The 63,195-nt window shown below is 41.1% G+C and overlaps 1 protein-coding gene across 2 annotated transcripts; it reads right to left on the bottom strand.

The window, feature by feature from the left end:
• Nucleotides 1–22,574: 22,574 nt before the first annotated feature.
• Nucleotides 22,575–62,683, bottom strand: mtnr1aa (melatonin receptor 1A a). 2 transcript variants are annotated; one of them, XM_084931744.1, is made up of 2 exons: nucleotides 62,075–62,683; nucleotides 22,575–24,123 (listed from the first exon to the last, which is right to left on the bottom strand). In XM_084931744.1, the coding sequence occupies exons 1-2, from the start codon at nucleotides 62,256–62,258 to the stop codon at nucleotides 23,255–23,257; spliced, it is 1,053 nt and encodes a 350-aa protein (XP_084787870.1). In that variant the 5' UTR covers nucleotides 62,259–62,683; the 3' UTR covers nucleotides 22,575–23,254. The 2 variants fall into 2 exon arrangements, with proteins under 2 accessions (XP_084787870.1, XP_084787871.1); XM_084931745.1 differs by lacking the exon at nucleotides 62,075–62,683 and adding an exon at nucleotides 46,225–46,355.
• Nucleotides 62,684–63,195: the final 512 nt, after the last annotated feature.

The following is a 63,195-nucleotide window of genomic DNA, read 5'->3' as shown; positions in this document are numbered from 1 at the left end:
AAAAGTTGTTAGCGCCAGTTCATGCTGATTTTAGGTTCTCTCTAGCACTGTACCCTATAGGTACCCAGTAGCTACCAAACTCAGAGGGTTATTTTTTCCTTTTTCCCCCTTGTTCCCTTAAATCTGATTTACTTGGACTGAGGATAACAGCAGGTGGAGCTTATTTTCCAGTTGGGTGCCAGTGCAGAAGAGACATTACAGCAATGACCACAAAAGAGGCAGTCGAGCAAATACGATATTCATCTTTGTCCGGTGTGTTAATTTCCCAGTTGTACAATGTCCTTATGCGTCCTCCTACTAAAGCAAGCTAACACTGTGTTTATGCACAAAGTCATAACTGTGCTTAGTTAAATTTAATATTTTAAATTCTGAAAAACCAAAAAGAGCAAAACCATCTTGACCATCTTTAGTTGCTGAAGAAGAAGAAAAACGTAGCATTGTGCCAGATGACAATCTTGGGAGTGATGGCACTAGAAGTACTCTCTCTCTCTCTTTTTATCCTAAAATACACATTACAGTTGTTGGAAACAGCTGGCTTTTCTGTTGTGGAATACAATTTGTTTCATAGAATAAAATGTTAGAAATGTTTCACAGGCTGTCTTGGCTGATTTCCATTTCCTGCATTGGATACTGGCAGATACTTTTTATACTTCTTTATATTAGACAGTATAAAGTTGGTAGGTAGGTGAATCTAAGCATCGTCATGTAACCTAATCCTGAACACCACAGCCACTATGTCACTGTATGATTTACTGTACCTAATGTGAAAACAAGACCCTGAAAGGAGACACAAAGAACAGTGTTGTGTTTTAGTTGATGATCTCACTTTTGGTAAAAGGAACAGAAGATAAAACTTCAGAAGCAAAACTAGGACGAAAAGATTCATTACAGACATAATTATTTGCTTTGTTCTGTGAAAAAAAATGTTAAAGCTGTTTTGCTTCATTTTAAATTATATCTTCCAACTTGTTCTTCATCTTTACTTCACCATATTAGGCTTGAGTCACTCAGGCATGGGGTTAGGAGAAGTCTTTACAGTCCACTACACACTGTTCCTTTCATAAGTAGCAGTTTATGTCTGTGGAAAGGTGTACACACTGTTTATACTTCAGGCCGCTGATGTTTTTATCTGCCTTGTTTTTCCTTGTCTCAAATGGAACAGAGGCTTCAGTGGGTGTTTCAATGGATGCTATGATTGATTTTCCCCTCCCTTCATTTCACAAGAGATTGTGGAAAAATATTTGGTGTCATGCTGTTCCAAAACAGGATGTTCTTGTCAATCTGCCATACTCTTTTAATGTAAAACAGTTTGAAAATAATCAGGTTCTTTAAAATACAATAAATGTGCATATGTGTGCCATCTGTGCTGGAATGGGCTTCAGCCCTCCAACTACCCTAAAGTGTGTAACGGACACCCTGGTCCACCGTGTCCATTTCACGCTTTGCCTCTCCAAAACGTGAAATGGACACGCATGCAGAAACTTCCTTAAGCAGCAGGAGGAGAAAATGTATGTAAAGCCACAAGGTCTGTAGTGAGCAAAAAACACTGAGTACATTACAGCATCTTTAATCATCAGAAACGTTTAAGCTAGGCGGCTAATATGTATATACATGTAAATGTGTTAATAATGTCTACTTAAAGGCTTTCCTGTGATTATTTTCACGTTGGCTTGGAATAAAATATTTTCCTCTGCTGTTGCTGCAAATTCTGCATGTGTGTACATTTCACGTTTTGGAGAGGCAAAGCGTGAAATGGACACGGTGGACCGGTGTGTCTATTACACGCTTTGTCATGATATCGGGCTGGATTAGGTGATAAGTGATTAGGAAATAGATGAATGAGATATATATTTATGCTTTACCAGGTGTTAAAGGGTCTGGAAACAAAACAGTTCCTGCTTTTATGCTCTTGTAAATGTCATCAGTGATGCCACGAGTGAAGATACCAAATACACATTTAAACAGCTGTCATGTTACAGACACTGTTTAAAAAAAAAAAAAAAAAAAAATATATATATATATATATTTTCATAGACTAATATTATTTATGTAGGTATGTTGCAAGAAAAAAAGAAGCAAAAATGGTAGCTAGACATTAAAATTCTGACAGAATCATGTGTATTTATATTGTTCCAAATTGAATATTGGCTATGCATCAGATGTCTTTGAAGATTTATTTTTATCCTTCCCTTACTCTTTGTCAGAGAAGACATTACAGTTTACAACACTTTTTCAAAGTCCCTCATGCTAGCGTCAAAAAACCCTAAAACATGCTTGCACAACAGAAACAAGTCCAAATCAAACAAAGTAACTGATAACATCTCTCATTGTCCATGGAAAGGCCAAAAACCATCACCAGCTCTTGGATCATGTGCACATAAGATTAGTTTGCGGCTGCATGCATCCCTGCTGGTTCTGACCTACAATGCCACAGTCATGGTCATGTTAGCCCTTACACATTTTACCATTATAACCGTAGTTTACATAGATTTTTTAATTTAACAAATAAATGAATAAATAAATAAAAATGTGGCAGGGTGTGGCTTGGGCGCAGCTGGAGGGGAGGCTGAGACACATTGGAGCTCCATCAGCTCATCACGTCTCCCCTGTTTAAAGGAGTGTACCAGGAGCCTGAGCTGAGAGGTTGTTGTTGTTAAAAGCTGCAGCTGGGATTAGAATAAAAAGCAACTGAAATAAAGTGTCTAAAGTCCGTCAATCCTGTTACAAATTTAAAAGTAATTTTTAACTTAATTTTTCAACCTTTTATTTAATGCAAACGAATTATTTTTAAAGACTATGTGAACTCACACATGAAGTTGTGATGGAAATCTGTCATTTAACTTTTTGATTATCTCTCAGGCACATCATTTTCTTGGAGATGATAAGGACAATTATCTACCATGTAATTCACCCTAATTGGATACACTCAGGCACATAGTGTATAAAATAATTTTTAAAAAGCATCACTGTTCAAATACCTACCTGTCACGGCCGCCGGGGCGAGCCGTGTGGTGTTGGAGGAAAAGGACCCAAAATGCAGGCAATGACTGATAATATGAGTGAGAGTTTATTTACAAGTGGCAGAGTGACAAAAACAGGAAATGAGAAGAGAGAAGCTACTGAACAAACCTAAACTGGGAAAACTAAATAACAAACCTGAGATCACAGCGAAACCGGGTGAAGGGCAGAGAGATGCAGACTAAGGAACAGAACACCATGAAACGCAGACGAGCCGACAAAGAGCACAGACCGACACCCACTATATACACACACACACACACACACACACACACACGCACGCACGCACGCACGCACGCACACACACACACACACACACACACACAAGGAACCCAGGTAATCACACACAGGAGGGAAGCACAGCTGATCCTAATACACAAGACAACTGGAGGATACAAGCTGAACACAGTGACAACAGACACAGACCTTCAAAATAAAACAGGAAATCCACAACACGAACAAGGCACAAGGGGAGGACACAGGATACCAACATCAGAATAAACTAGAACAGAAGACAATAATCACACTAAACACAAAACGCTGGGTCAACAACCCAGCAGCATGACAATACCACAGTGGATAATAAATCAGCTACATCTGAGCCTATGAAAATGAGGCACTACACATAAAAATGACTGTAATTCCTAAACGTTGGATCATAGCTGAAAGCCTGCCCCTTAATAATATATTGATTTTTTTGATTTAAAATCCACGGCAGTGGTGAACAGAGGCAATAATATGTTCAAACAAATATAGACCTAGTACCAATAATGCTGATAAATGCATGGTTGCATCCACAGTCATCAAAAATCAAAAGTTAGGAGTTCATATTGGTTTGAGATAAACAGCTTCTCTTTGTTTTTCCAGCATGCCACTGCAAACCACTGCAGAACAAGGTCATGTAATAAAGAATGGAAACATGTAATTCACCCTTTGTTTCATGTATTCATTTGTGTAACTTCACAGTCACCTTATCTTCCTGCACAGATGCATGCTTTTGTCTGCTGCTGTTTTTCCTCTCACTTATAGAGCAGAAGCTTCAGCAGACATTTGGGTCACATGCGTCTTATATATCATTGATTTGCCAAGTCTCTTTTTATTGCCCTTCATTGGATTTTAAGGAGGCGCTGAGAGCTCTACACAGACAAAATGCATGCAAATAGACAAAACACCTTCACACATGACAACACAGTCTCCACATTTTAAAAGAAAATTGTTGGGGTTTTTTTGCTTTCTTGAAGTGCTTGAACATTCACTTTGAAGTGAATGTTCTTATTTTCCAACACCATTGACTGAACTGACTTTTGTGAGTCATGAACTCTTGCAGGAGCAAGCGCGTTCGAGTTGTGTCCCTGTGTCACTTGTGCAGCGAGAGCAGAAAGTGGGCCAGTGTCTCACAGGCAGGTTGGCAAGTAATCAGGTAACAGAAGATCGAAACAATTAAGAACTGGACCAGCAATCTGGAAACAATATCGCTCGTGAATGTTTGAGTGACACTCTGCCAAGAAACAACAGATAGACGGCAGGTATTGATACACTGGGCCTGATCGAAACGGGGATTGGGGAACAGGAAAGGTGGGTGTGGCTGTCAGATGACTTGGAACACAGAGAAAGTTTTCCAGTGGGTGGGTGGATCTCTTTCACTCACGTGACAAGAGACGCAAGTGAAAGAGAGACAAAGGCGAGCTACAATACATGACAGCATGTATTATGTATATTTCACTTAACTTCAGCATTTGTTTGTGCTGTATATTTGCAGCTTTTTCAAGCTCACTAAAGGTAAAATCTTCTGAATAAAATGAGGACTTTCATCAAGTGTAAGAGTCCTGCAGCTCTTAAATTGACCAGGTTCATAATCCAGCTTAGTGAAGCAGACCTCAGGTATAGCTTTTTCTCAGGTTTTTAAGCCTTCTCTTCCTCTCAGCAGTTGATGTCCTGGAGTCATAACCATTGAATCTCAACACATCAATCATTGCCCAAAGTTGCCACAAATTAAAAGTTTTATAAAATGCATAAATAACCTATAAAAAGGCATCCACTGTTGGAGGGCATCTACAAATGAACAGCATCAAAATCATCCATCCCTCAGTCCATCTATTTTTTTCTGCTTATCCAATTCAGCCTATCCCAGCAGTCATATGGCAAGAGACAAGGCACACCCTGGACAGGTCACCAGCCCATCCCAGGGCCATGACAGAGCGGCAGACCACCATTCTCACTCACACTCAGCACCAGTTAAGCTATCGTTCAATTTGTTGGACTGTGGGAGGAAGCCGGAGTGCAGCCAGAGTGAGAGAACCCACGCAGCCACGATGGTGGGGTGGTTAGCACCATCACCTAAGAGCAAGAAGGGCCTGGGCGTGAATCCGCTGGCCATCTGGAGGCTTTCTGTGTGGAGTTTACATGTTCTCCCTGTGTTCTTCCCAGCCTCCACCCACAGCCCAAAAACATTCACATCAGGTTAGTTGGTGTAAAAATGTTGTGCATAAAAAACAGCTATATCTATGATGCAAATTTATGCAAAAGAAGTACTTCACTATGCCAAGAATGTCTGATTAATCCTTGCATTGTTTGTTGAAAAGCTCTTTGGCTTCATCTGTACAGTCACAAAACAATCCATCTGTCCATTTTCTTAACCACTTCTCCAACCAGGATAAGTGGCCCAAATAATCAGTTAGCACTGAGAATAACACAAACAGCAACCAGCTGAGGATGCTGCTGAAGGGCTGTTCAGAAATGACAAGATATCCAGAATGTTTTGCTTTTGTGGTAACCCTGAGAAAACAAATGAAGTCAAACAAATCAGAAATGAATCAGGAAAGCATCTTTATTAATTTAGCAACACAGCCACAACATTTACTAAAGAAATAGAAAAAATACTGCAAAACACAGGCCACTACCAAAACTAGCTGCATACACATAATCACATATGTAAGTGGCAAAAAATACAGAATAAAGTATGTTTTCTTAATTTTGCCGGCACTGTTTCATCTGTTTGCATGTGTTTTCTAAAGCTGGTCTCAGTGCCTTCATAATCATAAAGAGTACAGTAGGTAGGGAAGGACTGCATCTAATGTTTAATGCACGTTGCAACAATATGCAACAACTTCACAATTTAATTTTATGGAAGAAAAAACTTCATGTGAAAGAGGCTGGCTCAAACTGCTGAAAGCCTGTGCTGGAAAGTGTGTGATGAAGAACAGAAGGAACATATGCGTCACCATTATGGCCAAGATGCATAATGCTTGTTTGTTTCCTCTAGGATTTCAGGGGGAAAAAAGAGAAGCTAATGTCCACATTATGTTACAGGTTCTGACATCTTCTCCAGCATGCATCCCAACTCTACTTTTCTATTATTATTCTCGGTTCATCCTCCCCCCCTCTCTCTTCGCTCTGATGAGGTCCATATCATTCTTGTGCTCGAGCAGAAACCAGAGCTGACATGCCCTTCTGGGAAATGGGGTAAAAGGTATGTGAAAATGACTTCCATTAGTGGATGAAAGCCAGAAGATCTGAGAAAAAAATGAAGAGAAAATGAGTGAATGAAGCAAGAAACAGTAGAATATGAAGTGAAAGGGCTTCCTTATAGTTTTTCAAAGAAGACAAACGCCTTTTAAGTGGGTCATTGTAATGCTGTTCAACATACTTAACTCTTTGCCAATGTTGGAGGATTGATGCGTGGTCAAAGTGTGATATGAAAATTTACCCAGAGCTATGTTTTGTAGAACTTTTGCATGAAGTTTTTGCATCATCCAAGCCCCTCTAACAGTCTTTTCTTACAACATGGCATTTTCATGGCAGTTTATGCAGGTCAGAATCAGGAGTCAGGTGTCAGGTGTCATCATCGTTGTCGTCATACTATAATGATCACAGCGAATATATGTCTGCAGGTTTGTTCCCAGACTCCTCCTGGAAAATTGGTTCACATCTTGGTGAACCGTAGCCTAGAAACTACCTTAGATACCAAGATTTGTAACATTTATATTGTGACTGATTAAAATATTGATTTCAAATAAAAAGTATAAAAAGTTTGTTTATTTGTATATACAAATCATGGGACTGAGGCCAGTTTGTGAGCGGGTGTGGACGCCCATTCCTTTGAGGTAAAGTATTGCCTTAAATTGCTGATGATGACCTGCTCATCTTTACTCGTCCTCCTTTTGTGATTCTTTAATGTTATTTTTCATTGAGAAAATTCACAAAATACACCAAGAACTGGTTTCCGAGGTCCCATTTAGCTCTTCCTGTGTAATTCATCTCCCATCACACTGTTTTTCTGCTTTCCAGCTCCCCTCGGTTACTGATATTTCAGATTTCATCTGTAAGTCAAAACCTTCTACTTGTCAGCTAGACCCCATTCCTACAGTTTTGGTTAAGGCATGTCTACCTTCTTTGCTTCCCCTCATATCTGCTATCATCTGCTCTTCACTTACCACTGGAACTGTTCCTGCTTCCCTCAAAATTGCCGCCATCACCCCAATATTGAAAAAAACTGGTCTAGATCCCAATAATTTTGAGAATTTTCGGCCTATTTCCAATCTACCATTCCTTTCAAAAATTCTTGAGAAAATAGTTGCCACACAACTCCACTCACATTTAACTAGTAATAATCTGTATGAACAGTTCCAGTATGGTTTTCGCCCCTCCCATAGCACTGAAACAGCACTTATAAAAATAACCAATGATCTTCTTATGGCAGCTGACTCCAGTTTACTTTCCATTCTTATTCTCCTCGATCTGAGTGCTGCTTTCGACACTATTTCTCACTCCATTCTTCTCAGTAGGCTAGCCTGCATCGGTCTCTCCCATACTCCACTAGCCTGGTTTAAATCATACCTGTCTGATCGCACTCAGTTTATTCAACTCAAATCCTTTACTTTTCAGCCCTTCCCTCTGACCAGTGGCGTGCCCCAGGGATCTGTCCTGGGGCCCCTTCTTTTCATTATCTACCTTCTACCGCTTGGACATATTTTCCGGAAATACAACATCCATTTTCACTGTTATGCCGATGACACCCAGCTTTATCTGTCCACTAAACCTGATTCTGCTCTTCCCCCATCCTCCCTTACCCTCTGTTTAGCTGAACTAAATTCATGGTTCTCTTCTAATTTTCTCAAACTCAATAGTAATAAATTGGAGCTCCTCTTGGTAGGCACTAAATCAACATTATCCGGAACCAACTGTTTCTCTATTACTATCGATAACTCACCGGTCTTCATTTCTTCCTCTGTGAAAAGTGAAAAGTCGACAGTACTTTATCTTTCAATTCACACATTAATAATGTTACTCGATCTGCATATTTTCAATTGCACAACATTAATCATCTGTGACAAAGTGGAGGAGCAGTTGTAATTCTCTCCATTTGTCCCATATGTGTTTACCTTTTTTTTTTGCACATTGTACACATTATTCTGTTTCTATGTATTTGCTATGATTTGCTATTTGTCAAGTAACATTGCTTCACTCACTATCCCGGGTTTGTTTGTGTAAGCGTTTTGTTGCCGGCAAATCAAACATTCTGCAAATTAAGACAAATACTAAGTTATGTTTCTTTATACTTTATTATGTTACAGATTAAGTCATTTGTTCATACTTACTTTGTTTGTCTTTTCAGTCATCATGAGGGTCAGGCGTGGGGAAACGCCCGCCTGGCATTTCCTCATTTTAAAGTCCTGACGATGTCACGTATGACATCAGCAGGTCAAACCAAGTGGAGGGGTTTCTTTGTCCATAGAGATGCTTCCTTTTGTTTGTGTTAAGGTTTAAATGGATTTGTTGAATGTTTTTCCTTTCGTTAATACTGCCATTTAGTTGTGTAAATGTGCATGTTAGAAGTGTGTAGAGGTTTTGTGTTTTTGGATAATCTGTGTAGAGTTTTAGATCCCTCAGTTGAGTGAGTGGTACTGGCTGGGCAATTGGAGGGAAATTGATGGCCCTATTTAAAGCCAGTCTCTACCAGATGCAGGAGAGAGGAGAGGTGAGCTGTGTCACCAGAGCCATGTTATGTTGAGTTTTGTTAATAGAGTTTATTTGGGGAGGGGGGAAGTTTTGTTAAGTTACATTAAATTAAGTTCACTGTAAATAAATTGCTCACCTTGGAAACCTAAAATGTCTGCATAGTCTGCTTCCCTACCACCTTCCTTGACGTTCGAGTCTGACTACCTCACATCGTCTCCGTCCTTTTCTCACCCCACATGCCACTGCCATTCTTGTTTATAGCCTTGTTACTTCCCGGATTGACTATTGTAATTCACTTCTTTTTGGTCTTACTCAAAAATCCATCCACAAGCTTCAACGCATCCAGAACTCTGCTGCCCGTATCATCTCCAGGACCCCTTCTGTCCACCACATCACTCCTGCCTTGCAGCAGCTTCATTGGCTCCCGGTCAAATATCGCATCAATTTCAAAATACTCTTGTACACATTTAAGGCTATTCATCATCTCTCTCCTCCATATCTCTCTGACCTGGTTAAGCTCACCGCCCCATCTCGTTGTCTCAGATCTTCTTCTTACCTTTCACTCTCCGTCCCTTCCCCCCGTCTTGCAACCATGGGGAGCAGGGCTTTCAGCTGCTCTGCTCCACGACTCTGGAATTCCCTACCTCCTGATTTAAGAAATATCTCTTCCTTCTCACTCTTTAAGTCCAAACTCAAAACCCACTTGTACAAAATAGCGTATCCCACATAACCTTTCCACTCTGCTATTTTATTTGTTTATGTCTTATGCTTTTATGATTCTGTAAACTGCTTGCTTTTATGTTGCTTTTATGTTGCTTTTATTCTACTATGTACAGTGACCTTGAGTGTTTTGAAAGGTGCTTTCAAATAAAATGTATTATTATTATTAATATTATTATTATTATTATTACATGAGCCATACCACATACAGGATGGGGCTGTTGCCAAGTTACCCATTCCTATTGCATTTCTATATTCCATATTGTTAGTAATTTAATGTTTTCTTTAAAATTCTCAACTGTGCCGTATCAAGTTTAACGGAGGTTTTTGCTAGTAATGATAATAATAATGATCCTTGGTTCAAATCCAAATAACCTAACCCTACTAACTGCATGTCTTTTTGCCTTCTTGCTGTAAGGCAACAGTGCTAACCACCGTGCCAACAGATTGTTTGTGAAAATTAATTTAAGCTGTAATTTTTTTAAAGTAATGCATTATAATTGAGTATAAGGCCAAAAAGGTGTATGTGACATAGAAGCAACGATGTACCGTACAGTGTTATTATCTCATAAGTTGTGGAATTACCAGAATGGAGTGGATTGTTTTATATGCCAGGCTTCAGCAGCAGCACCACAGGATATTCAGGCCACAGAGAAAAGAAGCAAAAGCAGAAGAACTAAATGCACAAGTGCAATCCAAACATTCTGCTACTCCTTCTGATGAACAGAAATAACAATACCTGATTAAAAATAAGTTCTGATGCTCCGTTGAAGGTCATCTCCTCGTGGACCTCTGGAGCTCTACCAATGCTGCTGCTATTTTTAGCTGTGTTGAAGTCCTGTTCTGACCACTTGCATGTGTGCATCTACAGTTTCACTGAGCAAACATCCACTTTTGTGTTATTGGGTTCTCTTCATTGGCTCCCTGCTTAATCCTGGATTGGATTTAAAGTCAGATACAATGTCCTTAATTATCAGGCCCCAACATATCTTAACCACCTTATAGCACCATTTTATCCTAGTAGAGAACAATGCTCACAGAGTGCAGGGTTAAAGTTTGACTCCTATTCTATTTTTGGAGAGTCTGCAGCTATCAGCTCCCACTCTTGCTGAACCAGCAACCAGTCTGGGTTCAGGAAACAGTCACCCTCTGGTTCTGCTGGAGGGCTCCTGTGAAAAGAGTCCTCAATCTTCAATCTGACTGCCAATAGGTTGATCATAGGGCAGGGATGTCAAACTCATTTTACATCAAAGACCAGACACAACCCACCTTGAATTTAGGCCAAACTTTCTAAAAAAAAAAAAAAAAAAGTTGAACTACAAAAATTTATATTGTAGATAGTGGGGGAAAAAACAACTTCCTGTCATCTAATTGTTGATTTACTTAGACATGGAGGAGATCTTTATCAAAAGGAAAGCTTATAAACCTTATAAAGTTATAAATGGAAATACAGTAAAGTCAAAAGTTGCCTTCCTTCACATTTTCCAATGCGATCCAGTGGGCTGTATTGAAATCTCACCTGACCCCTGGGCCTTGTGTTTGACACCCCTGTCATCGATCAGGGAGTTGTCTACTATTTGAGGCTTTTTTTCAGTGAAATTCTCAGTATTTTTTGTATTATTGGGTCTTTAACTCAAAATAAGAAGCACCTCAAAGCACCTTTGATTTGATGATATAAAACTGTAATTCAATTTAAGTTAAACTGACCAAACTTTCATATCAAAGACCATGATTGTTGATGAGTTCTGGGTCTGGGTGTCCATCTGCAACCCAGTGACCAAATAGACCCTGCAGGCTCCACTACAGACAGCACCTAAGCCTGAGGATGCTGCATCGGGTCATGAGCCTCTGTCAGTGCGCCCCAGGGCAGCTGTGGCTTATTTATGAGTGTGACCAGGTCCACGCTTCCTTTTTATATACTTGTACAAAAGGCCAGCCAGTTCGCAGAACTCACGAATGGAGACACATCTGCTGAGTAAGATATCAGCATACTGCTGCCGTTTAGCCAATGAGCGGTGAGGCAACCCATTCTCTTCACCAATCAGAAGACACAATTCTACCTCATCATTACGCACACGTCGACGCAGAGAGTTCGGTCGGAGCTGCAGGTGGGAAGAGTCAGCAGAGTTTTACTCACCGTGTGGATTTTCGTTCCTTCTAATGCTGTTAGCGGTGTGCGTCCATGAGACTGTAAGTTTCTGTGTTTTATCTTGTTTGTTCTTTGCTGCGGCCATTATCCTCCCTTGTTTAAAATCCTTGGCGCACACTTTGTTTACCGAATGTTACTGCCGTTTACTGCGAAGCAGCCTCTGCCGTGCGGTCATTAAGGGACCGTCACTAATTTCTCATGTTAGTAAAGTAAAGTGCCTAGTTAGGATTTATGTAAATAGTAAAATTAGCATTTGTTGACACTCCCAACCCTTTTGGTTGAATGTTCCACTATCCAGTATTGTTTGTATTGTTGTATTACACATTTAATACACTCTGTTCACATAATTATGGAAGACTTTTATGTTCTTTCCAACAGAAACCACACCATCACTCACCACACGGCATATAGCATTTTACAGCCTGTTAAATCCCCTCACTCACATTATGGATGTGTGCTTCGGATTCTTGTTAAATAAATGAGTGAACGGCAGATACCTGAGTGGCAGTGGATTTTGTGGATACGCCATCTGTTCTTATCGGACAACCCTGTTGAGATTGTGGATTCATAGAATCAGCACCTTATCATCTACATCATTCATAGTCAGGAGGTCAAGTCCATCCCTCTTAAAGTGACCTCCTCCATTACATGGTCCTTCGAGCCGGATTTACAGTTTCACAGGCAAGATGGCTTTCTCATCCACTCCTCGTCCTCGTCGCGATGGTCATCGGCCTCGTTACCTCGTTGACTTCTTGGTGCAGTTGCCGAGGAGATCACTACCACAGGTGCATGTGTCGCACAACCAGTCCCCTGATGACCATGGGGCACATCCCAACACCTCAGCCACTCCAGCTGACCAGACTTCTCAGCATGGCACCTCAGACGTGATATTATCAGCACTGAGAGAAATGCAGGAAGATAATAATCAGCTCAGACGAGAGGTTCAGACTCTGCTTGGTGCTCTCTCTCTCCGGTCCTCAGCCCTCCAGACGTCACCAGCTCCCCAACCTTCTGCATTAGGCCCCAGTACCCAGGACCAGAGGCAGTCCTTGTGGACTGATTCCATGCCTCAGTCTCCTCATCCTGACCATGCCTCCAGGCACTACCCACACACTGTACGTTCCTTTCACATACTAGAGGATGACATACAGGATTTACCTTGGCCAGAGGCATCACTTCCACTTGATCCTCAGAGTGCTGAGCCATTCCCTGTTCCACCACCTCCGGTGTCAGAAATTCCTGTGGCAGCCTCAGGTCCTTTCAGATGTACGTCACCTCATCAGTACAGTCAACTTCCTGTGACTGAACAGGTCGGGAAAATTAACGTGAAGGACGAGTATGGCCCTGGAGCATGTGTGAAGAGGCAGGTCACCCCTGAATATGCAGAGCCATACACCTTTCAGCGTCAACAACCAGAAAGCTTCCGGGAGATGACTGGGGACCTGCCTTGCTGGCCGCCAACTGATTCCAAAGCCTGGAGGAAATATGGTCAGCACGAACCTCTACCAAGTACAGAGACCGTGTACCGGGGACCAACACCACACATTCCATACTTCACGTCTGATGACCCCAGCCAGTTCGCTCGTTTGCGAATGGCCCTTGACAATATCCTGCCTCACGATGCAACTGAACGTTTCAAGTACCAGATCCTAGTCGATCACCTCAAGTTGGAAGACGCCCTCCTTATTGCCGATTCCTACAGCAATAGTCGCTACCCATACAGCCAGACCATGTCATCCCTGATAGAGCTGTATGGTCAACCTCACAAACTTGCCCTGCAGCGGATCACTGACGTGTTGTCAGAGTCTCCGGTACGGAGTGGTGACAGCCGAGCGTTCCGTCTTTTTGCCCTGAAAGTGAGGGCTCTCGTGGGAATGTTGGAACAGCTTGGGAAAGAGGGGAGAGCAGAACTAGAGTGTGGGTCACACGTCACCAGACTGCTGTCCAAACTGCCACACAGTCTCCGAGCGCAGTTTAAGCGGTTCATCAATCCTCTTCAGACACCCATCCCAACCTTAGCAGATTTGGCAGAGTGGCTTGAATATGAAGTCCGCATCCAAGATGATGATGTGTATTTCCATCATCCTCAGCAACCTCGAGAGCCACGTGTGGATCGTGGGAAGGGTGCCAGACCCAAGCAGAGATCTGCAGCGGCAACCACAACCGTCTTATTGGGCTACGACCCTCCTGCTAAAGGCCCAGTGCCTCCAAACCAGGCATCACGTCCAGTTTCCAAATTGGGGAAGCCAAAGAAATTCTGCCCCTTCTGTAATAATCTTCAGCACTATTTCAATCAGTGCACAGATTTCAAGAAGTTCAATATAGAGCAGAAGTTGTCTTGGATTCGGACAGGCAAGCGGTGCTGGAGATGCGGACGCAACCATCCAGAGGCGCAATGCTACCTGAAAGCTAGATGCCAGCAATGCAGTCAGGTGCATTTGGAGACACTCCATGAGGTTAATGCATCGCGATCCACTAGCTCTGACAGACCGGCGGAGGAAGCTGTCCAACCCGTCACGTACTACGTTGATCCAACCTGGGGGACCAGTTGTGTGCTACTGAAAATGGTCAGGGTGTGCCTCTATAATGGCAAAATGAAGCTAGAGACATATGCCATCCTAGATGATGGGTCAGAGCGTACAATCCTTCTTCACAGTGCTGCCCAAGAGCTGGGCCTTCAGGGAAAGAGGGAGGAGTTGGCGCTTCGAACCATCCGACAAGATATTAGAACGGTGGAAGGACATTCCGTTTCCTTCTCTATAGCCTCTGCCTCTGACCCTCGGAGACGGTTCCGGATCCAAAGAGCATTCACTGCCACTGAGCTTGGGCTTGCCAAACACTCACATCCAGCTGATGCACTGCAAAGGTCCTACCGCCACCTGCGAAGTCTTCCACTTCATTCGTTCCACCGAGCTCAACCATTATTGCTGATTGGCTCTGACTACCCACATCTCCTGACTCCAATAGAGCCTGTACATCTGGGTCCACGGGGAGGACCAGCTGCACTCAAGACCCGGCTGGGTTGGACTCTGCAGGGTCCAGCCAAGGTTCTTCTACATCAAGCCTCCACTCCTCAGTGTCTACTCACAAGCACCCTGACTCCCAGTGCTGAACTTCTCAGTAATGTAGCCAAGCTCTGGCAGATGGATGTTCTCCCATACCAGAATGAGAAGGTGGCCACACGTTCAAAACAGGATACCATGGCTGTCAAGATGCTAGAGGAGAAGACCATTAGAGTGGAGGTGGATGGTATCAACCGGTATGCCACCCCGTTGCTGTGGAAAGAGGAACCAGTCTCGCTTCATTCCACTAAGGACTCTGTCTTGGGTCACCTGCGGGCTACGGAGAAGCGCCTCCTGAAGACGCCTGTACAAGCAGCCACCTATAACCAGGAAATTCAGAAGCTGGTGGATGCAAGCTATGTGAGTAAACTGACCATCGCAGACATGGAGATGGATGGTAGCACCTGGTACATACCACACCACATGGTTCAGCATAATGGCAAGGATCGCGTTGTCTTCAACTGTTCTTTCGTGCACAATGGTAACAGCCTGAATCAGCATCTCCTACCTGGTCCTACCCTGGGCTCGACGCTCCTGGGTGTGTTACTTCGCTTCCGGGAGTATCCCATTGCAGTGAGCAGTGACATCAAGGGGATGTTTCATCAGGTCCGCCTCTTGACTCAGGACAAGCCCTTCCTCCGGTTCCTCTGGAGAGATATGGATCGCACGAGGCAACCAGAGGTCTACGAATGGCAAGTGTTGCCTTTCGGGACGACATGCAGTCCCTGCTGTGCCACCTATGCTCTGCAGCGGCACGTTCTGGATCACAGCAGCCCCAGCGAGGATACCCGTCACACAGTGGAGAAATGTTTCTATGTTGACAATCTCCTCCAGAGCTTCGCATCATTTCCCGAAGCCCAGCAACTGGTTAACAAAATCCAGCAGTTGCTGCTCACCGGTGGCTTCGAATTACGACAGTGGGCTTCCAACTACCCAGAGCTCATCAGTCATATGCCACCTGGATCAGTCTCACAGAGCAGTGAACTGTGGTTTTCCCCCGATGGGACTGATGTACCAGAGCGGACTCTGGGCCTGCAATGGCACTGTCAGTCTGACGAGCTCAGATATCAGATTCGGCACACTGAGCAGTTGGTGGAGCCCACAATGCGCAACATCTATCGGGTTCTGGCCAAGCAGTATGATCCGCTTGGCCTTCTCATTCCTTACACCACTCGGGCCAAAATTCTGGTGCAGCATCTCTGGAGGAAAAGGAGAGACTGGGATGATCCGAATCTGCCAATCGACCTGTTGCAGCTGTGGCATGCATGGGAAAGTGAATTGATTCAGCTCCCTGATGTCTCCCTGCCACGTTGTTACGTGCAGCCAGAGACAGACCCATCCCTTTGCAAGAAGAGCATCCACATCTTCGCCGATGCATCTGAGAAGGCATATGGAGCTGTAGCATACCTTCGGACAGAAGATCATATGGGGGGAATCCAGGTAGCCTTCCTAGCCGCCCGATCTCGAGTTGCTCCCGTCCGTCAACAGTCCATTCCGAGGTTGGAGCTCTGTGCTGCTCATGTGGGAGCCCAGCTTGCTGCCGTTCTCAAGAGGGAACTCACCCTTCATATCTCAAGCATTGTCTATTGGACCGACTCCACTACAGTCCTGAACTGGCTCCAGTCCCAATCCTGCCGCTACAAGATCTTTGTGGGCTCTAGAGTCGCAGATATTCAAGAGCTAACTGAAGGGAGCCTGTGGAGATATGTCAGATCAGGCGACAATCCTGCCGACGGCATCACTCGAGGATTACGGCTCTCGCAGCTCACTTCTCATCATCGGTGGTGCCAGGGCCCACCTTTTCTCTGGCAGGCGGCATCGTACTGCCCGGAGCTCCCGAACCACGTTTCCCTTGATGATTCATCAGAGCTGCAGAAGGAGAGCTTCTGTGGGAACATCACCAGAATACCTGATCCACATCTACCTGATGTTGGTTCTTTCAGTGGCTTCCAGGCCTTGCTGGAAGCTTACGTTCGAGCTGTCCATGGGACAGCTGCTGACTCGACACCCACGGCAGAGGATTACAGGCAAGCGGAGCTAGCACTCCTCCGGAAGGTACAGGAAGACAGTTTCCCTGAAGATTTTGTTCGGCTGTCATCTCACAAACCGGTAGCTGCCAGCAGTCGCCTACTTGCCTTAGCTCCTGAGTATGACCCAGAGGCTCAACTGATTCGGGTAGGGGGGCGGCTTCGCAGATGTGAAACCCTCAGTCAAGACATCTTGCATCCTGTCGTTCTTGACCCTCAGCATCCTATCACAAAGCTCATCGTCCAGGATTGTGATCGCCAGCTTGCTCACCCGGGCTCCGAGAGGGTCTTTGCTGAGCTCCGGCGCAGATTCTGGATACTTCGAGGACGAGAGGCCGTCCGGAAGCACCAGTACAACTGTCCTGAATGCAGGAGGTGGCGCAGCCAGCCGGTCATTCCCAAGATGGCTGACCTTCCATTATCCAGTTTAAGACTTCATCGCCCAGCCTTCTATTCGACTGGGGTGGACTGCTTTGGCCCATACCTTGTCAAGATGGGGCGGCGTACAGAGAAACGGTGGGGGATCATCTTCAAATGCCTAACGACCCACGCAGTCTACCTTGATCTGCTTGCCAGCATAGACACTGACTCATTCCTGATGGGACTGCGTCGTTTCATCTCGAGATGTGGGAAGCCCTTCGAACTACTGTCGGATCAAGGTACCAACTTCAGAGGTGGTAGCTCTAAACTCCAGGAGGCTTTCAACGCACTCGGCCCAGCTCTGAAGTCACAGTTGGCCAGCCAGCAGATTCATTTTCGTTTCAACCCTCCACAGGCTCCACATTTCGGTGGTTCCTGGGAACGGGAGATTCGTTCCATCAAGTCTGCGCTGCATACCATTCTCGGCTCGCAGCATGTCACCGAGGAAGTCTTTAGGACGATACTCAGCGAAGTAGAGAGCATCATCAACTCTAAGCCGCTAGGTTATGTCTCCTCAGACGTAGCAGACGCTGATCCGATCACTCCCAACATGTTGTTGATGGGGCGGCCTGATTCCGGTATGCCACAGGTCATCTACCCAGAAGCAGAACTCCTGAGCCGTCGTAGGTGGAGACAATGTCAAGCCTTGGCGGATCAATTCTGGATCCACTACATCCGGAATTATCTACCTTCACTCCAGATGCGGCACAAATGGCAGCAGGAAAGAGATGAGTTGACTGTTGGCACTATCGTTCTCATTGTGGACCAGCAGCTCCCTCGTGCCCTATGGCCAGTTGGTAAGGTCATCCAAGTCATCCCTGGAGCAGATGGCAGGGTTCGGACCGTTCAGATACAGGTTGGAGACAAGACATATACACGACCAGTGGCACGACTTATCAGACTTCCAGCTCTTCCACCGGAGTCTACTGCCTGACCTTCCTAAGTGAAGTGCACCTTTGCTCCGCAAAGTTGGGGGCGGCTGTACAAAAGGCCAGCCAGTTCGCAGAACTCACGAATGGAGACACATCTGCTGAGTAAGATATCAGCATACTGCTGCCGTTTAGCCAATGAGCGGTGAGGCAACCCATTCTCTTCACCAATCAGAAGACACAATTCTACCTCATCATTACGCACACGTCGACGCAGAGAGTTCGGTCGGAGCTGCAGGTGGGAAGAGTCAGCAGAGTTTTACTCACCATGTGGATTTTCGTTCCTTCTAATGCTGTTAGCGGTGTGCGTCCATGAGACTGTAAGTTTCTGTGTTTTATCTTGTTTGTTCTTTGCTGCGGCCATTATCCTCCCTTGTTTAAAATCCTTGGCGCACACTTTGTTTACCGAATGTTACTGCCGTTTACTGCGAAGCAGCCTCTGCCGTGCGGTCATTAAGGGACCGTCACTAATTTCTCATGTTAGTAAAGTAAAGTGCCTAGTTAGGATTTATGTAAATAGTAAAATTAGCATTTGTTGACACTCCCTTATTTTGGTTGAATGTTCCACTATCCAGTATTGTTTGTATTGTTGTATTACACATTTAATACACTCTGTTCACATAATTATGGAAGACTTTTATGTTCTTTCCAACAGAAACCACACCATCACTCACCACACGGCATACAGCATTTTACAGCCTGTTAAATCCCCTCACTCACATTATGGATGTGTGCTTCGGATTCTTGTTAAATAAATGAGTGAACGGCAGATACCTGAGTGGCAGTGGATTTTGTGGATACGCCATCTGTTCTTATCGGACAACCCTGTTGAGATTGTGGATTCATAGAATCAGCACCTTATCATCTACATCATTCATAGTCAGGAGGTCAAGTCCATCCCTCTTAAAGTGACCTCCTCCATTACAATACTTGTATTCTTTTTTTATTAGCTGTTTTTAACCTTTACAGAGTTGTGCACCTTAAATACGGGGGCAGACTGTCAGTGCAGAGTTCTAATATAACATCATGAAGTAAAGGTAAAAAGTGAGTGCAAAGAAATCCTCAGCTGTGACACACGACATTGTGCCATCATGAACATGCTCACAGTAGATTAAAACTGCCCAAGTTTTTGGCCACACTAACAACATTTACTTACCCATATTACCCATATTAGCTTATTGCAACTTTACCCTATAGACAAAAATGAAATCCAATCTTTGCAGTTTTGACTGAGTGAAGGAGATTGAGTGTGCACATTTCTCCAAATGTTTCCTAAAACATAAATCCTTTGTACACTTTTAGAAGTGCTGAGCAGTAGATGATAAAGAGTCAAATATTCTGCTGTTGGAAAAAAAGACATTTTAAACAATAAATCCACTGAAATAACAAAACAATGAAAAGAAAGAAAAAACATTCATTTCCCTTACCTGCTTTCCTGGAGCCTCCAACTAATGTAGCATCCACTCTTCATCAAATATCTCATGTGCTGGTCTCCCTGCATAGCTTACAAACCTTTGAAATGTTTAGACAAGCCTTTTTTATACAGGGCCTACTGGTGCCACACTTGGACGTGACTCGTCCGTAAACTTTGTTAGTGTGTTAGTGTGCCAAGGATCATTGTTTTATGAATGTCTTACTTCATCTGAGGCTGCCCCTGAGACCGTGAAGCAACAGCATACCATAACATTTCCACCACCGTGCCTCACAGTGGGAAGTTCTTTTCTAGTCTTTGGTCTGAATCAAACTGTTTCTGTGGCCGAGCAGGTCTGTCCAGAGCGCGTTCTTCTAAAAGTTTTTGCTTATATGTTTGTAAACTGTCATTTTGCTTTTTGGACTGTAACAGCTTTTTACAGGAGTGCCACTTTGGCACACACAGCTGCAAGAGCTTCCTGCTGGTGATGTAACAAATCTGTGATTGTTGTTGATTTCTGCTCTTGGTGTGAATAATACGAGAATACACAGCTGTTTGAAATTTAAGCCACTTGTATATGATTAAATTTACAGGGAGTGATTTATTTCTGCAGAATTTGGAGAGCTCTTCAACATAATAACGCACCTTTCAATAACAAGGAAAATACAGGACTCCGGGTTTTAGAGGCTTTAGGTTGTACCCTTCAGTCTGTATGGGTCTAATTATTGGGATTGAGACTTACTGACCAATAGCACTGGGTTGGGCCCCTCTTTTTCCTTCAAAACTGCCTAAATTCTTTGTCGCACAGTTGCTGCAAATTTGTCAGTTGTAAATCTACAATGCAAACCTCTTTTTCCACCGCATCCTAAAGGTGCTCTGTTGGATTGAGATCTGGTGACTGTGGACGCCATTTGAGCACAGTGAACTCATTGCCATGTTCAAGAAACCAGTTAAAGAAGATTTGAGCTTTTTTGACATGGTTTCTTATTCTGCTTGAAGCAGTCACTATCAGAAGATAGGTGCACTTTGGTCCTAAAAAGATGAAAATGGTCAGCAACAATACTCATGCAAGATGTGGTGTTTAAATGATTCAGTTGGTTGTCCATTTTTCCCTCAGTTTCCTGCTCTTAGCTGACAGGAATGGCACATATTGTGCTCTTCAGCTGCTGTAGCTCATTTACTTTAAGGTTCAGCATGAACTTATGGGTTCAGAAGTACTCTTCTGAATACCTAAATCAACTTTCTTCTCCATTTTTATGCTAGCTTTGAACTTCAGCAGGTTGTCTTGACATGTCTAAATGCACTGAGTTGCTACCATGTGAATAGCTGATTAGGTAAATATGTTAATGAGCAGTTAAACAACTGTACCTAAGAACTGGTGCCAGCAAGTGTCACACCACATTGCTTATATTATTTTGAAGCCTAATAAATGTAGGTTTATTTGCTTTTTTCCATTAAATATTCCTTTGCATTTTGTTTTGTTGAATTTTACTTGTTTGAGTGTCTTACATATTTTTAAACGTTTGCTCAACCAAATATATCAAACAAGTCGACAGTTTACATGGGATGTTGGGATATTTCTTTACATGATTGACTTCAAGTCTATAAGGCTTAACTACTATTTTGTTTTAATCACACTTACAATAGTAAACATTTTTGCAAAACTGGTTTGACTTTCAAAGGTTTTTCAAGGTAGGCTTGAATCCAAATGTGCAGAGACAGACATTAAGAACATATGCTGTGTTTTTGTTGGTGTACTTTTGGATGAACTGTTTTCTGTCTAATTTGACTTATTCTCTTTTGTTCCTGTCTTTTTTTTTTTGAAGACATGTTCAATATATTCATATTTTTTTTCCCCAAGCAACATCAATTTGCAGTGATTTACTTTTTTTTCCATCTAAAGTTTGGACAGACTGCAGAACTTTGAGTGCTCTGTTTGAGCTTTTCATGGCCTCGCCATAGTAAACACCACATTTTATGGTCTTTTTTTGGACACTGAATCAGTAAATAAAGACATCAGTGACATGAAACACCTGATTTTCCTTTTCCATTTTGTTGCATCCCTTGCTATAAAAATCACTGGCCTCAGATTACTGTATGACTCTGTTTGGGGGCAGTGTAAATCCCTGGGATTTTTACATTTGCTCATCCCCAACCCATTCATTCCTTCCTACCGCACACAGCTCTTGGGATTAAACGGATTGAGAAGGGGGAAGGGAGTCCTGTGGGTGCTGGCTCTTTTAGCTCTTGCTTTGAGGATGATGGTCAGCTGCTGTTATGTAAGCCAAGTGGATTTCAAATGCATGGTTGGGCCACTCTCCTCTGCGGTGCATTATTTCTTTGTGCTCCACTAACCGGGTAGCCCACGCACACTATGCAACACGCATGCAAGTGCTGATGCATAGTAGCCTAAACTGTCCCGGCCTCTTACGCATTGCAGAATTCTTCACACTGTGAAGGGCACTGTGAAGGGCACAATTTTCATACGTTCACCTTAAAATTTGTTTGCAGACAGAACCTTATGAGTTTATGCGTTTAACCGCCACTCATATCATTCAGACTTGGTCACTTGCTATATAACCTTGCCATATCATATCCATTGGATGCTTTTACAGGTAATGATCACGGTGTTCCACTGTGTGTGAAATCCCAGTTACCCAGGCAGATTTGTAGCAGAGCTGTCACACTGGCAAAAAAAAAAAATGAATGTTCATTTGAGAGGGTTAGAGGCTAAGACTGCAGCAAACAAAGTTACTGTTTATAGCCATTTATAACTGTAACACATGATGGCCAAAGGAAAGAAGAAAACACCTCCAATAAACCAGAATTGTAGTAAAACGAGCATCTGTAAGTACACTGAACACAGGGCTAATGCAAAAACACCGTCAATATCAGATTTTATTTTGCATATGAATAATTTCCGATATCCATGCATACAGTATAATGAGCACACAATGTGGTAGAGACAGAGAGAGAGCGAGAGATATTGTCTTTACTATAGAATATATTCCACCTAATGTAATGGACGGTACTGTAGGTTACACTAACACAGCAGCAAGCCACGCTGCTTGCACTCCGTTAGTGTTACAGTGTCACGAATGAGGTTATTAAAACTGGTTAACTCCATTTACAAACTTGCGAGTATCTTTTCAACCGAGATTTGTAGAAATCTTATTTTAGTGGCCTCATAGAATGTTCTTTTTATTCTTTTGAAACCGGAACCTGATATATTGTGTATTTACATGGCATTTCATACAAAATAAATACTTATATATTTAATGATACATTTATATCATCATTGTAAACATGAAAACAAAACAGACATCATATATTGTTTTGTACTACAGGGACTGCAGAATCAAACAAAAGTGCTTGATCAGAGACAAAGATGTTACGCACCCCTGTTCTTGCTGTGATTGTTCAGAGATCAGATAGCACCGTATGAGTCCCGACAGAAGCTGTTTGTGGTTTATATTTGGTATTTTTCTTACTCAGCTTTTTTTTTTTCCTTTTCTTCCTCATACTCTCAGTATATTGTTTTTATGTCTCTGAGTTCTGTTTCAGACAGAGTCCACTTTGACCTGGTTGTTGTTGGTCATGAGCGGTGACGGTTTACTCTTGAGCCGCTCCCCTGCGTCATTCGAGCTGTCCTGGAAGAAGATGCGAGCCGTGCACACTGACACTACAATACGCTTGTACTCGCGCCGGAAGTTCTGGTTCAGCACGCCATACACAATGGCATTAAGGCAGCTGTTAAAGTAGGCCATGAAGTAGCTGGCCACGAACAACCACTCAGGGATGAGGGGAATCACAACCTCCGGTTTGATCGCTACAGCCAGTCCGATGAAGTTTAGCGGTGCCCAGCACACAGCAAAGAGCACAAACACCACAAACATGGTAACAAAGTTCCTAACGTCATGTGGCGTCAACTTGGGTCGATTGTCTGGCTTGACCCGTCTCCTTACCTGTATGACCAATATCCAAATGCGCAGGTAGCAGTAGGTGACAATCATGATGGGTAAAATGAAGTGGAAGAAGACCACGGCGATGGTGTACGCGGAGCTGGCCGACTGAACAAATGTGCAGGAATAAACCCGCGGGTCGTACTGAAGCGAGCCCACAAACAGGTTGGGCACGATGGCAACAACAGTCAGCGCCCAGATTAACAACACATAGCAGACAGAGTTTTTGTCGCTGTACAGTTTATCGTATTTGAGGCTGTGGCAGATATAACAGTATCGGTTGATGGCGATGCCGGTGATGTTGAAGATGGAGCCGATGACGCTGACACCCATGAGGAAGCCGCTGATTTGGCAGTGGACGTAACCCAGGTTCCAGCCATTGTGGAAGATGGAGGTGAGGACCAGAGGGTATGGGTAGATGGCCACCACAAGGTCTGCCACTGCCAGGCTCACCACAAAGATGTTCCCTATCGAAAACACAAACAGCAGAGACATGGATGACCAACTGAGAACAGACTGAGCATTCAATTAAAGGAGACATGGAGTCATTATATTCACAGACTGCCAAATGTTCCTTGCTTTAACATATTTACTTTTCCCCACCTTTCTGGGAGTCTTGTGACTTATTATGAAGAAAGATAACGAGTACAGAACAAATATGGCGGCATGAAAACCGCATCATTAATAAAGTATTGTTGATGTCACCCCTGTGGACTTTGGATTGGATAATTTAAGACATGGATAAAGCTCTGCTGCTAATTCCCATCTTTCCCCTGAGTCAGAATCTTTTAAACTGAGCAAGAACACAGAATTACAATTTGTATAAATATCACTGAGAAGATTTTCTATGTGATCATCTGACTCAAGATGCAAGGCTCCTCATTTCTTACAGCATTAAAGGCAAAATCTGCCCAGTGGAAATGACAATCCTTTTGAAAATCTAAGCCCATTGCGTGCTTGCTAAGATAGCTGGCCTTAATTAAGATAGATGTAATCAAATGTGCTAAAACAAAGAAGACCCCCACTAACACAATACTTTAGAGACATCTATTTGTTTCTCTTGCAATTTTGTAACTTAAGCTGGAGGAAAAGTGCCTCAAGGCTGGATGTTGAGAGGGAATCCATCTGCAGTTTGGTATTGTATTTGTGCGTATGCACATGTGCACTTGTGTGAATGCATAAACACAGTGGTAGTTTCCCTCAACGATTTGGCATGTGTGAACATCAGCGTACATTCAGCTGTTACCTTTTGATGTTGGTGAATAATGAAAGACGAGGAGGTCCCTCTCGCTAAATAATGCATATTTCTAATTGTCAGGAAGGACTCTACAGTGCGCATGGAAGGTAAGCATGATCTAAAGTGGGGATTATAAAGATACAGTCTGCAGGAAACACCCAGCCACCAAAGGACCAAGTCTGTCCCACTGGATGACTTTGAGAGTGTCAAAATTGCAAAGAATAGGGCATAATTTTGCATCAGGAAGAATTGTGGAAGTTGGTATGAATCGATGTTGCCATGAGAGTGGTTGTTTAAAATTGTATCATTCTATGTAGGCCCTGAACAGTTGATTGCACTGTAACTTAAGAAAACACCAGTAAAACACCTATGGTATGAATTTAAAAATCCTAGGTGACCTCCTTCTTGAGTACCGCATTCACGAGCTTAGATGCCCACGCCGCCCGCCTGGTGAGGTGACAACAATATCAGTCTTTTACAGCTAAGGGGTGAAAAAACAGCGTGAAGTGAATAAAACACAGCGGAAGGAGAAAAAATAACATCTCCCAAAACACAACGGAAGTGTATTTTGGGAGAGATTAACGTGACAGAACAGCTGTGAGAGGATTGCACAGGAAGACACACTTAAAACAAGGAGCATTCATCGCTTTTGTGAGGAAGAGAAAGATACTAGGTAATTATATGAATCACATGATTCATATAACACTGTAGATACATGTTTGCTATTACCTATGCAGCTGTTATGTTGTGACTTCTGCAGCTGTTCCATCACGTTATTGTCTCCGTAAAAACACTTCCATCCTCTTTTGTGAAATCTTTCTCCTCATTCTGTTGAGCTGTATATCATTTCTATTGTGTTTTGTGTGCTTTTGAAGCATTTTTCTATTTGCTAGTGGTTCTTTTGTAAGGTGAAGTGTATTTGACCTCTCAGGGCCACCTCATATATATCTTAGTTTCGGAGCATCTGTGGTTCCAGTGGTAGAGAGGGTCATCTATGAATCGAAATGTGGGTGGATCGATCCCCACTTCATACACAGAATTGTATTACCAGAGTTCTGAAGGATGCTGGGCATGATACTGAACCCCAAGTTGCCCCTGATTCATTCATCAGAGAGTGTGTGTGAGAGATATATATAAAAAAAAAAGGATACAGATAAAATCACTGTATGTGTGACTGGGGGAAAGAGAATTAATACAAAGTGCTTTGAGTGCTCAAAATTAACTATAAAGTGCTACCAGCTCATTTCCTATTACCATAGGAAAGTTGTATGGCAAGTCAGTACCGATGGCCTGTCATACCACACCAAAGTAAAGTCTTTAAACCCAGCAGTAATAAAAGGAAGGGAAACATTTGGAGGTGTATATTGCCCATGAACTAAAATAAGTTTGACACCCCTGATCAACAGACTGGGTTGTCACGATCCTGGGTCTTATGACCCAGTGTTTTGAGTTTTAGTTCATTTTGATGTTTATAGAATGTTTAAGCTCATTAGGTCTCCTATGTTCATTTGCTTATTAGTTCCCCCTTGTGTTTCCAACCCATGTTAAGTCTCCCCTGCTCTTCATGTGTTTCATGTCTGTGTCTTACGTTGTCAAGTTCTGGTTGTCATGTCTGCGTCTCATTATGTTTCCTATTTTATTTTGAAGAGATCTTGTGTTTTTATATTATGGGTTATGTTTTGAGTCCTTTGTTGTACTGTTTCTTGTTTCCTTAGGTCTCAGTTATGGTTATCATAGGTTTAGTTCTTTGGCTTTGTAATATGGCTTCCCTGTGTTCCATGTTGTGTCTACTGTGACGTTTTTGTACCATGTTTCAGGTTCCTATGTTCCGTCTCCCCAGTTGCTGTTAAGTTTACATGTCTAGAGTTCAGTCAGTATGTTTCCTGTTTTATTTTGAAGAGGTCTGGTGTTCCTGTGTTCATCGTGTTTAGTTTTACTCTTCCACTGTGACGTCGTTATGTTCATGTGTCAGCTGTTTCTCCATGTGTTCCCACTTCCCTCATTATCCTCCTGTGTGTATTTAGTCCGTGTGCTCTCAGTCATTCTTTGTCAGGTCGTCTGCTCATCCATGTCACAACTTCAGGTATCTATGTCAGTTCACCATGTTTAAGGTTTTTTCATGTTTAGTTTTAGTTCACCCAGTTTAGGTTATTGTTTAGTTTCACCAATGCCCTTTTGTTTGTACCCTCTTTGCTAGCCTCAATAAACGGCTTGTTTTTTGTTAAATCCACGCTACGTTCAGTTTTTGGTCTGCGTTTGAGTCCTCTTTTGCAAACACATACAGTCTGCCCCAGCCAGACTGTGACATGGGTAGTAATCAATGGGATGCAAATGCTTTCTTTGCCCCAGAACTGATGGGAAAATTATATACCCTGTTAAAGAGGGACACACTTTTGCACAATGACAGCTGACAGAAAATTACTGTAATTCTCAGCCTCTTTCCAATGATGAGCAAAAGAGACAAAAGCATAAATATTTGATGACACCTTGCAGGAACACACTCACTTGTGTGTGCAGGCACACACCTCTGGACTTTGGCTTGAACCCTCTGTGATGACGATGTTGGAGGACCCTACGATAAAGCCACATGGCATTCTCCCTAGCTTTCATTCGTCTCAGTGGAATGCGTTCTGCTTATGAACATAGGACGAGCCCGGATTTGCAGATGTATTGACAGCTTGTCACAAATGATAAGACGGATTCTGTGTCGCATAGAAACTAAGGTGCATCACATGTATCTCTGCAATCACTGCAGTGCGCAAAGCAATTAAATGTTTGCACGGACATTTGTGCAGCCAGTTACAGACATGTTCCCTAAACCTGTAGACAGACCTGTCAGTCTCACCTAAGGATTAGAAAGAAGCACATTGGTGCTCAGTGGCACTGTTATCTCCGATAAACCATGCTATTCTACTGCCAGGAATCGCATGTGGCTATTAATTAAGTTTGTCCTTTTGTATTTCTCATTGGGCTGCCCTCTATACGGAATTAAATGCACCTGCTGTTGTCACAAGATCCCACGGCTGCAAGAGAGCTTTACTATATATGTACGTGTGTGGTGTGCTTTTTGTTCATCTATCTTTGTGAGGACCTTGAGAAACAAAGTTTTTTTCCTTTTTTTTCCCCAGAGGCACCTGTAGACTTTCATGTAGTATTTTTCTGTACATGTGTAACAACATGGGTGAGTATGGTGAACAATATACAAATAATTCATGATTAAAACCCTCCACATTGTACATTTAAGTAATCAAACAGTCCATAAGAGAAAATGTGTTTAGCTAAAGGTCTGGTTAGACTGTTTTACAGAGTGACAAATAGAGATGATCACAGTGATGGAATTAAATCCATCTGATTGGGTTTTCTTTGTTTTTTAACAGTGACAACTAATTTGCTGTTGTGAACAAACGGCCCCACAACATCTTCCCTGTGTACTCAGACTTGTATTACCTGAGTTTTGACCTGTTCAACGAGTAAAAGAAGTATTTTGAACCAATTTCATGGTAACACACGCAACTTTTTTTGTTGAGAAGTTGCCACAAAAAAGTACAAATAAATAGCTATCACAAATACAAGCAGTTGTCAGGGTTTTGGCACAAGTAGCTAACATTATTGACGTCTAATTCACCTAAAAATTGATTTATAGAAATGTAGAATTAATCACGTAATGTTTTATAGAGTCCAGATTTGTTTTATTATTAAACTTTATTGTGTTATATTGTCCAGTGTATCTATTGTTTTGTCTCTTTCATATGGTTCAACAGCATTTCACTTCATCCACTAAACCAATAAAAAAAGGTTATGCAAAACAAACAGCACTTTAGTGGCATTTTTTATATGTTTGTCACACTTAATGGTTTCAGATCATCAAACAAATTTAAATATGAGACAAAGATAACAGAAGTAAACACAAAATCCAGTTTCTAAATGAAAGTGTTTATTACTAAGGGGAAAAAATCCAAACCTTCATGGCCCTATCTGAAAGAAATGGTTTCTTCTTTACACTTAACACATCCAGCACTCACTATTATTATCAATAGTCATGTTAATGTGATAAATATATGTCCAATATTTACCCTCCCTTTAGCCATGTTTCAGCCTCCACCCACTCCTCAGGGAAATATGTGCCTTTTTAGCAGCTTAATGCTTCATAGTGCTCACCAGCTGGCAGCTAACTTTGTCTGTCTACCTCTCAGTGCCGGACAGGATAGCATACAAATAACACAGAGTGTTAAACTGAACAGAATCAGAACAGAAAGATAAAAAAAAACAGAGAGAGATTGTAATTTTGTAGGTTGACTAAAAAGTGACCCCTTTCACTTTATTAAAAAAATAGAACAAAAAAACAAAACACTTGATCAGTTCCTATTTATTCTACTGAGTACAGCCTTGAAGTGCAAACACATGAATGTGTGTCACAGCTAGCACTGTGTGTGTGTGTGTGTGTGTGTGTGTGTGTGTGTGTGTGGAAAAGGGTGCAGTTAGTAAAACTGTGTGTACTACCAAATGAAAACATGTTTCCACGTTCAGAGAAAGTGTCAAGACAACGTGCTAACCGTCAACTTTAGTGGCCTCCCCCTCTCTTCTACAGCTATTCTTTACTGTAACAACCCTGTTACAGGGTTTTAAAGTCAAGTCACTCAGTATTAACAGCCTTGACCTTGACAAGGTGAAATGCTTACAGGCAGGTGGCTCTTTTGGCTGTTGGACTCTCTCACTCACTGACTCTGTCACTGTGACTAGTCCTGTGATTGACGCATCACTCTGAGTTTTCATTTGGCTCGAGGAGAGATATGGCCTGGTGCAGTGTCCCTTTTCCATTTCTGCAATCCCACACTTTAAACCAGTTTCTATTAGGACTTAGGCACAAGTGAAGCCCATCTGAGCATTTTTTTTTTTTTTTTGCCAATGTAGCTTGCAATGAATTTTGGCACAGTCTGCTAAGCTGAGAAGATACACAGTTCATTTAATGTCAGCTTGACTTTTCCCACATGTTACGGTGTCGCAGCATAATCTCAGAAGCGAATATGGTGATTTTTGAACTGATCCCCAGACATGGCATACCATCTAAATTACTTTTTCAATAATCTAAGTCAATGCTAATTTTCGTAGTAATGACTCCCTTACCCTGAAACATCTGAATTTGGATTTTATCCAGTTTTTCTGAGCAGTTAGTTTAGTTCAGACAGGCTGAATGCAAAGTGTCTCTGAGCAGCTATACCGAGGTCTTTCAACATATTTTCCAAAGGGATTGAAGAGCTGGATTCTACTGGGTCATACAAGGGCGGTCACTTTTTTCTCCTGAAGCCATTGCAGTGATATGAAAGATCTACCCTCCTATCAGCTCAAATTATCCATCCTAGTTAACGTTATTAATTCAAACAGGCCTAAAACCTTAGACTCATTATAACTATGTACTAATCAGCATGTGATTGTTTACCCTAATCAGCTACTAGGGCATTACAGTGGGTCCTAGCACACAATGATGAACTCTCTGGCAGACACCAACATAAACTCTGGCCAAGTCAGAGGGAAGACCAATTATACGGTTATTGCCCATAATTGGGCATTAGCACTGAATTAAGTCTAAGCCAAGAACTCATCAACTTTTAATCAACTGGACTTTTTCATAAGCATCGCTTCTCTTGAGTGAGTTGACTCTGTGTACCGTCTGCTAGCGAACAGCACAACATAAGGCTTCATATTTGGGTGCTTGTAGACGCTTTGTAAAATTCTAATTAAAAGTTTTATAGAATAGAACATCGAAAACATATCAGTTGTTTAAACTCGGCTAAATGTTTTCAGTTTGTGAAAGTTCTGGACTGCAGGCAGGCCAGTTCAGCACCTGGACTCGTCTGCTATGAAGCCATGTTATTGTAATTTCATGTCATGTAATTTCAGACTTATTCTGCTGGCCTTAGTCTTTGCCTCAGTCTTTCTTAAATGAGCTTTGGCCCAGAAGAAATGGTTAGGTTTCTGGATCATGTTCATAAAAGAGCTTTAACCAGCATTTGAGGATGGCTCAGCGAATTGTGTTCACAGACATCGATTTCTGGAAGTGTTCCTGAGCTCATGCAGTGATTTTCATTACAGAGTTATGTCTGTTTGTAATGCAGTGCTGCCTGAGGCCCTGAACATCACAGTCGTTCACTATTGATTTGTGGCCTGGTAGGTTGCACACAGAGATTTCTCCAGACTATCCAGAGAATTTGCCCATCTTTGATGATATGTAATGTAGATGATGAGAAATTCAAAGTTTCATAACTGTACGCTGTGGGAAAAATGTTCTGAAACTGTTTCACAATTTGTAGGGTTTTTTGTTTTCAAAACTTTACTTCTGAGAAACTTTGCCTCCAAGAGGCTGTTTTTATAGCCAGTCATGTGACTGACCTGTTGCCAGTGAACCTAGTTAGCTGTGAAATGTTCCTCCAGCTGTTTATTTGTAGTAGCAGTTACTTTACCAGCCTGTTGCAATGTTTTTGAGATTTGCAACAGGCAAATTCAAAATGCAAATAGTCTTAATGAAACAGTAAAAATCCTAGTTTAAACACTAGATGTTTTCTACATTTTATTTTCAATTAAATATCTGTTTAAGAAAATTGTGTTTTTATTTACATTTTATACACATTTTTTTTATTGGGGTTTTATTCAGAGTGCAGGGGCCTGTTTTCAGCATCAAAACTGCTTTGTTCCAATAGAGCACTGTGTTACCTAAGGCATGTTTGTTATATAAAAAGGCTTACTGATCATTAGAATACCCTTTTACCATTATGCTAGAAAGCTAAAAAGGGTTATGCAAATGAAAGAAGCAATAAATTTGGCTGTCTTAATAATAATAATACAAAAAACAGCAGCTCGTTTTCTCTCTGTTTGGAGTTTGTTAATTTGCCCATTTTTATCTTCAACTAAAAGAAAAACATTTTAGTATTCAACAAAGACAGCAATTAATAACAGACCAAAAGAAGAATTACCTTTAGTCCTATGGTAACGTGATGGGAGAAGACTGCATTTTGTTAATTAAAGTGACATTTCTCTCCAGATTTTTTTTCTCTGGCCTGAAGTCCTATTTATCTAAATTGTTTAGGTAGGAGCTGCTCAGCATTGAAGACATCAGTCGCAGAGATGTCTGCCTTTTTCCAGATCCAGAAGTTTCTTGAGAAAATCACGAGCAATGTCATTCATATATTCAGAAATCATGATCAAGTTACTATAAAAATAAAAAAAATCTACAAACCTTGTTTTGAGTAACTTTGTGTAGTAAGTATTTCATTTCTAAGCATTAAAGGACCTTCAGCTGAGCTGTAATGTTAGCTACATAGCTGTCATAAAAAACTCACTAAAACAATCTCGATGGAGAAATAGCTTTAGACCTACAAAATCAGGACTCCGCGTAAGAAGAAAAATGTGTAAATTTAATTTGGAGGTGAGTTTCCACTTTAAACATGTCATGCACTACTGCCATAGATAGTTATGTGCTTCTTTGTCATAGATACTACAGCCATGGTCACTACAAGCCATGTCCCAGTTACAGATTTTGCTATAGAGTGCAGCGACTTTACTCCCATAAGAGCCTCCTTATAAAATAATGTGTATGTGCTGAAGGTCAGCAGCAGGGGGAGTCGGTCTGAATATGCAAGCTGTATATTATGTGTCACTCTGTCCAAACTGCACAACCAAACCAGGCATTTCGTCGACTGATGTTGTGACTGAGGTCAGAATAAATGAGCTGAGAATCATAACTTATTTGTTAATGTATCATGTTAGTATAGAAATATGCATATATTTTATGTAAACAACATATAAATGCGTATATAAACACATCTTGCACTTTGAATTTCAATTATAAATGACTGTATTTTCACAACAGTGCGACGTGTGAAATCTTTTTTATTTGTATAACAAAGTTGTTTTTCCTGACCAACAAAATACACAAAAGATTTTAATCTCACCAAAAGTGCGAAAACAGGAATGGCAGTTCCTGAGAACATGGGCAGCACAGTGTATGATGTATTTTTATTTGGCTGAAAACTGAGTCCGGTTTAGTGCAGCCTCACTTAGTTCTTAATAATGTGCATCTCCCAGCAGACAAAATTAATACTTCTGTAGTAGAAATAAAAAGCAATTATGAAACAGTGGCAAAGGGGGTAATAAACTCTTCACTTCACACTCGGTGACCACAGAATCTCCACAACGATACAAAAGCTTATTTGTAGTGTTACATAAATACATCTTGCCACATTGAGATTTTTAAGAATGAAAAAGGCTCCAGTTACACTTATCCACTTGTGCAACAATATAACTAACACAGCAGCCAAAATGGTATGAGATAAGGACTGTGGTTATCTGAAAGTATAACAGCACAAATACCTATTTGACTTGCAGAGTCAGATTAGTATGTGGACTGCAGCACTGTGTAGATTACAACAGGCTGTTACAGGTGGTTAGCTCAGAGTTATTCACAAAATGTTAAATGAAAAAAAAAAGAGGCTTGTCTAGATATCTACAAATCAGACACTGCATTAAAAACACACACAGGCAGGGACAGTATCTAAAGGAATCCAACTCATATTGAGACTCATATGATACATGCACCCCGACTTGTAACAATAAAGCAAATCAATTATCTCATATTTACAAATTGTTAATGACATCAAGAAAACACCTTACATGTTACAGGTCAGTGGGAAATTAGAGCGCGTTACAACTGTAGATGATGACACTTGGACATCGCAACACTAGGATGTTTGTTCTGGCTGTTACAGGGGGGTTGGGAGCCAGCCATGAAAATAATTTGACTGGAAAGTAAAAATGAGGTTCTTCAGGGCTCCTCCAAAGACAAGCATTGTTAAAAATATGGGTAATAACAATTGCTGAAGAAAATGCAGTGTGGTTAGGGATCATAGCCACATGTCCTGGAACTGCAAACATTATAAAAGTGCAAACTTTACCATATGTGCTATATTTTACATGTTTTATTTATGATTGCAAGAAAAACTGATTAGTGATTACCATTAACTGGGTGAAACCTAACTCTCCTACAATAGCTCAGTGGTTACAAAAGTTAAACATGTCGAAAAGATGGACATGACTGCCATCCCATATCTTAAACTGCCTCTGTAGGATGGACACCTGCTATGATCTACCTGGATAAAGACGTAGTTTGATGTATTTTGCAAACATCTGTAATAACAGGTTTGTTAGTTCATCTGGCATCTTAGTTTCTGTCCTCTCTTTGTTTGCTCTTTTCTCCTTTTTTGCCCCTTTTTGCTTTGTATTGTTAAAAATGCCTTCTTTTGTTACTAGCAATTAAGTTCCGGAAAAAAGAAGAACAATGCATTCGAGCACTTCTCTGATCTCTTGATGATTAAAAAACCTGAACTGAAGTCCGGGTGATGTTAGATTGGCTGGTTGCCATTTTTTAAAGAAATGCAGCTGACAAAAACAATCGACATTTATAAGAATATAAATGAGAGGTCAACGAAAAAATTGTGCCGTCATCCTTTAGTCTACTTTAGGTAATACTGTGTGAAGAACATATTCGTACAATAAATACACGTGAGGGTGTTGAAGTAAGGTGACACAGTGGTGGGGTGGTGGCACTGTTGGCTCACAGCTTGTATGTGGAGTTTGCATGTTCTTCAATTCAAAGTATGCCAAACACTTTACTTACTTTTAGCACAACTATGGAATATGGTACAATGCAAATAAACGAGAAGGCATTCTGTAACCTGTAGTGAAATAGCCAATCCAAATACTGGATTGCTAGCTCTTATATAAAGATGATACCTAGATGAAAGAAAGGATCCCATGTGTTTTAGTGTTAGCTTAAAACATCTTGCATCTATCACTATGGCAAGGTAAAAAAGAAATGGATTATCATGGTACTCCGTCCTGGCAGATTTAGAGTGGCAGCTCCTGGGTTTGCTCGCAGAAATGTGACAAAATGCACACAAAAACAACAACAATTTTGATGTTGGAAAATTACTTGAATTGCATTAAAAATAACGCAAGAGAAAAAGATGTTGAAAAAAACTGTAGAAACAGAGAAGAGATGGAGGCACTCCTCTAAAGAAGCAGAGTAATTATGTCCCAGGGTCACTATTGCATTTGTGAATATTGTATTTATGAATGAAGCCGCTGACAGCCGTGGATGATGAGACTCGCAGCCGTTTTAATCCCCTCGCATCTTTTACAATGCTATTTCAAGACTCTAGGATTGGTTCAGAAACACACAACAAAGAAAAGCGCATTAATAATAAAATATATAAGACAAAACAGTCGGTAGTCTATCAGTTGTTTTCTCCTTTGCTGTGATAAAGTATTTGCTTTCAGCTGCTGTGAGAAAAGTAGGAAAAAAGAAGCCCTTTTGACATGGTTTTTAGGTAGAAGAGGTTTATTCCTACCCTGGTGTGGCAAAGGAAAGAAGGGATTTGCAAATTGACCTCAAGTGCCCTCTCTGCTAAAGGAGTACCAAACAGAAAGAGCAGAGTGGAAAGCAGCGTGATGCACTGCCAACCTGATTTCTGTTTTGCATCCAGCACCAGCGCTGTTTTTACAAAGCAGTAGCCTGAGGATTATTTTTAAATGTCAGAATAAAAGTGTTAATCACTGCAGTTAACACTGACACACAGGCAGTGCAAGTTCAAAAATTTCCTCAATGACCATGGCAACACATTTTTCCTTGGTTTTATCAGACTGTTTTTAATTCAAGGTTATTTCCTGACTCACGGCATTTGAGAATGTTTATCTTAGCTTTCCCACAGGGTAGGAAATTCCTCAGCGATATTCTCGAGTAAGTAGACAATGTCCTTTGTCCAGGAAAAATTTAAAACAGCAGACCTTTCTTCCTCTCTCGACAGCAACACATAATACATGTCAATGTTTTTTGTCTTTTGCAGTTTTTAAGGAATGATCGATGAGTTCCCTTTCTGCCGTGGCACAATTAGGATGTCCGGTGGGTCTCAGTGGTGCGATGCGGCTTAAGTGACACTTTAGCAACATCTCAGATCTAGCGAGAACTGCCCAATCAACTCAAAACCTCAAACATCTAACTAAGCAGTCTCAATCTCAAATTGCTGGGCCTCTTTCCCACAGCGAACACTACAATTTTGAGGCTCATGTGTTGTGAAAATACCTGTCTGCCACACTTACTTTCCCTGTTCAGGGAGCAGAGATGACAAAACACCACGGGTGGTGTCACACTGGATGTCAGCCAGGGCCCCACAGCTGGTGGCCTGACACAGCCTGACAGGTCCAGTCACGTCTTCCAGATAAAGCCTCCAAGACAAGTTGTCCAATGTCATGTTGTCAATCTGATTACATAGTCTTCATGTGTCATGAACTAGTGGCAAATCCAGAATATAAAAAAATTAACCTGTTTGCCAGACTGGGCATGAAAATGAACTAAATTTGCAACACTTGTATCTGTGTGAACCAACATGCTGTCATCTTTAGTCACAGATGTGCTAGTATTTATTATTCCACAACTATGATCTTGATGAATATCAGGTCACTATGAACAAGATACTGTACTTGGAAAACCCCCTAGGAGTTGTAGGTTGGGTGGACCATGTGGCCACAGCTCTTGTAGCTTCTGGTGCTGCTAAGATTTACAGTAGTCCAGCTGCTCCCTAGTGAGCAAGACCTTTAGCTACAACATTATATCTGCATTTGGTTGACTTTTCATCCCACGATTCCAAAAAGAAAACAAAGTAGGGCAATGTTAGAGTAGCTTACAGAAGATCATTTTTCAGACACTTCCAGTGTGACTAAAATCTCTTTGAACTTGCGGTAATACAAATTTAAGCTCGGTGACATCTCGATTGCTACATTTCTTATAAATTCAGGTAGTGTCATGTAGTGAGGGGTGAGTGACAGGCAAGAAGTGGACCTGGAATGCAGGACTCAATAGACAGAAATTAAACTCAAAACTATTTAGCTTTGTTGCTGGCACAAAATGCAACGAAAACAAACTTCAAAACAGAGCATAGAAGGAACTAGCTGACCAACTACTGATTGACAATTAGCTGGATAGACAGAAGTCATACACACAATGAAGTAAAAAATACAACACCGAACAGAGGGAGATGCAGACAATATGTACACAAGAGGTTGATTAAGAGAAGTGGAAACACATGGGCACACAGCTGAACTAAATCATAACTAATGTGAATGGGCAAGCAGAAATGTACATTACACACATAAAACACAAGACTATCAAAATAAAACAGGAAATAACCCACACACACACACGCTCACACACCGAGGCTCAGACACGTGAACTTGGCATTGGGACTGGGGCTAAACAGACATGGAGACTTGACAGTCTGGGGAAACAAAGGGATGAAACTCAAGGAGATGCACATGGAAACAGGAAGGGAGAAAACAACAGGACAGGACAACAAACATACTCATGGAGACAGAACACAGACAGACCAGACAGACATGGGACATGACTGGGGAGAAAGGAGGTAAACAAACACGGGGAAACTAATGGCAGGATACCGAGAAAAGACAGATAAACTGGACACGACGGGAAACAAAGATAAAATAACAACTAAGAACACTAATGCAATAGAGAATTCAAGACAAACTGACACTGTACGAAAATTGAATATAAAATTTCATAAATAAAGAGTCCAGAACAAACTCTACAAAAGGCTACAAAGAAGAAGGCTACAAAAATGCAGACGAGAACTGTGCCATATTATACTGTCCACAACAACACCAATAACACTTTTTGCATGATAAAAAGTGTCTTTCAGTATCAATGATACAGCAACATCATGTATTTATGTTTCCTACCACACACAATGGTGCTAAATCGCCTCTGATGATGACTTAAAACCTATAAAAGGAGCTAAATAAATAATGTGGAAGTACTTAGGCTACAAGAGATCACGCCTCCACCAAGTGCAACACTTTGCAAATTATTTAAGAAACCTGTTTTTTTCACTACTTGAGAAAACACTCCAAAAGTGAAAGAATGACTCACTCGAACATCGCTAGAGCATTCGCTAGTTGGTTCCACGTGACAGGAAGAGCAAACAGTGGACGGAAATCACTGATGCAGTCAGTGGAAAAGCAGAACTGTGAGTAACTGGTTAAAAAAAACTCAACCCAGGTACAAGATACTTCATTTTTTGACACTATTGTGAATGTCCCAAAGAGTTACAAGGTTTAATTAGTAATAAGGTTAAAGTGTAAAGCAATCATGTTATACTTTTACTTAAAATTTCCAGGGAAAATACTGCTTTTGAGCTTACATTTGTCTTATGCTGTATCACTGTATTTAGTATAGTGTTAGTACTATGTCACTATATTACTGGCACCTTGTGGCAATAGCTCGCACTTTGAACTCGGTAGTTGGTCATCAATGAAATTAGATGACTGCAAAAGAAGTACGAGACATACCCTTCATTTTGTTTAAATGATGCCACCTGTGAGCTGCAATTTTGCAACAACAAAATGTTCAGTGTTGTTTTTTCCATAACACACTAAATATGATTATCACAGATTTGCTTGAAATATCGTGATATCTTTTGGATATCATATCGCACAGCCTTAACCCAGGATGCAATCATCGATTTACATTATATAGTCTTGCAGAAGACAGTGATATTGATGCACATTCACATATGCACATACCTTTGCAAACTGCCAGTTGAGCAATTTAAGGCGCTCAGTTGGAAGATTCTAAGAACTGGTTAAACTGGTTGGACAATTTCTAAATGAAATCTACCATTCAAACAGTCAGGTAGGTGACTGTTATGATTACAAATCCAAAAAGAAGAGTGTTCACTAAAAGGAAAATCATCATCATCAATCCATCTGAAAGGTAATGCAAGGAGTCCTTTTGGATTCAGAGCTACGGCTGGAAATTACCCCGATGAAGATAAAGCTGTTTGCTGACTTTGTAAAAATGCATGCAGCCACCGAGCACCACAGAGCACCATTTCTAAAAATGAAAAATAAAATATTACAGTCAAGGTTTAAAAAAAACCTTTTTGCACAACAGACCTTTAACATAGATACACATATACCAACATGCACACAGCATTACAATCATCAAAATAAAGACTAGCTGTTCTGTGTGAATCTGTTTTCTTTCCATTCAGATGAACAAAGAACACTTTGTGAACACACAATGCAGACAAATTATCTGGCGGAAAAGGGATTTTTCAAACTGTTCTCACCTATCCCACCCACATAAAACCTTTTAACCCCCCCTCAGTCATACCTCAGTATTTCACAGGTGATTTCACTCTAATAGAGTAGCTGTCTGAAAGGCAAACCAGTGTAGAGCACGGCAGGGGGCTGATGGGTTGACCCAGATAGAGGGAAACAGACATAAAGTTCAACCAGGACACATGGAAAAGATTTGAACACAGTGCAACAGTGGCCACTGCTTAACTGACCCTGAATCTCTCTCAGACACTCACTCACTCACAGCGAAATCCAAAAACCAGTTAAGTGCCCATCTCTCCTAAAAAAAAAAAAAAAAAAAAAATCTGTAGTCTTTCATATGCTCATCACCTGCAACTCAACTGGGAGCAGAAACAGAATGTAATCCATCCATCACTTTCCAGATAAAGCTCTATTTCCTCAAAGTGAACATTTGTTTAAAAAAAAAAGGAGAACAGAAGTCCTGTCACTTATGTAAGGAGTGTACACATCCAGCTCTGCAGACAGAAGGCTACTGTATAGATGAACAGAAGTACTGTCTGCAGATGGTCACATGGAGGGTGCTGAAACATTCGACTCTCCTCCTAAACTCTTCCGAGTCAAGAGGTGATGAAAAGAGCCTCAGGGCTTTAGACTATTAGATGGAGCCTGTTTTGATAGCTAAAATAAAGAACTGAAGCCTAACGTTCTTATTGTATGTTACATTTGATTCAGTTGTTATCCTCATGGGACCTGACATCTAATTTCAAGGGCACTGTGAATGGAGAATGTTGAAGCAGAGAATAGCTATAAAGCAATGTATGCATTGATGTTAAAATGCAAATACGCAGGTGTGTGTGCTTCTCTGAGCATGTGGCTATGAATATGAACAGCTACTCTTAGTACCATTGATGTTAAGTTAGACTCTTTTTCTCCAATTGATCTTTCTGAGTTAACTTCAATAATTACTTCCTCCAAACCATCAACGTGTCTTTTAGACCCCATTCCTACAAAACTGCTCAAAGAAGTCCTGCCATTGATTAATTCTTCGATCTTAAATATGATCAACCTATCTCTAATGGTCGGCTATGTACCACAGGCCTTCAAGCTGGCTGTGGTTAAACCTTTACTCAAAAAGCCATCTCTAGACCCAGCAGTCTTAGCTAATTATAGGCCAATCTCCAACCTTCCTTTCATATCAAAAATCCTTGAAAGAGTAGTTGTCAAACAGCTAACAGATCATCTGCAGAGGAATGGTTTATTTGAAGAGTTTCAGTCAGGTTTCAGAGCTCATCACAGCACAGAAACAGCTTTAGTGAAGGTTACAAATGATCTTCTTATGGCCTCTGACAGTGGACTCATCTCTGTGCTTGTCCTGCTAGACCTCAGTGCAGCGTTCGATACTGTCGACCATAATATCCTATTAGAGCGATTAGAACATGCTGTAGGTATTACAGGTACTGCACTGCAGTGGTTTGTATCATATCTATCTAATAGACTCCAATTTGTGCATGTAAATGGAGAGTCCTCTTCACACACTGAGGTTAATTATGGAGTTCCACAGGGTTCAGTGCTAGGACCAATTCTGTTTACATTATACATGCTTCCCTTAGGCAGCATCATTAGAAGACATAGCATACATTTTCACTGCTATGCAGATGACACCCAGCTCTATCTGTCCATGAAGCCAGATAACACACACCAATTAGTTAAACTGCAGGAATGTCTTAAAGACATAAAGACCTGGATGGCCCCTAACTTTCTGCTTCTTAATTCAGATAAAACTGAGGTTATTGTACTCGGCCCTGAAAATCTTAGAAATATGGTATCTAACCAGATTCATACTCTGGATGGCATTACCTTGGCCTCCAGTAACGCTGTGAGGAACCTTGGAGTCATTTTTGACCAGGGCATGTCCTTCAACGCACATATTAAACAAATATGTAAGACTGCTTTCTTCCATTTGCGCAACATCTCTAAAATTAGAAATATCCTGTCTCAGAGTGACGCTGAAAAACTAGTTCATGCATTTATTACTTCCAGGCTGGACTACTGTAATTCATTATTATTAGGATGTCCAAAAAACTCACTGAAAAGCCTTCAGCTAATCCAAAATGCTGCAGCAAGAGTACTGGCAGGGACTAGAAGGAGAGAGCATATTTCTCCTGTTTTGGCTTCCCTTCATTGGCTTCCTGTTAAATCCAGAATTGAATTCAAAATCCTGCTCCTCACATACAAGGTCTTAAATAATCAGGCCCCATCTTATCTTAATGACCTTGTAGTACCATATCACCCTATTAGAGCACTTCGCTTTCGCTCTGCAGGCCTACTTGTTGTTCCTAGAGTATTTAAAAGTAGAATGGGAGGCAGAGCCTTCAGTTTTCAGGCCCCTCTTCTGTGGAACCAGCTTCCAGTTTGGATTCGGGAGACAGAAACTATCTCTACTTTTAAGATTAGGCTTAAAACTTTCCTTTTTGCTAAAGCATATAGTTAGGGCTGGACCAGGTGACCCTGAATCCTCCCTTAGTTATGCTGCAATAGACGTAGGCTGCCGGGGGATTCCCAAGATGCATTGAGTTTTTCCTTTCCAGTCACCTTTCTCACTCACTATGTATTAATAGACCTCTCTGCATTGAATCATATCTGTTATTAACCTCTGTCTCTCTTCCACAGCATGTCTTTTATCCTGTCTTCCTTCTCTCACCCCAACCGGTCGCAGCAGATGGCCGCCCCTCCCTGAGCCTGGTTCTGCCGGAGGTTTCTTCCTGTTAAAAGGGAGTTTTTCCTTCCCACTGTCGCCAAAGTGCTTGCTCATAGGGGGTCATATGATTGTTGGGTTTTTCTCTGTATCTATGAAGCGCCTTGAGGCGACTTTTGTTGTGATTTGGCGCTATATAAATAAAATTGAATTGAATTGAATTGAATTGAATGTGACCACGTGTCACCATCCACGCAGCCAGCACAGGTACAAATGCTGGCAACAGCATTGGCCACTTATCCGAAGCTCTGCATAGATTCACCAACATAATTCCGAATAAACATAAATACTGAAAACGAGTAATGCATTATCTTTCTCTGTACAACACATCCTGACGTATGCTATCAAATACAATACTAGCTGACAATGTCAACACAAGGATACAGTACCACAAACTAATACAAATTCTTAATAGACACATACACAAGGTTTATTTTAGCTTTGTGTTAAGTGCAAACACAAAGCTGGAAAGTTGAAAGTTGAAAACCACCGCATAGAAAAGCAGAAACAGGTGGGGGTAGAAATTTTGGCTACAAGCCGACTGCTTATCACTGCTTTTGTTGCCTTTTGAAGATTAGACTGGGGGCTCAACCAGGGTCAGCATATGATTAGCTTTAAGATCATTCTGTGTCCTTTGCTGCTTGCTTTGTGTTAGAATGTTGTCTTTGCTAATGTTTGCATTGTGTCGATGATCTGTTACCAGCACACCTGGGTGCAGTTTGCAGTTTAGCTTAATTAAAATTAAAATAATGTTCATACCCTAACTGCTCAAAAGTTAAAGACTGCTCCACTATTGATTGTAGTGCCAGTGCACATTTTTCTGTCCGCCCATGAAGATCATTGACGAGCTTTTGTAAGTGACAACAAAGTTGGTACTTTAGTGTGATTACTTTATTTAGTATGACGTGTTATATTACTGTGTGACACTAAAGTTAATGCAGTTACACTAATATCTTAGTCTATAATAGGCTGGAGTCTATTCTAGGTGTAAGAGGAGAAAAGTGGGGAAGAACCTGGACAGATAGGCAGTCTATCACAGGGCCAACACCTAGAGACAATCATTCATACTCATATTCACACCAATCTTTGGATTTTGGCATGAAGCCGGAGTCTTACCACAAAATGTAAAGGAAATTTTCATTTTAATTTTAATTTTAAGCAAATTTTGCTTCACAATCAATCTGTCTGTGTGGTAGACCTTGCTTTGGTCTTGACCTGACTTCAGGCTTTTGCAAAACTCCTAACAATAGCAAGCTAACTGCTATTTGTATAGCATGCTAATAGCAAGCTAATTGCTATTTGCTAATAGCAAGCTAATTGCTTTTTATAGAAGAGAATTCTTAAATAGAGGTTTTCCAGACACGTGACAGCTTACCACGTGATATTAATTTGTCTACTAAACATTAAGCAGATGAGATAAACTACTATGAGTAAACAAACAAGTGTATATTCTCCCTCTGAGGAAGTAAAACACTTTCATGGCAAGCATCTTTCTTGTTATGTGGGGAAACTGGGCTGAAGATGGATGTTAACTGTGTTTACTGGTTCTGTGAAGTGCAACCCTGGCACTCCTCTAATGTAGCAATGACAGTGTCCTGTCACAATCAATTGGGAAGCTTTAATTAACCAATTCATATTTTGTACATTAGTACAAGCCTAGAAAAATCATCTTGTAAGAAAAGTTAGGATGTTATTATTTTTAGTTTGGAATATGGCACATATAATCATTATTATTAGAGTGGTTATAAGTTGGGATTTCTTGTTTTGAGGCAGGGGTAACATCCTTTTAAGAGTTTAGTACTATTCAGTCCCTTTTATAGAGGGCTACTTGACATAATTTTATAGTCAGTTTTGGAGAAATGACGTTATGACTGAACAGGCTCTCATATACATAGTGGAGTTCATTTAACCCTACAAGGAGGAAAAAAAGCTTTAAGAAATGGCTAACATCAGTTAAGACGACTTCACCCTTTGCCTATGCCTTTCGACTCCTGTCTCATAAGTGTCTGCAAACATGCCACTTTGTGAAGCAGCGTATACTCCAAAAACTATATAGTGCAACCATAAGAACTGAAAAACGTGTCAGAAGTCTGCACAAAATCTCCTTTGAAAATTCTTACCTATTCACACACACCCACATACACATGCACACAAGCAATTACAGGGTGCCTTGGATTCCCATTTGCAATTTTCGAGCAGCTTGATCCTGTCAGAAGATTGGATTGATCCCATTTATGTCATTTAGGTCCCTAGAAAGCAAGTATTTAATGAGGAGTTACTGCCACTCATTATGAAATGAGCACACTCATCAGGCTTCAAGGTTATTGGGGTCATGCACAACTTCAGGTAAATCCGCATAGTTACTGTTTTAAAGCTTCACAGGGATATAAAAATATAAGCTGTAAACAAAATCACAAATACTGAAAAGGTGCACTGCCAAGTGCCATACATAAACCAGGAGTTTTAAACAAAGGGAGTATTTTTCAGTTTAGTTTATATTTCAAGGAAACAATTAAGGAAAGAAACCTATACTTACATCCAAGGACACACATTTGTATGAACACTGTAAAATTTGGGAAAGCTGCATACAAAGTAGGAAGCATGACCTGCAGTTGCAGTTAATCACTTTATATTTTTTATATTATAATTGTATTAATTCTAACCACTATAATCGTTTTTCCCTGTGTGATTAAATAAAGTACAGTACGAGTCTGTGGTGAATATTTATGCCTGGGGATGAAGTTATTTTTAGCTCCCTATTAAATGCATTTTACAGTTGTTGTGAAGGCAGTGTCATACATGGTGGAAGTTCAGAGCTTATCATCCTGAACAGCTGATGCTGGGCTGCGTTTGTGTGTGTTTGTCTCCACGTGTATGTGCTGTTTGCTCCCCTTTCTCACAGCTGCTGCTGCTGAACAATTTCAGGATCTCGTCTCTTGGTAGCCTATTAGAAACCATGAATCTAGTGGGGGGGGGGGGGGGGGGGGTTTAAACCATTACTTCAAAGGCTGTTTCCACAACCTTGATGCAACCAAAGAGGACTGACGTGTCTGATGACTTTCATGTTCAGCTTCCCTGATCAATATCAGTAAAGCAAGTCATTTGCAGTCGTGAGCGCACAGAAAACGATCACTCGTGTTAAAACTTCAGCTCTTACATTTGGTATTTTGACTGCATGAAAGTGCTCACACTGGCTTGTTTGGTGCTTGTGGGAGTTATAAAAAGATGTTTGTTCAGATGCTCAACAAGCTGTAAATGTCAAGGTCAAACTTCAGACAAGTATACAGCTTACTGTGTTTGAACTCAGGCAGTGATACCCTGTTAAAATTAAGGCTTTATGCTTATATAGCAAACATGATGTAGTACATGGCAGTGCACTAATGGCACCAGAGTCCAAACTGAGAAACACTACAAGTCTGCTTGTTAGTTTAGCTTCTTAGCTCATTATTTTGGCTTTTCTAGCAGCTCTTTTCAGCAAAAAGCTCTAACAAGCCCTGTTTGCAGCACCAAAAACATAGCATTTAAAGCCTCAGAGATTCAAAGATTACACTGACTGCTTTCTGTTAACCCATTGCTGAAACTACCTTATAAACGCAGCACTGGATAAAAGGCAAGAAGTTAAAACCGTGAAAAGTGAAAATCCAAAGCACGTACTCCTTGTCTTATGTTATGCCTCCCATCAGAAAAATATGCAATAAACAAGACTGCATGACAGCTTTAGGTGATGGAATGGTAGCGTAATGAGTTATGTAACTGTCCTACAGCAAAAAAAATCTTTTGTATATTTTGATATATCATGCCTGTTCCCATGGAAAATCGAGGTCAGACCAGAGCTTCAGCATCTGTTGAGCTGTATTATATATGATTAGTTTGTGCAGCAGTTATTTCCATCATTCCATCTGACCCCAATTGACCTGAAACTGCATAACGTAATCTCCTTATGCCATTCTTCCTGCATTTTATGAACCCCATCTTTTGACCTTGTTTGCAGACTTGCATACCATGAAGTTTAAGGCTTTGGAAAGATTAACTATGTTATTGCTACAGTTAATAACTTTTAATAGCCTTACTAATACTTACTTAATGTAAAAGTTAAGACATATACAGAGCAGCCAAAGGGTCATCTTCTCACTAATCCCAGTATCAAAAGCCACTGTCTTTTTTTTTTTTAAGTTATTATTATTTTCCATATTCAAGTGTCCCACAACCTTTTGTCCTGTTCAACCTTTCCCATCATACTTAGCAATGTCTGTGTGTGGGTCTATGTGTGTATACAATCTCAGGAGCATATGCACACAGAAACTGTATCTGTGTGTGGAAGGATGCTTTGCGAACCAACAGTAAATACATAAGAAAAATAAGCATTGTGTTTAAACACACAGAGCAGCTGAGAGACAAACATCAATCACTCACCCATGCTTGTCATCTAAACCCTCTCTCATCCAGTCTGTGTGTTTCACACACACACAATTATTCAGCCACAACAAGCTGGTGATAGAAAGAAGAACCAAAAGACAATTAGTACCACCAGAACACATCATTCCTTTAAAATATTTGGAAAAATGGCCCTAGTGCTTTTGACTATAAATAAGCAAATAAATAATATAATCTCTCAATGGAAATAATTATTTAGTCTATATGATGAGAGAAAATAGCTTTAAAATGTTATTAAACTCTGAATTATTTGGTTTTTACAGTGTTAACAGCTGCACCATTCACTGTCTTTTCATAGTAACAACTGTTAAGATAATGTGTAATGTAAAAGCATTTGAGTGGAAAGAGAAATCCACAAAGAGTCATCACATGATTCTGCAGTTCCCTTGAGCCTCCTTGTTGTAGCATCATTCAGCTTACAGTTATAGAGAGCTGAAAAAGAGTAAACATCATACTTACATCAGCTTGAAACACTGTGTAACATCCCTAAGTGGCTAAAATATTTATTTAAAAAATGCATGTATATATATGTATGCAGTACATATATGTGTCATGGTCCTGAGTCTGCCGACTCAGTGTTTTGTGTTTCTTTATGCTTTTGTTTATTCTGATTATGTATTCCGTTATGATTTGCCATTTGTTAGGTTTCTGTTCTGTGCCTGCCCTGGTCCCACTTCCGTGTTCCCTCTGTCTGTCTATGGCGTCACACTGTCTGCTTGTGAATCTGTCTGTTTAGTTCAGTGTCTTGTCTGGTTCTCTGTGTCTGAGTTTCCTGTTTTATTCTGAAGGTCCCCGTCTCATGTGAGTGTGTTCAGGTTACGTTTCCCCAGTCCCATCAGCTCTGACTTCTCCCAGGTGTGTTGCCCTCCTGTCTCTCATCCCCTGATTACTGCTGTGTGTATTTAAGCCCTGTGTGTTCTCCTGCCTGTTGCTGGTTTGTCTGCGTCTCTCTGCCTCTCTCCCCGTTTCGTATGTTCTCAGGTTTGTTATTTAGTTTTTCCAGTTTAGGTTTCTGGGATAGGCTCCAGCGCCCCCCGCGACCCTGAAAAGGATAAGCGGAAGCGAATGGATGGATGGAGGTTTCTTTAATTCCCTGTCATCCCTCACTGCCTGTTTGCCACTACACCACCCTGTAAATAAACATCACTCGAATCATCAGTCATCGCCTGCATTTTGGGTCCTCCTTTCCTCCAACACCACACGGCTCGCCTCGGCAGCCGTGACAATATGTGTGTTGACTACACAACATTTCAGCCCCTCAATAATGAACACATGCAGATCAGACCTCAGCAAGTGAGAAATCTATGCATAGACACAGATGTTTAATTCCTAATGTTCACCTCAACTTTCATGACTACGGTTTGAACCACATCAGCAAACGTATACGTGGAATTAATCAACAAAGATAATAAATGAATGATCAGTTACTCATTTAGGATCTGATGCTACTGCGTTCGACACTAAGCACAGGATAACTGACTCCTGCACGTGAAAGCTGATAAGAAAAGACGAGGATAACTGAGTCTCATATTCTGCTTTTACAACAATTTGATGGACAACTCTCTAAATATTTTTTCACCCTCAGCAGAAAAGCAGCTCATCATCTCTGGCAACATTATCACCCTCCCTTTACGGATGTTTACCAACTACGCATCTCAAGTTTGTGTAACTTTCCCATCAGAGAAGAAAAGTATGTGCCAAAATCTACATGGCAAAAATCTCTTTTCCATCAAATGTAGTCCAGGTTTTTTTTTTTAAAACATTTCCTAAATGACCCTAAAATCAGGAATAATTTCATGGTCTATTGTTAAGTCGTCCACACGTTCAAATTCAAAGGTGAATTCGACACGAGAGAGCTGAGCTGAAACAAAACTCTAATTAAATTAGATGTTTTATATCGTTTAGTCTAAATATATATATATATATATACTTCTTATAAAACAAAAAGAATCATTACTTATTTCTGTGTTCCACAGTTCAAATAATGAATCTGTTAGTAAGACAAGAATCTACCTCTGCTTCCCTTCTGTGTGGTATCACTGTATGAATTATTTGTCGGTCTCCAGTAACTGGAACAAAGTGATGACTCATATTGTGATTTGCTGCCATATAAAGACAACAAAATAAAGTTGCTTAACAAATACAAAGGATTGCAAATTTTGTTGTTTACTATAAGTTTGTGAACTCTTAATTTCAGCTCAGTGTGAGAGTATCTCTTCCTCTGCTCTCTGTCTCAGTGCTGAATAGTTAAGGAAAATACTGCAAAGTACACGTGTGGTGCATAAGACTAATCTACAATCAATTAAAAAGAATGAATCTGTTATGCCAGCTACAGTGATACAAGACTATAGTTCCACAGTGTTTCTTTAGTCCAGTCTCAAGAGATGACTGCCACTCCCTGAGCCTGGAGCTTTCTTAAAAGAGAGTTTTTCCTTCCCACTGTCAACAAGTGATTACTCATAGGGCATCGTCTTAATTGTTAGGGTTTTCTCTGTCTTACAAGCTCTCTACCTTCCAATATATACCTTATATTTCTCACAATAATCAAGAGACAAACTACTCTTGAGTAATGTGAAAAAAAGATGTTAGTTCTTGCAAGTCCACTATGACTTAACAGAGTCATAGTCAGATAAATAGTAAGATAAATTTTATCATCTTTGGTTTTTGGGTCTGGTCTGTTGCTAGGCTGCCTTCCAGTGACACATGGCAAAAAAACAAACAAACAAAAACTCAAATCAACTGGCTGCTGTATAAAGCAGCGGTACTCAACCGGTTTAATGTCAGGCAATACTTTCACGGACCGGCCTTTAAGGTGTCGCAGATAAATACAACAAAATAAAATGATACGACAGAGACAAAAACTGTGGTATTTTGTAAATATAATAATAAACGTGTAGCTTTATTAGCAGCATCCTCCTGAAATGGCCAACAACATTGAGAGTAACATCCTCCTGTCTGCCACTTAATGCGCTCTGGTCGCTATGGTTATGCGTAAATATTTATTAAAAAAAAAAAACCACAAATACAACACAGGAAAAGACAAAGTTAACGAATAAAAACCCTGAAAACCATAAATTTCACACCTGAGCCTCAACTCTCACGGCCGGGTACCAAACGACTCACGGACCGGTCCGTGACCTGGGGGCTGGGGACTGCTGGTATAAAGTCAAGAAACTAACAACCTAACAGACAAGTGATCTTTGAATCTCAATTCACTGGGTGTCCGGAAATAGGATTTTGGACTGGATATTGCTTTTTGCCTGCTGCATGCTTAAGTGAGACATTGTTTTCCAACACACTTATCTTTGGGACCGTGTTTATGCTTCTCCTGTTTTGAAGTCTCCCCCACAAGTGAACCAAAATCCCTCATTTCGCACAGGCCTTGACAGAGGAGCCGATAACACTCCATGCTAAACGATTCTCATGAACAAGACAACTTGGCACTAGCTCTAAATGGAAGCAAATTCTCAAATCACAACCTTACTGACCTCATCATTAACATGCTCTCGCTGTGCACGGCTATAGTAGCTGCAAAAACACCATCCTCTCATTAGCACTTAGTCCAGATAAACAGGGTGATCCTGGCTGCACAGTATAATGGGAGGACCACAGGTTAATCTCTATAACTGTCCGAATGTCATTCGTTATTAACACCTACACACAAACAGAGAAAATCAAATCTGTAATACACTTGCTACGTGCCATTTTTGCGTCTCCGTTCTACCTTCCCCGTCTCATTCAGCCATAATTGGTGAACAGCTTCCACAGCAAAAGTAAACTTTCTAATCTGGCACTGAATTGCTTCTACATGAAATTACAACTCATAAGATATTATGTTGACTGCAAAGCCAGCAAATGCCCCCTTAATAAACATAACCCGCTGTTATATCGCACACATCTATTTGCATTCTCAATTTCATTGCTGCGCAACGTTTTTCCATAAAATGTATTAGATCATTTCTTCATACCTCAACAGGCCATATGAGTTCATTCTCATATTCCCAGAGAAAGTGAGGCTTAGATTGGGTCAGCGTGCACTAGCAGTGTGAACATCCAACTTCCTACTGCGTAATTCCCTATTGCTTTTGGACAACGCCCAAAGTACGCTGGAATGAACCCAAGCAATGTGTGAACGTGTGACAAAATACACTAATTTAGATAATAATCACAGAGAGCATGTTTATGGGTCATTAAAGGAAAGCATACTGTGACCAAGAAATCTCACACACTAAGCTCCTGCTCATTAGAGGGAAGCGGACGGCTCAACTAATTACTCTGTGAACGTGACGGGCCACAAAGAATGTGTCATAATCTGTCTCTTGAGAATTAGCGTCCACCTCTGCACTGCTATAATTATGGGAACAGGGCAATTTCAAAATCACTTGTAATTCTGCAGGCAAAACAAAGTATAGGTGTCACTTGGATGGATTCAAGTCCTCGTGTCAGTTATATAAAGAGAAAAGAGAAACTAAGTTCAACTCTGGTTTCATTACAAAGGTCCATTATAGTGCTAGAGATCTAAAAACAGTAATATTCATTGGTGAATATAATTAATTAAATCCCTTGAGTGGGTGCTTACTCAGACAATGACAGCAGTGGTATTTGGATAGCAAAGTATGATTACGCAACCTCAAGTATTAAATAAGTGGATCATTGAGCTAACAGAGCATGTGTTTCTGGTAACCTTAATGGATATATGAACAGACAGTCTTAGCTTATGCTCATATATAGTTAGGTCCATAAGACTTTGGAAGAGGACATATATTTAACTACCAAATATTGTTTCCTGCCTTGAGATATTTTTGCAAGGCCGTTACTTGCAGTCAATTTCAGCCGCTGCTTGTTTTTGAGTCTTTCTGCCTTCAGTTTATTGTTCAGTAACTGAAAAGCATGATCTGTTGAGTCAGGTGACTGACTTCCTCATTGCAGAATATCTCTTTTCTTTGCCTTAAAAAACTCTTGGGTTGCTTTTGCAGTTTGCTTTGGGTCATTATCGTTTTGCACTGTCTGATCGGTTTTGCAGCATTTGGCTGAATCTGAGCAGAGACCACTTCTATGGTCTTTCATGCGTTTTGGTGTTGCTGACCTGGTCAGTGTATTTATTTTTTAAAGACTGGACCAGATTGTTGTTTGGCCATTCCTAATTATTTTTGCTGTGTCTCTGGTAGGTTAATGTTGGTTTTTCAGCCAAATGATGGCCTCCTTCAATTTTTCCTTCCTTCGTGTTTTCCGGACCTTATATTGAGAGTTCCAGTGACAAGCTTCAACACTCAGAATCAACTCCCAGTCTTTTATAAGCTTCATTTGTCATGAAATAACAAGGTAACAGGACTCACTCTGCAATTAAACGGCTTGTCATTCAGTTGCCTAATTCCTCCTGAGCCTCTGAAAATGGGCAACGATGTATAAAATGGCTGTAATTGCTGAAGAGTTGATGCACAACTTTTGTTAAACCACTTCATTTAAAACTGAAAGTCAGAAACCCAATCACATCTTGACTGTTTGATTTCAAATCCACTGTGGTGGTGTACAGAAGCAAAAGTATAAAGATTATGTCACTGTGCAAAAACCTATGGAGCTGTTTGACCATGCGCTACATGATGGCTGACAGGTCATGACAAACTGCAGCAAAGAAATCCAAATGCGAAAGAACTTTTCAAAGTCTTCTAGCTCTATGTATGTTAATGTGCAAAAAAAAACCAAAAACAAGAGTGAACTAAACCAAACAAACTGGTTTAAAACAGAACAAAGTGGTTTCAGCTGCTCAGTACAGCTGGGGTGATCTGCTGATTTGGGTTATGAATCTCTGTGGCTATTTTTTCACTTTTTACACACAGTCATTTGACCCATTATTAAGATAATGATCAGCAGGGAGTCAAAAATGATGGTTTCTCAGTCTAAATACCAATACTGATGTTGAAAAGCGCAGTGATTAAAATCATTAAGCTCTTTATGCCGGTATCTCTAAATATTTATGTTGTCAAAAACGAATATGACACATGAGCAGGGCCATCGATACACTGGTGCATTGCTACAGCTTTAATAACTTCATTTATGAGATTCCTGTAAGTTCGTAGCATCCAGTATCTGATGGGCTGTGAGCTTCAAGGGACTTTATAGTGACCTACATCTATATCAGTCACATCTCATTCTTTGTTTTGTTTTTTTAGGATTGCGAAAGAGTCCCTTTCTTGGAAACATTAATACTGCCACTATGTTTGTGTCTGTCAGGCAAAAGCAAATGTTCTCAGAGTGCTTCTGGGAACAGTCAGGATGAATCTCCTCTGCTTCAGAATAAAAAAGAACAAACGGCCGTCTTCATGAATGTCTTAGAAAACACAGATTCCAGCGGTCATAAAAGCGACTCTGTTTCTGTGTGGCTTACAAGAAAATCTTCTGGAACTGTCTTCCAAGTAGCACACACTTTCCGCCAGTTTCTACATGCTCTGTAAATGGTGGAACTTCTACTTTAAAATTAAGTGAAAATATCAAACCTGGGGTTTTTTTTTTTCTATTTTAGACGAGGCTTTGTTTGAACGGTGTTACTAATTTAATCTGACAGCATCTACCCGCTAACCTCAGGATTATTTTTAGAACTAACTCTGTCACTTCTTTGTTCTGTTGTTACTAAAATTATATGTGTGTGTGTGTGTGTGTGTGTGTGTGTGTGTGTGTGTGTGTGTGTGTGTGTGTGTGTGTGTGTGTGTGCACTGTTGAACTCTTTATCTGCAGTGTGCATGCAAGAAGATGCTATCATCTGAGTGATAAACCAGGCTGCTGAACCAAGACACTGTTCTGCTACATCTGAATGGGACAGTGTTCACAGGGCTGCATCAAATGGCATTCATGTGTCTGCCATAATAATCATCATAACATGTCATTCAAGTGAATCACTCTGTTGGCTCACAGAGACTGATGAGGCTTTTTGATTGAGCTGTTTTGCTTGTTACTCCAGTGGGTAAACTGCGCCCTTAATGATAAAAGGGAGAGAGACGAGAGAGTGGCGCTGATAATGGGGTCAGTTTCTGCATTTGTCCTTTTTTTTTAACATTTTATGCGAGAAAAGCTGAGCTTGCAGATTTCTTTTTTTTCTATTTTAATGGTCATACAGTCTGACGCATTCACAGCTGGAAGCTGCTGAGTTCAACCACAGTCCTCCACTGTTGTCCACTGACTAGTAACGTTCGACTAAGTGCTTCATTCAAGGGCACCTTGAGCACAGATAAGAGCGCCTCTCACTTCCCTGTTCCGCCTCTGCTGATTCTCTCAGCTGGGATTCAAACTGGCACCCTTCCTGATACCAGCTTGCATTTCTAACCTGCTGGACCTGAAATGTGTGTGTGTAATCAAACAGTTAAGGCTCTACTGTAGGCACTCTACAGTATGGCATGTGTTATGCAGAGTTCCCGTTGGATGAGCATTAGATTTTACTTCTTTCTCACTGCCCCGAGCTTCCCATGTGTGTCATGCTGGGCTTCTATCAAGCAGAGAGACGTTTTTCACTGTACAATATTGTAAATGATTAAAAATAGCACAGGGAAGCATGGAAAGAGGGAGAGAGGGAGAGCTGGAACAGTGAATGGTGGGTAGAGTGGATGGCTGAGAATAAGCTCTCTTCTATATGTATTTATAGACTCATTATTTGTTGCTTTTGAAGCTAAAACGTGCTTTCCCCTGTGAGTATATGCATACAGAGTGCGACAGAGGAGATCACACACCGGACGCCCATTTTTTGTTAAATTCGACCGCGTCAATAACAACATTGGCCGTTACATAATCTGGTATCTGCAGGGTTTGTGTGATAACCGTCTTGTTGCCTGACTGGCTTGATGCAAAGTGCTATTGGCAGAATTCCTCTACAGGTACGGGGTCTGACAACATAGCGTCCTTAGAGAACGGTGGGGGTGTTGGATCAAAGTGATGCAAACAGACAGGGTGTCATGGAATATGAAGCCTGGAAGGTGAAATTTAAGTGAAAAGAAAAAAAAATGAGTGTACTGTGCGTGTTTGAGGGTGAGTACGCATGGGAGGAGGAGGAGGAGGTGGTGGTGGCGGTGGAGTACAAAGACAGTGATGGGAGACTCAGATGAGACTCAGGCACAAAAACCTGGTGAGGAGAATGTGAAATGCTGTGCAGAATGTAAACCAGTAAAGAGAGAAAAAAACCCCACAGCTTTCTTAAAGAAAAATAAGGGGGCGGGGGGACAAAAGCTAACGTCCTGATCACGCAGCAAATGCATTTCTTGTATGTTCAGAATGGATTTCTCCTGGCAGGGCTTGTGCAGTCAGGCAATACAGGACATATTAGAAAATGATTAAATCGTGCAGATGCTGGCCCCCGTAAAAAGCAGGCTAAGTCATATGAGTGCTTGCTGGGTCAAGTTGTCTTTCTCAGAGCCTGGAAGGAGGCTTAAGCCCAGCAGGACAATGTGGCACCTACTAAGACTGAAATAATCCAGTCACACTGAAACAAAAAAAAGGGAGTCACAGAGCAACTTTCCCATGATTGTTGCTAATAATGTTACGAGAGCATTAACCAACCCACACCAGCAGCAAACTAACATCTACCGCCTTCTCTTTCACCGCACGTCCAGTTTGTGCAAAAGCCTCACACCAGCCCTTACTCCTCCTCATTAACTCTACCATCATGCACTGTTGAACTCCTCTCTCACTCACTAACAACAAAAAGCTGCGGCAAACAAGCCAGACAAGGTTGGCAACACAAACAATGATAGCATCATCCCCACAATCCCAGCACCGGAACCAGAGCCCATGCCCATATCTGCTGCCTAATTAGATCTGCGTGTGATCTAATGTTTGAGTTTAAATCCTTATGAGAGGCGCAAAAGCTCTCTGGTGGGAAATCTGTACAAAGTAGATCTGCTTAATTAGTGAAAAACATATAAAGTATTTTACATGTTTCAGGACACGCGGGAGGATTAAAAGGAGCAGTCAGATCTGAAGTTATCAAATGCAAAGCAGCCCCAGGGCGCGCTGGCAGGCGCTCCTTTATTTCCGTGTCTTGGCCGACAGGAGGGACATTAACTAATCTATACCTGCGAGTTAAGTGCCTGGTGAGTAAAAGGAGCAGATCTTTATCCTCTCCCACTCAATGTTCACTTATTCAGCTTGGGAAAACTATAAATTAACTGCAAAGTCGCAGCCTGCCCTCTGTTACGTGTCTCTGGTTTATCTGCGTTTTTTACCTGCTGAAACTTTCCGCCGTAGCGTGCCGTGCTGATGCTTATCACAGCCATCACCACAGAAACTAACAAACCCAGCAAGCAGCTCTGGCTTCTACACCATCGGCCAATTATCAGCCAAATATGGGCCTTAACTAAACAGGCAGTATTTGCATTAGTTCATGGTTTTCTTCAAATGATAACGATCTGTGGGATGAATATGCGAGAAGGTATTAAATTCACGACAACTATTTAATTTAATATGAGCAGCATGGAGGATGTGAATGACTAACATGTTTATTTTTATAGGATATAATCTGATTGCATCTTGGCAAAAGATATAAAATACCTCTTATGTCGAGGACTTGGGAGCACACGTAGTCTCTGATCTTTCAAGTTATTATGGCTCTTTTAATAACTAAAACTAAGAAGCCCACTTGACCTCTGCTTTGCTCTTCAAAGACCATGAAATCTCTGACAGATTAAAGTGAAACTTCAGAGATTCCCTCCATACATGTTTGGGATTTAAAGTACATTTTCACAAAAATCAGACACTTTTAATGGTAAGCATACTGAATGTTCAGTAATTGTGTTTACCTTACTGTTCAGGTAAGTAATCACTACCCTGTAGGTAAGTAGTCACTAAACAAGGAGCGATGTGGTGGTTTACTGCTTGTGTGGTTTAGTTTGTTTTTCCATCTATCCAGCAGCAATGCTTTTTAATTTTATCTTGATGATCAGCCACCCTGTTTAGTGTTCTTACAGAGCAGTAATACGTTACACTAATGCTATTACAAGCACAATATCCTAAGGCAACTACTTCACATTAAAAGCTTTCATGTGACACCACATAAACCAACTTTCTGGTGAGATAATCTTTAGTCTTTTCATTAGAAGTAATGTGAACTAAAAACTTTTACTACTGAAACAAGGAGTTCAAGGTACTTTGCTTGAAAATGTTTCCTATTTGAACCTACAGTTTCTATGATAAAACATTAGATGATGAGTTAGTAGGAAGCAAAACAATGTGTGGACCCAGCAGCATATGAACGGCTTAACTTCCTAGCCACAGTTGAACGTTTTCCTAGATCCTGTCCCTCAGTGACTGTGGGTGAAACTGAAACTGTGTAAGCCAAAAGGGGGCTGAGCAGGGTTTGCAAAGAGGCAGCCTTGTCATCAGAGGTGGGAACACATGATACAAGCAACCGATATCGATAGTCTACTGCTGCTGGGAGTGGATGCATTATGCAGTGTGGCTGTACAATGCCTGGACTCTTTGCAGGCAAGTCTTTTCAGTTTTTTTTAACTCAACATCTAGATTTTTACACATCAGGGTTTTTTTTTAGCCTGGCTGTGTTTGGTCATGCAGAGAATGTGTAGCTACAGAATGTACAGTAAATAATAACCACAGCCATTCAAGCAGGAGGTGGTGCAGATGGTTCCAAAGCACAGCATGAAATGAGAAGATGAGTCATGCTGAGGATGTCTGAACTTTATGGAAAGAAAATATTAAGATAGGAAATTAAAACTTTACAAAGAATTAAAATATAAGTTAACACACACACATACATAATCAGCTGTTGAGTGTACACCTGTGTGAACAGAAACCTTTTGAGCCTGTTTATAAATGTATGCACAGATGTAACTAACCTTAAGTCAGCAGGCAGTTTGTTCCAAGGAACAGGACCATAGTGAGTGAAAGCCCCCTCAGCACACTTAGATTTAATTCTGAGAACTGTTAAAAGAGCTGCACCTGATGACCTGAGAAGTCTAGTCGGATTATAGACACAGAGCAAGTCAGAGATGTGCTGGGGGGGAGCCAGTGTGAGCCAAACTGACTTCAGTACTAAGAAAGTATGTTCAAGTGGAATATCTTCAAAGCCGAAGTTGTCCCACTGATCAGGTGGACAATCCAACTAATACAGTGTTGCAGTAGTCTAATCACCCTTGAAGGCATAGACCAATTTTTCAGTTTGAGATAAGAATTTTCAAACTTTTTATAGATTGTTTACGTAGTTTTTACAAGAGATACTGTCGAAAATGATGCCAGGTTATCTGACATCCTTACTGTGTATCAGAAAAAGAGATATTAAATATGAAACAACTTTTTGGACTTTTTGGACCAACAATGTGTCCGTCTTGCTTTTGTTCAGTTGTGAAAATAAATTCTAGACATCCAACATTTAATGTCATCAATGCAACTCATTAGTCAGTGAACAAAGATTAAAAACATTTTTCGTTTTTAATATGTGACAATAATGTAAAGACTTCCAAAAAAGTTAGGGAGTTAGGTTACTTTCATTTAACATTATTGCTAAATCAAATTGTTAAACAGTTATGTTTTACTATTGCTTAAATTTTCCAGGCGAAATAATACTTCTTGGCTTCTTCTGAGCTTACATGACTTGACTTACGCTGTATCACTGGATATACTGCTGTACCACTACTGTTGCACTATAATGCTGCTGCTGGTACTTTACTTTAGTAGATTCACTCTTTGAATTAGGAAGTGTGTTATCACTGACAGGAGCTTACTGAAAAAGGATTGAAATTACCCTTCATTTAGTTACATTTATAAATGTTGTCACCTGCAGGCATCCATAAAACATTAAGTATTTTTTTAAGTAATGTCACAAATATTATTGTTGCAAATCTTCTTGAAATATTGTGATATAAATTTGATGCTACGTTACCCAGTCCTAATATTCATTTTTGTAACTATGGCCCAATAAACATTATCCTGACATGTCAGCTGATAGGTTTTTTCTTTCCGAAATGCAAAATATGAACAGATAACTGTGTGTACTTATTTGCTTACTTGTTTACACGCTGTATGGATCAGCTGGTTGTTTTACTTGTGGCATTCTGAACACGTGTGTTGCAGAATGCCCCCTGTCATCACTCATTGTTGAAGGGTGTTTCTTGCGTCTCTTTGTTACTTTGTCACCAACCCTAGAGATAAATCGGCTGGAATCCGAATGTGATTGAAAAGTTAACATGCTTTGGGCCAGCCCCTGTTTGTGAGACTTTAAAAAATGAATCCACAGATCAAGACTTTAAAAATCAGGGGGGTAACTTCACATCAGCTAGATCCGTGTTTTAGATTCGCAGGTTGTTGTTTTTTTCCAATTATACAAAAGGAATGTGCAAATGATTTCATTAACTTTCTTCTTAAATATCAAGTTAAACAGAAGACAGTTGTTATTCCTCAGTGTAATCGTACAGAGATTTGTGCAGCCCCAGTAAAGCTAGGCATAAAAGACTTCACCTTCTCATAAAACAAGTGTTTCAAATGGCTTTAGCTCTGATGAAAGCAAAACAGGAAGCTGCGAAATCAACATCTACTGTATACCATCTACAGAAGGGGATGATCTCTTTATTAAGCTCCACAGTGATGAGCCAATTTAGAATCTCCCGACAAAGCCCACGGATATTTAGAAACCTAAAACATTCATTTTCATTTGAGGAAATTGCAAATACCCCTAATTCTGCATAATTCCTGGAAATATTCATTACACTGAGACCAATAACACTGTAACAGATACTCGAGGGGTAATAAACGATCAGAAATAACATTCTGCGGGCACGCGGCCAAGTCACGCAACGCTGAAAAAGGATAAACACTACGTCACACTCCAACACAGACAGCCCTGCTCCAATGTGGAGCTCTTTGGTTTATTATGCAGCAGCACATCCCAGCACACCAAGATATCTGTACACTTCTCACTTCAGACTGTGAATGGTACAGTAGTAAATCACTGTCTTAACTTGCCTGTTTTGCTGAACTTGTTGTTATGTCTTGAGATCAGTATGAAAACACTGGGACATAAATGACACCTTTGAGAACTAACCCTACACTTATCTTTTATTTCCATTCACAAACTCAAGAAGCTGCTTACTAAAAACACATGATGCCGTTCTGAGGCAACGAGGTCTGCTCTATTTCCACTGTTCCATTATGCTTAAAACTTTGGGTATGAACCCGTTTTCACAGAATGCCAAACCAGCTCATTGTCTTTTGTAAAAAATAGAAAATGTACATGGCTCGTCTTCAAAAACTGAGGAGAAGCCCTGAGTCTTGTGCCACATTATTTAGGAAGGAAAGGAACTGCATGGCACAACGTCAAGTTTTTGTTTTGGTTCTTATAAAGAAAAAGCAACATAGAAACCATCACAGATTACATTCCATGAGCTAATGTTCCACTTTTGTGAGAATCTGCCAAAAATGTCATTTGAGACACTTCCTTGTTGCCATTATTTATTTTCCTGTTCAGAATTTCCTTCATCTACTGGAAAACAGGTACAGTTAAGATGATTTATTGGCAGTGAGTAGAGCTCACAGCATTGATTCTGCATCCAGCCACGCAGCTCAAAGCGCTCACCATGTGTTGTTGGCTTCACGTTCTCTCACGCTCTGGCCATTTCATGCGCTGACGGAGGGTTTGGCCATGCAGAGGCAGCAGTCCTGCTGCTGCCTGCAATATGTGACAGCATTGCCTGCCAGGTTCTCCACTGAGTATATTTCATTACTTGTTATTTAATTTATCCCCCTGATGCCGAACTGCTGTGCAGTTTCTAACAACATTTAGTTTGTGCCATAGAAAACAATAATTCCCACTTATCTATCTATCTATCTATCTATCTATCTATCTATCTATCTATCTATCTAGAGAGAGAGAGAGAGAGAGAGAGAGAGAGAGAGAGATGGATATTAAAGCACTTTCCTAAGAGGAGATGGTCAGTAGAATATGTGGTCAAACAATCATTTCTGATTCAAATTCCCACAGATAAAAATGCTGATTAAAGTATGACTGCAAAAGCTTTTGTCTGAATCAATATGTCTGCCAATTTGCACACAATTTGCCAATGGGCTTTGAACATAAAATTGAAAGCAGCTTAAGTTAGTCATGCACGTCTTTGAAAGTTGAATGGAAAAGTAGCAAAGGGGCTTCGGAGGCATGAACTTTGGGGAACCACGTCACTAGCTTCCAGAGGCCTTGTTTGCATTCATGGGAAGGATTTACGAAGCGCAATTAAGCTGATGATCCTTCCTCTAACTTCCTCTGGAGATTCACGTGTCAGACTTTTCTTAGAGGAGGGATGACGGATGGAAAACGGAAAACATAGCTGAAACATATGTATCATTCAAGCTGGTGTGCAACATTAAAGCTTTGAAGCGACATAAATCAGCCGCATGCTTGGTCGAATTCCTGCAAGTTCATTATGACCTCCTTACATCCAATTAGCTGTAATTAATGGAGCAACTTCAAAAGATGCTGTTTCCTAAATTCATCTCCTCTCTTGTCTCGCACTTTGTCCCACATATCATGCAGCAGAGAGGCTTACAAAATCGCACAGATGTATTTTCAGCCTGAGAGACTAAATCCACCTCAGCACGACTGTGTTGTGAGCAGCTCTAATCCAGCTGTAGCAGAGGGTTCTGCGCGCTTTCTCAAAGTAAGGAGAGCCTGTATATCCTTGTACATCCCATAGGGTCTTCCCGGGGGTCTCGATCCACATGATGGAAATCTATTCTGACCCTAACATTTCTGCAGTACGCGGAATTGTAATGTCAGGGGTGTGTTTAGCAAATCACCCAACTACAGCCTCCAAATGATGACAACCTTGGTACGCGTAGCTGCCAGCTAATGCGAGCAGACCTGAGCATGACAGGAGCCTCTTGGGTTTTCTCAGCAGCGCTCTGTCCTCCGACTATTAAATTATGAGCGTTTTACCACCTCCGCTGAGCAAGGCAAACACCGCTGTGTCAATCTCCTTCAAACTCGGGGGCGCACAATTTAATCCTCAGCCGAAATCATAATTGTATTACTGGTCGATCGTGTATATAAAAAGCCCACGCATATATGACAAAAGTTCCATCATCGGGCTGGTAATATGATAACATTTTGGTTGATAGTATCGTTTATTAAATTGAGTTAAATATGGCTGGAATAACGGCGATAAAGGAGAAGCCTGGGAAGCATTAGTGCGAGCAGTTCTGGGACAAGTGATGGGCATTCCCCGTCGCTTCACACTGTCAATAATCGCTATAATGTTTCTCTCCGCTTCGCTCTCCTCAGAGGCTGCTTAGCTGACGCGTACTTGACAGTAAATCATAAATCATAAATCATATCAGCTCCAAAAGTAGGCTATGGCGAGTTGATGTGTGTGACTATTTGGTACAACTGGCCTCTGTAATGAATAAATATCAAAGCAAAAATACTGATGTTAGTAATACAAGTGGGGGTAAAGAAGAAAAACATGGATTGTGTCTTTAGCCTACTGTGCGACAAGCTTGTCGCGAGCGCAAGCATCTTTATGCTTGCTCGGATTTCTAATTATCAGCTCGCTGGTAAAACAAACAAAACCAAAAAAGAAAACGACAACCGTTAAAATCGCAAAACAAAACGACACGTTTCTGTCACTTAAAATAATTTCGTGGCTATAAACAAAACAATAACACACTTGGAAACGAGCTGTAATTAATAAGCACGTATTTTCAGCTAAAACTGTTATCGTTGTCACTTTGCAAATTAGAGTCAACCAGAGTTTTTGTTTCGCTTTATTTTATTTTCTCCCCAAACCTAGCTGAGTAATCAGGCTCGCGCCGCTCTGGCGCCTCGCGCGCATACTTTGCCCGGGCTCACCTGCGTTCCTGAGCTTTTTGTTCCGATAAACGGAGAAGATGACCAGGAGGTTGCCCAGGATGTCAACGACCGTAGTGAAGATGAGGAAACACCCCAAAGTTGTGGCAACCCACGGCGGGCGGTTCAGGACGGTGTCAGCGGGGTCTGGTAAGGAGCTGTTCAGGTGAGACCCATTGATAACCATTGTACAGCTACAGTCGCAGAACTTTCTCAACTGAGCCAAATTCACCCTGCACTCCTAGAGCCCGGGTCTCGGAGTCGTTGCTGCTGCTGCTGGTGGTGGTGGGATCCTATAACCTCCCGCGGGGTTCATCTTCATCCCCTCCACGCGCCGCTGCTGCTCCTTCTTCTTGCTCTTCTTCTTTCTCCTCTCCGCCAAAGTGAGCTCTGCCCAACTACCGCGGATCAGCTCTGGCAGCCTCCCCCTCTCTTTGGTCGCCTCGGTGTCACTTCTGCGCCCGTGTGCCATTCACTTTGTCGGTACGCATGTGTGACATGAAGCCGCCACTTCAAACCATCGCAGCATGTGACCAAACAGTTCGCAGAGGGGCGCTTTTATTTCGAGGGAGAAATGCTGTCTCTCCGTGGTCGAGCAGTGAAAGAGCAACTCCACGGCTAAGGAAGCGTCCTAGTTATCGAGCGAGTTCATTCATGCCTTTGCGGTCGCTCGCTGGTTTTATCTCGGGAAGCCATTCATGATTATTTTTGAAGAATCATTCATATTACCAGGATCTCTTTCAGAAAAATCACTACTTTTTCCGTGAATGCTCAAGTGCAGTGGATTTAAAGTGTTTAATGTATCCAAAATGTAGATTTCCCATAATGCGTCTTATTTTTTGTAAAATCTGTAAATACTTACACACGATTGTAACTCAGTGACTTAATATAAAATAGTATAACACAGACACTGCAGGCAGTAATCCCTCTCTCTGTTTGTATTCTGTTAGATCATACATACTGATTGCCCCTGGCGTCCACGCTCATCTGTAGTTTGAGAGAGTGCCGGCTTTCTATACAAAGAGTAGCAATTATGCTATTGTTTGTTAATGATGTTGAAAATAAGTGGGTCAACCCCGTTCCAAACACACAAGCATGCCCTGGTTCATGAGCCATCTCATTAC

The sequence above is a fragment of the Perissodus microlepis genome, chromosome 6 (assembly GCF_051167445.1).
Source record: "Perissodus microlepis isolate ML-2025 ecotype Zambia chromosome 6, ASM5116744v1, whole genome shotgun sequence".
NCBI classification, from domain to species: Eukaryota; Metazoa; Chordata; class Actinopteri; order Cichliformes; family Cichlidae; genus Perissodus; species Perissodus microlepis.
The sequence above is the reverse complement of the archived record's forward strand: the minus strand, read 5'-3'. Positions and strand labels throughout refer to the sequence as shown.

What these genes read in the sequence shown, in the direction of transcription:
- mtnr1aa (XM_084931744.1), bottom strand. Translation starts at nt 62,258, where the DNA reads ATGGTTATCAATGGGTCTCACCTGAACAGCTCCTTACCAGACCCCGCT. An exon ending in CAAAAAGCTCAGGAACGCAG is followed by an intron (nt 24,124 to 62,074) that starts GTGAGCCCGGGC and finishes TGTTTTCGATAG; the next exon opens with GGAACATCTTTGTGGTGAGC.